This window comes from Vidua macroura, chromosome 8 (genome assembly GCF_024509145.1).
Source record: "Vidua macroura isolate BioBank_ID:100142 chromosome 8, ASM2450914v1, whole genome shotgun sequence".
Taxonomy (NCBI): Eukaryota; Metazoa; Chordata; class Aves; order Passeriformes; family Viduidae; genus Vidua; species Vidua macroura.
The window spans coordinates 31,279,210-31,351,298 of record NC_071578.1 but is presented as its reverse complement, the minus strand read 5'-3'; the positions used below and the strand labels follow the sequence as shown (position 1 = coordinate 31,351,298).

At 42.9% G+C, this 72,089-nt stretch overlaps 1 long non-coding RNA gene across 1 annotated transcript; it reads left to right on the top strand.

Annotated features, from left to right (window-relative positions):
- The first annotated feature begins 19,663 nt into the window (after positions 1 to 19,663).
- LOC128811035 (uncharacterized) lies at positions 19,664 to 23,617 on the top strand. Its single transcript, XR_008438208.1, has 3 exons — positions 19,664 to 19,964; positions 21,948 to 22,192; positions 23,484 to 23,617. It is a non-coding gene; the product is annotated as an uncharacterized LOC128811035 (long non-coding RNA).
- The last annotated feature ends 48,472 nt before the right edge of the window (positions 23,618 to 72,089 follow it).

Sequence of the window (72,089 nt, the reverse complement as noted above, 5' to 3'; positions counted from 1 at the left end):
AGAAAGAGAAAAAAAAATGCCAAAAAGGGGCATTTTAAAGAGCTTTAAGGATTACTATAGAATTCCTTTTTAAGATTCACAGATATTTTACAGGCAGTCTACATTTAAAAAGCAATTACTGTAACCAGGGAACATACAGCGTTAGTTTGCATAATTTTAATTTGTTCTTTGTGAATTCTTTTCTTTATCAGTGATAAACAGATAAAAATCCCAGTGATTAATCTTGTTGGGAACACATCCAGCTATTTTTGTTATAATTGCTAAGATAATGCTTTTATCTGGAGTTTTGAGAAATATTGGTCTTTTTACATGACTCTGGGATAATGACACTTCATGCTCCAGAGCAAATCCAAGACAAAAGTGAACAGGAGTTAACCAAGGAATTTCAATCACAAAATCATTTGGCTTAGTGACTGAATCAATCTATCCCTGATGTCCTGACCCTGGCAGGACTTGGGGTTTGCCATGATGTTGTCAAGGGTTCATCGCTTTCTCTCCAAAACCAGTGGCCAAACAAGAAATGCCGTTTTCAGATTCCAAAGTGATGTAACTTCATTTTTCACAGCTAAAATTGAACATTTAAATTCTTTGGCATTTAAATTCTTTGCTGTCACTGGGTATGAACAAAACTCATTCTGACTGAAAAACAAAACATGTAGCCCTTCTTTAAATGAACAATCCCCTTTATTGGTACATTTTCATTGGTAATTTGCCAAAAGATAAATGAACTTGTCAACATCAAGTTGCTCCTATTTGTTCAAGGATGCCCCGAGTTGTGCTGTGATCAGTCTTTCCCCAGAGAAGCTGAAGAGATGACCTTTTAATTTTTGTTCAAGTACAGAATGCTGAATGAAAGTCACAGCATTCTGTGCTCACCTTGAGTCTGCTGCTCCCAAGGCTTGAAACATGGCTTGGTGACACGACCCAGCCAAGTGTGGCATCCAAGTAATGATGTTGTAATTAAGGCAGGGGTGGATCTTCCACTTTGGACATGTATTTTGGATTGACGATACTGTTCTTCCAAAATCTCCTTTCAGGCTGCAAATATCTCATGGTGTTCTGCCATTTCTAAGCATGAGTAAAGAAACAATTTCTGGCCCATCAGGAATTTGTAATTGTACTTGATTGCAACCTCAATCATCATCCAAGCCCTGCTGGGGAGGAGACTTAAAAACTTGAGATAAACAAACTGAGACAGAATTCAGCCAGGAGAAGAGAAGGGTATGTGGAGACCTCACAGCACCTCCCAGGACCTGAAGGGGCTACAGGGAAGCTGGAGAAGGGCTGTTCATTAGGAAATGGAGTGGCAGAACAAGGGGAGTGGCTTCCCACTGCCAGATGGGATATTGGGAAGGAATGGATATTGGGAAGGAATTGTTCCCCGTGAGGGTGGGCAGGCCCTGGCAGTGCCCAAGGCCAGGCTGGACAGGGCTTGGAGCACCTGGGATGGTGGAAGGTGTCCCTGACCATTTCAGGGGGTGGCACTGGATGGGATTTAAGGTCATTCCAACCCAAACCATTCCATGATTCAATAATCCTAAAATTCAGCACAGATTTAATTTCTGGCTGGCCAGCCTTGTGTCATAATGTTATGAATGACTGTAATGGGCAGTCAGGAATTTCCTTTCATGTATTTCTATGCTTTTCTGAGATGAAAATTGTTGAAATTGAACGAGTGACTGGAATCATTTAAATAGGATGTAGTTCAGTAGTACACAATTCAAGGGTATTCATTTAGGGAATAAAAACAATTTCAGGTGGAATCATGAGTACTGGAGGGGGAGGAGCAGAATTCAAATGAAGGAGTTGTATTGCATGATGACTGTGAATGACTCATGATAACCAAACCTAAAATATGTAAATGAATCCCAGGAGCTCTGTCAAATAGGACCAAAGATGTGAGGATGTGTGGTCAGACCTCATCAGCTTAATTGGTGATGTGATTGTAGGGTGAGAAAAGAGCCTTTTAAAAGAAAGATGGTGAAAATACCAAAGTTTTCCAACTGGTGTTGACTCCATTAGGGCTGGATATCCTAGTAAACCTTGTGACCATTTCTCTATTTTGGGGCTCTGGGATCCCAGAATAGCCTCCTGAGATATATTTTAAAGGACTCCTACACTTCAGAATTCCTATATTGAAAAAAAAAAAATTTCTAACCTTGGTTTCACAAGTATCAGCTTAAAAAAATAGAATGAATAAGTGTTGGTCTTTCTTGCTACACTTACTAAGAGCAGATGTGCCTTTTCAGTTGTATCACCTCCATTTGCTTGTGGCTGACAAATACCAATACTCCACAACTAAAAAAAAAAATAATTAGAGATACATGAAATCCTTATATCTGGCAGTGAAATAATTATGTGCAGCATGATCAAAAATATATTTTTTTTCCTAGGCAAGACTTGTTGCTTGATGATAGAAAGTGCTTCATGGTGCTTGAAGCAGTAGAATTATCCCACCCTGCACCCCTGCAGTCAGAAAAACAAAACAGACCTAAAATTAAGATGTCACCAACAGAATTGTCTCATTTGCTTTAGCAAACAACTATTCATTGAATAGAGGAATAATGGTACTGAAAAGAAAATGAACACTAAAGCTGCAGCCTGTTTAAGTGTTGCACTGAGCACAGGGATCCACTCAGTGACCCCCTGGAGGAGTTTTGGATTTTCAGAAGCAAAAAGTTAGACTTCTTGCTCAATACAAGTGAATACAGAAGGGCTTTGGGTACTCCAGAAGGTCAAGCTGACCCCGTTTGCTGATTAAAAAGTAGAGACTAAAGACAAGGTAATTTTACTGTTTTGGAACATTTGGTGTTAATGATGTGGCATCATAATTTGTGATCATAAGACATCCATGGTGACACAGAATGGAAAGTAGATCATAATAGCCCGTGAGATTGAGAAATGGCTGCAAAGCGAATGTGCAAAGGATATAGAACAAATGGTGAAAAGCACATTGGGGAAGTTGTTATTTTCAACTTTACTTGTGTTAATTTGGGAGATTGTGGCACTTTGGGGGTTTTGTGGTGGTTTTGTTGTTGTTGTTAGGGATAAAGAACTCTGCTTTTTGATTTCTGTCTCTGTATAATTTAAAAATGTAATAACTATGGAATGATTGATTAGAATAAATTGGATGAAAGAATGGGAAGGGCTATATCTAATTTCATATATACTGGATCATAGGTCATTAAATGAAATTTCTCCTGACTCTTTATATCTGAGGCCTTTGGAGGAAGTAATCTCTATTTAAAGCTAATTAAAACCAAACTTATTATTTTTTTTTTTTCCTACTGGGTTTTAATCCCAGTGACTTTTTGTATTTACAAAATTCATCTGGAAGGATCTGTTTAGAAAATATCCGAGACCTTCCCAGAACTGACCACAAACCCTAATTTTATTTAAGCTGAGTTAACAAAATATTAAGCTGAATATCAGCTGTCAATATCACTAATACTGTTAGGGAATTTTCCTAATAAGCCCTGAAATGAGTATTATAATCCTGTTAAATTTGAATTAACTTCTGAAGGGATTTTGTGAAGTTAATAAGAGTTGACATTTCACTTCAAATAGAAGGTGCTGTAGGTTCTTGGAGTTATCATTTCTTTCATTTTAGGAACAGAGCAGATATATTTCCATTGATGTCTGCAGAGCAACACTGGCCTATAAAAGCTGGTGAGGTTGCCTGGTTGAATCAGCCTTTAAAAAAGAAATTCCAGACTAACATTCCACTACTCTTTTCTGTAAAACCCTTCATGAAGCTACAAGATCCATAGGATGGTGCTAATTATATATATCATCCTGTTCTTTTGAGATGTTTTTCTCTCTAGATTTATATTTCACTTCTAAGCAGACACAGAAGACTGTTACATATAATGCATGGTCATTTAAGCAGAAAATTGTCTTAGAATGGTTAATTATTTAATTATTGCATGTATTATATCCTTGAGGAAACACTGCTGAGGAGAAAAATCAGTGAAGCAAGCAGGAGCTTTTTCACTTGAGCTCCATTCCTAAATAACACTGCTGACTGTTTTCCTTGAATTGAGAAATGAAAATGCAGGTAAAAATGCTAGATGAAAACACATTAAAATGAAGATAAGATTCACATTTTAGAAGTTGATACTTGGTTAGCTTGGTAACACACATAAATAAAACTTACATGCATTTAGAACTGTAGAAAGAGGCACCTCAAGAAAAGATCTGTTGCTCTGTGCAGCAAGCCAAAATCAAAGAGAGATGTTTGACTTTATTGACCTGTTTCTCCTGTGGAAGGGAACTCCAGAACCTCCCTTACAACCTCTTCCAGGAATTCATGGGTCTGATATTACATGATTTCTTTCCCTTCCAGTGGAGCTAATACCCAGACAGCAAGAACCAGCGCTGGAGTTTGACACCCTGGGCACTCCCTGCCATCTCCTTGTCTCCCTCCTTCCAGGTAAAGCCCTCTGCAAGCTCAGCTGGACAGCACCAGCACCCTCAGCACTGCTCAGCACCAGCTGGTGACTCCCCTGCTGTCACGGAGTTCCTCTGAGGAGCTGCAGTGGGGAGAGGAGAGCAGGGGATTTATCTGCTGTGTGCAGAGTGAGCCCTGCCAGGGGAGGCTTTGTGCCTCTAGCAGGGTTTGATAACAGAGAAGAAGCTCAGCTGCCTGCTGACAGAGCACTGTCCTGGCTGCTGGCAGGAGATGGGCTGGGATAGGAGTGCTCCTTCCCCAGCACCATTTGTTATCCTTCCTTGAGAGCTTTGCCAGGCTCCAGGCATGTGTAAAGGACATCTTGCTGTCTGAGCAAGAGGGAAGCCAATGGCACTGCTACAGTGGTGAATTTGGAGAAAAGCAGGAACAGACATGCAAGCCAGACCTCAGAGAAGGCAGAAAATCAGTTTTGATGGGTCCAGGCTGTGTGTTCCAGCACAGAAAGGTTATTGAGGTTGCTGAGAAGGGAGCAGGCCTGGATTAAAGACCCCATGATGAAACAGAGATTTTTAGAGTTAGGTTAACAAAATGAATTAAGCATTTATAATTTAGCTTGTAGAGTTATCTGTTGAATTTTAACCTTTTACTTAAGAAACCTCTGCCTGGTACAAAGGGCATAGGAAAATGCAAATTTCTAGAGCTTCTTGCATAAAGAACAATACCAGAAGAGGCAAAGAACCCAGATAAAGAAGCTCCTCTGTCTCCAAGCCTATCAAGACTGACAGACCTACTCAGATAAGCACCAAAGGACCAAAAGCGCACGCGCAGAGGAAAAGTTCAAAAGTTCAATCATGAGGAAGACCACAATCTTCAGCCTCAGGACCACCGAGAGACCCCCGTGCGACCACCACAGCAAACCACGCGTGCCCAGAAGGGCGTGGACTTATTTAGCATGAGAAGCGAGGACAGGCGGGGCCAGGGGTTGAATATGCATGAAAAAGTTGTGCAATGTATTACATATGGAACATCTTTGAGAATAAAGGTGTGGGTCAGACTGAAGCTCGGGGCACAAGTTTTGGAGAGCTATCTCACTTGTGCCGGGCGCTGACATACATACCCACTTCATAACTACCCCAGGTTATGGAGTCTATTTATTTATTCCGCGTATTGCTTCAATGATGCAAGGATACAGTGAATTGAGGGGAGATTTCCCAGCAAACTCCTTGCACTGCTGTTCAGCGTTTCTCTGAGTTGTCTCTGCTTTTGAATGAACACAACTGTCATAGTTTGTAGCCTAATGTAACCTGGCCCTGGAGTTAACAAAGCTGTGGTGGGACTTTGGGGATCTTACTTGAAGGATAATGTTTAATTCATTTCAAAGCTTTTGCCAGTTCAGGGGTGTGTTGTAGCTGGTGTGCTTTTAGCAGGTGTGCCTGGATTACCATCACAGCATCTTCTGGGCCTCTACTCCTGAAGTAAAACTCCTAGGTAAAAATTGAGTGCTAAACGTGGTCTTCTGCTCAGTTGATTATAAATCAGAGTATCCTGTGTATGGTCTCACTGGAAAGGAACGAGTACCCAAAGCCACTACTTTAAAAAAACTGGTTTGGAACATGGACAGCAGCTAATCTTACAAAGGACTGCACACATGTGATATTGGGTGAGGGGAAAAGACCTTCAAAATGTATGACAGTATTTTTCCCTGTCCCTGTCAGGGTTGGCTGCCTGGTGCTTTCCTTGCACAGAGACACTGCCCCAGCTGCAAGCGTCCCAAAGAGGAGTGAAGTTACCCTGGAGCAGAAGTGGCTCTCACCAGCTAAGCCTGGAGCACTGTTTTTCACCCACCACAACAGGGTCTGCTTGTCCTTGGGATTTCTGTGCACTATCATAGAATGGTTTGGGTTGGAAAGGACCTTAAACATCAGCTGGTTCCACCCCCTGAGATGAGTGCCTTCACTGGCACCACCTCACAGGAGTGGTCTTGTTTGCAGGTCATTGAAAGGGGTCATGCCCAGCTTCAGACAACCAGCCCCTCTGAGTCATCCTGTACAGCAAATAACCTGGAGCAACCACAACCTAGTCCTGTGAGTAACACTCAAATCACTGCTGGTTGAAATGAAAATGTTTTTTTAGGGCAAACATGCAGACATCTCATGGTTAGAGCAACCTGTGAGATGACTAATGAGGAAAAAATAGTTGAAGTGATACAAAAAGCACCAAGTTCTGTTTTGTTCTGCTGACAAAAGAGTTCTAGTTAAAGGTAAAAGGCTCTTAAAATGTATCTCTGGGGTGTGGTTACTGCAGTGTCTTCAAATGCAGCCTGGTCTTTTTCCAGGGGTCATATGGTGGCATTTACTGTGACAGAAACATCCCTGGGACCACAGCTGTCCCCAGGGGGCATGGACAGCCAAGAAATTGTGGACTGTGCTTTGGTGCTATTAGCGCACTTTCTGAGATAAACAGCAGTGTGTTTTCATTTCTCAGCTTGGCCTAGGGAGGAACAGAGCAGCACTCCCTGTTGCACTATGACATGAAATAACTCACACACGCACACCTAAGATGCAAAGAACAAAAGGAAGTAAGTTTTATTTCTGACTTTGCAATATATAGAATTTTAAAAGTGACAGTGGATTGGAGGATGAAATTGTTACCTCTTCAACCACACTGGTCAAATTAACAGTCTATTAATTCTCTCTTCTCACAGAGAAGAATGCAAAATAATCATTATTTTACATGATAGTGCGTGAGAAACTCTAGTAGAAATATGTAAACATCAGAAGGCATAGAAAACTTTTAAAAGAACAGGGCGACAACTCCCAGCTCTGCTCCTGTGCAGGACTCACAGGAGTGACCAGGTGCTTCAGTATATTAAATGCCTCCTGATTACATCTCCTCTGTATCTTAGACTTGAAATGCTTCCCAGGGCTGTGGGATAAATACAGAACTTGTAAAAATGTCTTTTAAAGGTGCTTTTCAGGCTGCCTGTGCCTGGGGGCAGTGGGGGACTGGGGGCTTCCATCAGAGACTCCCCTGTGGTGTGGGGACATCCCAGTGGGGCAGGGGGAAGGTGTGGGAAGAATTAAAGAGTGGGGCTGTTGTGGGGTGCTCATCACCCCCATTCCCCACCCCTGCACCATTAGAATGGGAGAGGAGTCAGGAAGGGAGGCGTGAAGATGAGTCTGGAGCAGGTAAAGTTATTTGTTTCTTATCACTGATCTCTGCATCCATTGGAAATAAACAAATTTTCACCCAGCCAAGTCAGTTTTGCCCATGACAGTGCTTGGTAAGAGGTTGGTAAATGTTCCCCATGCTTTTAATTTGACCCACAAGTTGATTTTGTCCCCATCTCCTGCTGATGGCCAAGGCCACTTGCCAAGAACAATCTTACTGCAGTTTGTAAAGGGAAAACCAAACCCACCCACAGCACTGCAGGGCAGGATGGATGGCATGAGGGCATTTTATCAATGCTCTCAAACCCCAGTGTCTGCTGGTGTTTATGAAGGGAGTGGAAATGTCTCTGTATCCAATGCTGTGAAATGACCATAAATTTCAGTGATAAGAGTTGAATGAAAATGCTTGAATGTGGATTTTCATCTTGGTTGTGCACACCAAAACCTGAGATGGTCAGGGAGAATCCTGTCACATCACTAATTAATTCAGAGAGAGAAAATTTGTGAAATAAACTCCAACAGTGCCATGTTCCTGTGCTGGGTACCCTACAGGTTGGGAGTCAAAAGATTTGACAGATTATGGTCTGGGCTAATTGAGACAAGATCTCAAGTGTTCTCAGACTAAAACTGGGGACAGCCAGCATGGCTCAGGAATTAAATCTGAAAGCAAACATGTATGACAATCAATTAGTGAGGAATAAAATTATTTCTTCAGTTACAGTGGGAGTGGATGATGGAGCCAAGGCAGATGTAACACTAGAGGAAGAGCGGAAAAACAACTCATCTGCCAAATATAGGCAAGATATCCCACAAAATGCATAGAAAAGAAATGAGGGTGATTTTCCTGTGCTTGATCAAAGGTAAAAAACACGTGTTAAAAAAGCCCTATATAATTTAGAAATCTTTTTGATGTGAATTTGAAGCTGTGGTTTGATAGCTTTTCCTGCACTCATAGGATACAGGTGTCTATTCCCTTCTAAATGGGGTGGAATTAGTGACTATCCACAGCTGGAGATAGCAATGAGCAGGAACTCCAAGGCTTTTTGGATTTTAACTGCATCTGGACCAATATTCTCCTGTTTTTTTTTTATTTTGTGTTATGTTATTTCTGTTTTTTTTAATTGCTGATACCTAACTCCCCACAAAGGAAGCAGGTCTTGCACTTGCTGTTGTGTTTTTTTATTTTATTCTATCCCTGTTTTTTTTAATTGCTGATACCCAACTCCCCACAAAGGAAGCAGGTCTTGCACTCGCTGTTGTATTTCTCTCACATCCCTTTGGCAACGACCACATGGGGTTTTCCCTTGCCCTGTAGCCTGGGGAATATTCTGTTTCCTGGGACCATCTGGAAATTTCATCTGAAAAGCTTCTGTTATGTCAGGGCCTTGGGACCTGACGACACCTGTGATCCTTTCTGTTCTCCCAAAGGAGATTTGGAGAACATTTTTCTACCCATTGTAGGGATGTTTGAGGCACATTCTGCACATCTTTCTGCACTGAATCTCTGCTACATGGTTTTTAATGGATCTTACAACCATTTGCAGTCACAACCATTCCATTTATCACGAGCCGTGCTAATACTCACCATGATTTACTCTATATAAATCAAGTAAATATCGATTTATTAAATTTTCAGGGTTGTTCCTTGTATGGAAAAGCCATTATGCAGTTAATATGTTCTAAGACTGGCAATTTGGCTTTATAAATTGCAGATTGTTTTTTGCCTCAGCTTTATGGTCAGCTCAGAGCAATGTGAGACTCTACTACCCATCCCTGTATTGTTGTCTTTGCACATCTCACCAGCATGATTCGTGGTTTGGGGCCCAGAGATGCTCCTGGTTTGTCTGATACCCACAGTTTCTATATTGTGTGGCTGATTCACAGCCTTGCACAATGCAAGATACAGTGGTTTGTGTTTACTGACTCTCAGATAGCTGCCCTAACATGTTTAGTTTGGACTTATCCATCTACCAGTCTGTGCAGGATATGGCATCTGCTCCCTTGAATTTAGTTATTCTTTGTCTGATTTATAACAGAGGCCTGTAATAAATTATCTCAGCACAGTTGGAGTGCACTGAACTACAGATTAAGAGCTGGAATGAGTGGGGAAGGCAGGGACTTCATAAACCAGATTTATGGAATCAAAACTTTTTTTTTTTTTTTTGTTTTGATACTATAACAGAAGCTAACAAAAAGTTACCTTAAGTGCTAACTTTATAACGTATTTCAGCAAACTCTTTCCTAACTCTGCTGATTTCATATAATTAATCTAATCTGTGTTTTTTAATAAACCTCCAGCAACTGCTGCAGAAAGCAAAGACTGTTTCATTGCATTGAAGTCCAGTGCATTGGTGTGTTTATTAAATCTGTTGGTATTTTCTTCACTGAGACCTCTGTAAAATGCTTTTTTTATGTTGATATAAGTCACTCTCTAGGCACTGGTCAGGTGTTGCTCTGCAGTGTCTGTTTAGCTCTTAATCTGCACTCACAAACCAGGCACTGAGCTTCATCCTCTCCCAGTGACAGGCTGTGCATGGCCCTGGGGGCACAGCAAAAAGGGGAAAAAATATCTGTGGAGCTAAATGGGGGGTGGGAGGAGGTGTGGACCCATGCCAACGCTTAGAACCCCAAAACTACATGACAAGGTTTTGCAGGTAACAAAGCCAGGAGAAGCTGAAGGTCTGCTCAGTAACCTGGAGCACAGGGAATGACAAAGAAAACCTTTCTGAAGGCGTGATCTCAAAGAGCTTGTATTGAGCAGCATGGTTGTGAGCTTGGTAAGAAGCACTGCTGCCCAAAGCTGGGTTTAAAGAGGGTGCTCAGCAGGAGTGGGATTCCTGCAGGAGACACAGACTGGTGATGGGAAGCACAGCCTGACTTCATTCAATAAAGATCATTTAGAGACAAAACCAGATAAAAAACAAAAAACAAAAACAAACAAACAAAAAAACTCTTGTAAGCAAGACACCTTTGGAACAAAAAAAGGGTAGACTTCAGATGAACAAGATTGATGGGACAAGAGATTCTTCACATTCCATTTCATCTCACAGGTTTCAGTGCAGTAATTTGGCAATTTATTGTGTTGATACATCTCTCTTGCTAATTATTAAAATTATTGTCAGAAATTATTTCGATTCTAGGTTTATAAAGAGGCTGTGGTGAGTTCAGGATGCTCAAGCTCTCAGAGTTGAATTAATTTGTTTTTATTTAACTTTTAGAGTTGAATTAATTTGTGTCAGAAGTTGGATTCAAGAAAGCACTTATTAAAAGTGAGTCAGAAATAAATTCTGTTTGTTTTCCTCAAACATACTTTACGTAAAAGAAATTTAATTTTAGTAAATTCATTAGTGTCTCTTTGCAGAACAGCAATGGATTGACAGTTGATCTAAATTGTTAACAATTGTTTAAAAGGTCAAAAACTATAGCACTTAGAGACAAACCATTCTATTGGTCTAGAAGGCTTTTATTAACATGCCCACATATATTGTGTATAACCAGGGAAACTAAAAGCCTGCATTTCCCAAGTTTTAGAAGCTGCTCTGTGATTTTGACTGAGTTTCCTGTCAGTACATCCAGGACTTGCTGCTCAAGGGAAGCTGTTGCAATGGCCCTTTGCAAGGTGGTTTTTTCCTCCGTCATGTTTAACCCAGCCACCTCTAAGAGAGCCAAGAAAATAAAGTCCAAACAGTTCTGTACAGCACCTCAGTGCAGGCAGTGATCTTATTTAATGCAGGTCACAGCACCCATCCTCATGGCCACTGAAGGACCAGAATAAATGCTGCTTCTCTGTCTGAAATTCTCTTTTTCTAGTGACTTACCATTGTAGCATTTAGAGAAAAACACCTGAAGCTTAAAAAACAGAGTAAGAGGATGAGTTTTGATGGTGTCTCACCCTGAAGCTGCCCTTGGACAGGCTCCATGAGGTGATGGAGTGTGGCCTTAGATAAATCCCCGTGTTGCTGTGCCCGCAGGGATGCTGCAGTGTCTCCCACAGAAGCACATGACAACAACCACCCAGGAAATGCTGTTGTGGGGTTTGAAACTGGCCAGGTGCTTTCCCCTTCCTTAAGGAACTGCTAAGTGCTCATTTTCCTGTTATCAAGTCTATTTGTGGTAGTGCTGGACCACGTGAGCTGTTTCAGTCGTGTTTGCAGGTGGAAACCTGCAGCTCCCAAGAAATGGGTTTTCATCTCCCTTGTTTGTAATCCTGGAGTTTGTAAAACTCCAAAATGGTTATGAATTAAAGGGCATTTCCTTCCAGTATGAGCATGGGAGCTGCCTGCTTCATTTTTAAGTGTTACTGCTTCTTTGGCATCTACTTAGACATGAACTGCTATAGATTAATAAGTAATTATGGGGTTTTTTAACTAGCCTGGGAAGAAAAACAATTTCTGAAGGTACTTTATTTAATCCACAAAAAAAATTGGTTTGAAATAAAAAATGTCTTGTTTACGGCATGAGGAGTCCACGTTCCAGATGTCTTCATCTGTTGTCCTTTGAAATGTTTACCAAAAAGCTTTCTTGGATAAAGAAAAGGCTGTGGGGATTTCAGTGACAAATGGGGCACTGCAGTCTGTTCCATGGTGGGGTGCACTGAGGGATTGGGAGCCTGCAGAGGAATTGCTGGTGTAATGCAAGGAAAAAAGGAGGTAGTTTCAAGATATTAAAAACATAGAGCAGAGTAGTGTAGTAAAAAGGGCAACAGCACCCAAAGCATGTCAGATATCATGGTTTGGACCAAGAGCCTCAAAGGGAAAAGAGAGCACACAAAGAGAACACCACTGGTTAGCAGTGCACACAGTAAAGATTGGTGATGTGGGGAAGAGCTCCATTTGATTCCTGCTTTCCCTTATTACTGTACTGAACTCCCAGGCTTGGCTTTAACTTGACATTATAGTCATTATAGTCTTTTTTCTACAAGTGGCAATATCCAGTTCAAATACTTCAGAGTGTGTATGAGTTGATGTATTGCTCTATGCTTTATTTTATTTTAAAAACAAAACAGGAAAAAGCTTTACCTGACTTAAATGACTAATTTGTCCTGTAAAGTGTTGTTTTTTCTAATTAAGAACTTCTCTTGGGGAAAAAAGCAGAACAAAAATTTTGAACCAGCACTATGACTTTAATATTAAAGGACTAAGTGGAAACTATAAACATAAGGATGAACAATTTCTACACAGCAGGGTACCTAATGTGAGAAATGAAAATACAACTGCCAAGAAGTAATTGGTATTATGAGAAGTATAGAATTTCAGTCATATAAAATTGTAGAATCACAGGATCATGGAATGCTTTGGTTTAAAAGGGCCTAAAAGGTCATCTTGTCCCACTCCCTGCCATGGGCAGGGACACCTTTGGGCTCCAAGCCCCTAAGTCCAGCCTGGCCTTGGGCACTTCCAGGGATCCAGGGGCAGCCACAGCTGTTCTGGGCACCCTGTGCCAGGGCCTCACACCCTGCTAGGGAACAATTCCTTCCCAATATCCCATCCATCCCTGCCCTCTGGAAGGGTGAAAATCTGGATAAATTCTTTATGCCTTTTTTTGAGCCCAGTAGCGCTGACATTGCCTGAAGTGCTGCTGGAGATGAACTTCCTCAGAACAGGCACCTGGAATACCATAACTGGGTACATTCAGAGTAACTTTACTGCATGCACAGCCCCCAAAAATCATGTTGAGCTGCTTCTGTCCTGCCTTTTACCTGCCTTTCCCTGGGATGAGCTGACAGAGATCCGTGGGGGCAGAGCACAGGCTGGGAATGTGCTGGGGGATGGCAGTGAATGGTTGGTTTGTAGAAAACGCTGTGGATGTTTGACTGGATCTGGAACACGTGGTTTTGGCAAAGTGCCCTGGTTTCCCTGCAGCGCTGGCTCTATGATCTCTCCAGGAAGTGAGTTTCCCTTCATTTCTGGATGTGGCTTTCTAGAGACCACTGAAGTGCTTGTTTCAGTGAAAATACTTCAAGTGCTGCACTATAGTCTGAGTCATGGCATAGTGTTGTAGTTAATTCCATTTTTTTCCAGTTGTGTAATTTGCTTTCATGTAACTTTATTGCTTATAATGAATGTGCTGTAATTATAAATGGTATTTAGGCAATACTTCCAACAATATCTACTTTCCCTGCTTTGTGTCAAACTTACATACTCCCCCTCTGGCCATTGAATTAACCACAGAATTCTGTGAGAATTCTCAGAAATATTTTCCAGGTTCTCATAGAAAGATTGACATGTTTTTAAAACCCAGTGTCATTTAATTGTTTTCCCTTTGCAGTTCAAATTAAAAAAAGAGAATAAGGATTCCTAAAGTAAAGAAGCTAATTTCTTTTTGCCTTTAAAGCATTTAGCTATGAGGAATGAAAGAAATACAGATTTGAAGGGTTTTCTGTAAGGGAAAAAAAGAACAGTGAAATGTAGCAGCATGACAATGATGCTAATTACAGAGGCAGTAGAGAAAGGAAATGTGTCAAATTAGTCTCAATTGCATGAATTTGATTTTGTCATTTATGTAAAAGATGCAGTAGTGGAAGAAGTATCCTGCAACAATATTCCCTTCAACTGCCACTGGGAAACAAACTGGAGCTCTCCAGGAGTCCTGAGTCAGGGCTTCCCTCTCTGAGACACCCCTGGATGGGTTTTGTGTGTGATTGACAGAGGAGAGTGACAAAGAAATGCCTCCCAACAGCTCTTGTGCCCTCTGCACTTTGCTGCAGTGCTCTGTGCACACCTGGCAATGTGCAGGTACCACACCCAGGTCCTGCCAGAGCTCCCACCAAAATATGGTCACCATGGATCGTGTTCAAAAGGCTCAAATTTGGCAATGGTGTGGAATAAAAAATAAGTGTGTGCTATGTGTTTCAATGTAAGACTGAATGATTTGTAGTCCAGTAATGCTGGCAGCAAAATATGATTACTGAGGGGACGTTAGGGGTTTAATTCTACACTTAAGGTAGAAGCAACATGACATTAGGTGCCTTATATGCCTATAATTAACTTTTAGGATGGTTTGAGTTACTCATGTTCTACCTTTCTATAATTTGTGTGGGGTGCAGATGGTTCTGTTCCTCTGGAGATGCTCTGATCAATGCAGGTAAAGCTGGTGGTGACTGAGGAGGTCAGGTAGTTCAGCCCCCTTCCCCAGCAGAAGCAATTAGACCTCAGCCATGCCTGACAGTTAATTAGCTTGCCTGTTCTTCAAGCCCTCCTGTGACAGAGATTCCACCCTTCCTTGGCAATTGATTTCTGTGCTGAGCCACCTTGACAGACAGAAAGATTTTGCTAACATCTGAGCAAAAATTTCCTTGCTGCAGTTTAACCCTTCTTGTCCTGTCTTGAGATGAATAGTTTTGTCCCCTTCCTTTGACAGCAGTTTTCTGTAATGGAAAATTGTTGTCATGGAGGGTTCACAGCATTTTAAATTTAAAAAAATCACAGAACCTTCAGTCTTCTCTCATGGGTCAAGTTTTTTAGCTCACTGAGTCATTCTGTTGCTTTTCTCTTGGTGTTTTACAAGTGACTGGAGTTCCTAGCCTGCTGGGAAGCCTTAGTGAAGCCACAGCAGTTCACAGCTACTGGAATCCTGGACTCATGGTGCAGTTTGCTCTGGGAAGGGACCTTAAATCCTATCCCATTCCTCCTCCTGCCATGGGCAGGGATACCTTCCACTGTCCCAGGCTGCTCCAAGCCCCAAAGTCCAGCCTGGCCTTGGACAATGCAGGGATCCAGGGGCAGCCCCAGCTGCTCTGGGCACCCTGTGCCAGGGCCTGCCCACCCTCCCATGGAGGAGTTTCTCTGTAATATCTCACCTAAATCTGCCCACCTCCAGGCTTTTCTCACTTGTCTTTTCACTACTTGCTTTTGTGAAAAGTTCCTCTCCAGCTTTCTCCAGTTCAGGGGCTGGCAGGAGCAGGGACAGGCACCTGTGGTGGGGCAGGGACAGGCACCTGCCAGGTGGGTGCTGGCTGAGGGGGCTGTTTGCTGGCAGGGCAAGGCAGGAGGGGCAGCTCACAGCAATCCTGTGTATCCTGGCTATAAAGCCATCATCCCAAGGGATGGTGGTTTAGCAAGGCAGGGTGGGGAGGAGAACAGAGGGTTATAAAAGGATCCAAATCCATTGGAGAGGGTCTGAAGGAGGGACACAGGGATGCAGAAGGGTCTGGAAGGGCCATACAAGGGTCTTTGTGAGGGTGATGCCTCAGTTTTAGCTTTTATATATTTCAGATTCTGTTCTGCTTTAGTGTGCAGTTCTGAGCTTCATATTATGGGATGGTGAGTTCTCTTCACAGAGTAGGGAGACAAAACAATTCCTTCTCTAGCTGGGGACCAAGGACAACCAATCCAAATCTCAGGCCCAAGAGCAGAAACAATGCAGGCTGAAGAGAGAAAAACAAGCAGGATGGGACTTCATGAGCTGGAGCTGCAATTGGAAAATTAACTCCAATATGCAAATGGAGCAGAACTTCTAAAAGTGAGAGACCCCGTGATCACTTGTCCATTTTGTGACCATTTTGGTTCACCTTGGGTGTAGCTGTCCAGCCATGGACAGCAGCTCCCCTTTGTGGGAAGGCAAACCTTACCCAAACCACTCTGCAGCCTAAGGATGAGATGTGCTCTGAGAGGGGGGGGTAATTCTCCCTTAGAAAACCATGGGGCTGTAATTTCCATCAGTTCATGTGACAAGTACAAATCAATCCACATACTCTATATTTTCAAAATGTTCCTGGTTTATTATTTTCTGAAGTTAAGGCATATTTTAAAAGCATTAGTTAGGACAAAATATTGCCCGTTGGAAAATGCCAGTCACAAACTTTTTCATGCACATGAAAAGCAGTGATGGGTCAAGATTATTTCAGTAGAACCTTGATGCAGAGAGGCCATTTGATTTTGTAGCACTGGTTGGGTTGGTGCCTGTTGCTCCTGAGCTCCTTTTTTGAGAAGCCAGGATCTTTCTTCCTTTGTTTGCTGAGGTTTTGCAGTGTCCTGCTGAAGGCCCTCTGAGGTCAGTGGTGATGAGTTCCAGCAGTACTCTGTGCCCCATTTATTGCTCCTTTAGTGAGTCAGCTTCGGGCCATTTGTTTCATTTGGAATTGAGCAATCCCTGCACACAGCAGGAACAAATGAGTAGCCTTGATAATCCCTTTCTGATGTCTTTAGTGATTTCTTAAGATTAAAAAGTAGATTAAAACCAATTCAGTGACTGAAGGGAGGACTATCTTTTTTGCAGGGTTTATTTACAAAATGTATTTTTCTGACTTTGCTAACTATTACCCTTGAAAGCAGGAGAAATTCAGATTGGGACCATTAGAGCCCAGGTTACTGATCAGTTGTTCTCAGAAGTTTGCTGCAAACACAGCCACAGGCTGCTTGCCTCAGCAAGCAGGCCAGGGAAGGCAGAATTTTGATGAAAGATGTTGGTTTTTGTGTTTTCCAGAGCGATGCAGTTTTTCAAACAGGTCAGTCAACATCTGAAGAGTCAATGTGCAGTAAAGCTCCTCTCAGCTTCCCCAAAACCTGTGCTGGCAGTTGTGTGCTTTGTTGTAGATATACTCTTCTTAGGGAAATTCATAAAGGGTGGGCAGGGCAGTGGTGGAAGATGGAAAATCAGAACCAAAAAGCCTAATCCCCAATTAAATAATAGGGCTAAGCACAGTCTCATCATACACATAATTTAGATATGTCCAAAGACAAGGTTTGTATTTTTAATTTTAAATAGATCCCAGGTTATCCTGCTTTATTCATCCATTTGACACTTAACAGTAGAAAATACATGAACAATCCATGCTTTAACCTCTGCGCTCTTCAATCCATCCTCACCTATCCACATTTTCTTGCACCTCAGGATATTCCAGCACCCCAAATCTGTTTTTCTGGATAACTGCAGGAGCCCATGTGGCCCATTTCTGCAGGAACTGAGCTCTCCCCTGCTTTTATTGTTCTGTGTAGCAGCCTTAATGCTTTTTTAATGGAGTTTTCAGAGGGTGAGCACTGTCAGCCCTCATCTGCTGGAATGGCAAGTGTCTGCTCTGTGGAAGCAGGGTAGAAAATTAAATAGGGATATTAATGTAGGGGAGGAAGCTTGTTGATGACACAATAATGATTTCTGTTCTCAGGCATGACTGTTGCCAGTTTAGCAGTGATTTAGGCTGGAATTATTTTTCGTGATGTTCACATCAATGGGGTGGTCTGCAGGAAGGACTTGGAACAAAGTCATTCCAGAAAAAGAATCTGTGAAGCAGTTTAGAAATAACCAAAATCACTGCATAACTCATTAATCATTTGGATGATCCCTTTCATCTCACTGCATGTTTTCCCTCTTGGTTTTCATTGGTAAGAAAATCAGTGCTTCTCCTATGGACTCCTGATCTAGAATATTTCACAGGAAGACCTTAGAGAACAAATCTGTTTTTAAATGAAATAACACATCTGTTTTATTTAGCTCCCCGTCCAGCAAATCACTTAATGTCTCGACTTCATTTTGACAACTCAAATATTTAAAGTTCTGTGTGTTGCTGCTGTATCTGGTTGAATAGATCATTAACATATGATCAGTTCCTTTGGTTTGCCTTTTTCCTTACTTTTCTTTCCTCTCCTGAGCAAAAACTCTTCTTCCCGTTTTATTGTTGTGGTTTCCTGGGTGCAATACCTGAGCCCTCATATTTGTAACAGGATCCAAAAAACCAAAAACCATTTTGCATTGGTTATATTTTGCACAGAGACAGGTGGAAGATGAATTTTCAGCAGCAGGTAAGGGTTAGGATTTCAGGGCACAGCTGTCTGACAGAAGCAGAAAGTGATTACCTGTGCTACAAAGTGAGCATGAGGTGAGAGAGCAAAGCAGATTGTTTGGAATGGTTCTACGTGGCATTTCTGGATTACACTTTAGGAAAAGTCACTGCTCAAGCTGACCTTCAAAACTGAAATCATGGGTTAAGTAATCGAGGCCAACCCACAGAGGTACAGATGTGTCCATAATTCTGATGTGAGCCTGGACTGGGTTTGGTGAGTCTGACATGTCACTGATGTGCTTGGGCAGTTGTTTGTAACGAGGGATCACTTCCCCCTGAATCCAAAACTGACCCTCTCTGGTGCCATCAGCTCCATTGTAAATAACTGATAAAGTCCTAGGGAGATTCAAAACACAATTATCTAAAATCTGCTTGAAAAAAATGAAGCAACCTTAAAAAGCTATTCAGATCTTCATTTATGTTGTTAAAACTTATCAATTACATAAACAAAACAGGTCCAATTAATACTATGCTAATTTTTACTGATGTTACTTCTTAAATGTTAATTAGGTACCCTAGACCTGATATTGTTATTTATTAATAAATTAAATAAGAAAATAATAACTGTCAATTTATTAATAAATTATTTATTAATTAATTTATTAATGAGGAGAAAGAAGTTCTCTGATGAGGCACTTCTTTCTCCCCCCAGAAGAAATCCTGAGAGAGGGGGGACAATAATTGAAGCAGCACTGCAAGAGAGGGAATCAAATATTCTGCATGTGCTTTGGAGACAGGACACAGTGTTTGGATGGATTGGGTCTGGCATTAGGGACACTGATGAGAATGGGATGTGACCCACAGGAAGGGCCTGGTTGGAGAAGGCAGGGAGCAGAGAGAACTCCTTCAGGCAGGGATGTGGACAAGGTCACATGGTAACATCACTTTTCTGGCTTTTAGTGGCAATTCTGTGACTGAAGAGTTTGGATTGGGACTGCTGTAGGACCTATGCAGAGAGTGAGCCAAGTGTGTGTGCACATGTGTAGGAATGAAAACACAGGTGGGACAGACTTGAGGTTTAGAAATGGAATTCCACTGATTTGTTTCATTGTGCTAAGCCCATGGATGTGGCAATTTTATATTTCTGTTCTTCTGTTGTGTTTGTGGTTACTGCAAAGAGACAGGTCCATCCTTCTCCCCCAGGATACTCTGTCATGAATGAAAAGTTCCTGCTGTAACTTAATTATAGAATGATAGAAACCAGGGAATCTCAGACTGGTTTGTGTCATAAAGCCCATCCAGTGCCACCCCTGCCATGGGCAGGGACACCTTCCACTGTCCCAGGCTGCTCCAAGTCCCAAAGTCCAACCTGGCTTTGGACACTTCCAGGGATCCAGGGGCAGCCACAGCTGCTCTGGGCACCCTGTGCCAGGGCCTGCCCACCCTCCCAGGGAACAATTCCTTCCTAACATCTGATCTCAACCGGCTGTCTGGCAGTGGGGAACCATTGACCCTTGTGCTGTTAATAATCCCTCTGCCTCCTTTTTATCAGCCCCTTCAGACATTCCAGAGCAGAAGGGCTCCAGCCCTTGGAGAATCTCCTCTGTAACAAGACAGGTCCTTTCTGTCTTGTGCAGGGACCCCAGAGACGGAGGAAGCACTCAAAGTGAGATCTCAGCAGGGAAAAAGGGGAGAATCACCTCCTTCAACCTGCTGGACACTTGAAACTTTAGAAATGCTAATGCGTAACTATTTGGTGATTAGTCACATATGTCCATGACAGAAACGTGTCATTAATTGCTTGTTAACCAATCTTGAACCCAGTATTATTTGTCTTTTCCTTCTGTCCTTGATGCCTCACTGAATGAAAAAATAAATAAAAAAAAAAAAAAAAAAAAAAGGAGCAGATTGAAAGTGCAGATTGTAGAAAAAGGCAGAACAATGTGGAGGGCCCTACCAAAGTGTTTCAAAGACACCCTGGAGCTACGTTTTGGTGCACACACATACCTGTGTTTTCTCTCCCCTCACTCTCACTCTCTGTATCTCTTGAAGAATGAAGCAGGCCAGCCTTCCTGATCCTTGCTTCTGCTTTTCTGCAGACAAAAGTAAAATATGGAGGTGATATCAGCAAGAAGAAATGTCCACTTGGGACATTTTTGTCCATACCTCCTACATCTCTGAAAAGTCTCTGGGATCAACTCCTTAGCTAAACAAGTCTTTGTTTGATTTTCTGTAATTGTTGGTTCAGATTCCCCTAACCCAAGGTGATGCTGGCCTTGGCCTCATTCAATAACTGATAGGGAAGAACAGGCACCTCCTGAGGGTGGCTCACATCATCCTCAGGTAATTGTCTCAAAGTGCTGGGCTGAGTCACCCCTGGTGGTGTTTCTCTCTTTGCATCAATTACAGCAAGAGCCTGGATGATTGCTTTAAACTGAATCCTCATCTGGATAATGCTTCAAGAGGGTTGATTCCCTCAGTGTCCCATCTCCCAGAAGTATGGGAAAGCACCTTTCCTGAGGCTCAGCAATGGATTAGTGGCCTCTCGTCTAAGCCTCTTGCAGGTGCTTCCTGCACTCCCAGCCCTCCCAGCTCGCTGTCAGCAGTGCACTGTGGCACTACTCTGATCCCCAGCCCCTCAGCAGGGATGCAAAAGGAGGGCAGCTCTGTTCCCCAGACACTGAGGGAGAGAGAAGACAAGCAAAGCCCCACAGTCACGTCTGCTTCTCCCTTATTAGCTCCAAAAAATAGAGCAGACCTTTATTTTGCAAGGCAAATAAATAAAGTTCCACAAGTTTTGGTGGAACTTCATGTCATCTCCCCTGTTCCTCTGCTGCTTCTGGGGATCTGCTTTGCTGTGTCTTCCTCCTCCTGGATTCCCTTTCTCTACTGTTCTCATAGATTGTGTCTGTAAGATAGTCATGCAGCTGAGGATCAAAGTGACCCTATTCCCTAACTATAGGTGAATTGATCCCACTTTACTGCAGGCAGAGAACAGGCAGATGCTTGCTCTGACCCTGCAGTCTGCATTCCCTGACAGCCAGAAGCAGAGCTACCACATTGTCTGAGCTCTGCTCTGACCTGGAGAGCAAAGCTGGCGCTGTCTGCAAGCCTGGAGAGGAGAAGCTTGAGGCTGACCTGAGACCAGCACCCAAAGGAGCTACAAAGCAGATGGAGAGAGATTCTCCACAAGGGATGGAGTGACAGGACACAGGCTTCCCACTGCCAGAGGGTGGGATTAAATTACATATTAGGAAGAAGCATGGTCTAGTGGAAGGTGTCCCTACACACAGCAGGAATGAGATTGTCTTTAAGGTCCCTTCCAATCAAACCTTTCTGTCACTCTGTGATTCTGTGGCTCTTACACAGCCAGGGGGTTGAGGGTTGTGCTCTGTGTGTTCATCCTCCAGGAAAGGACCGTATGGAGCCCTTTGCCTCTCCTCTCATCAGGAGAGCAGTGCAGGCCCAGTGCAGAGCAGCAGTTGAGGAAAAGGTCCTTCTTCTCTCCTGTCCTAATCCCAGAGACACCCCAAGTTCCTGTCATGGACGTGCAGCCAGCTGGAGCAGCCAGCCTCAGGGGGTACAGAAAAGGGGCCCGAAAACAGCTTTTGCTCCCTGTCTCACATTTCCTGATCTCCTCTTTATGCAGGTCCCATTTGTGAAGGACCTGCTTTCAGGGTTCCCTGTTGGGAAGGTGTTCTTTGTGCCCACAGGAGCTCGTCCAGGAGAAATTGTTAATTGTTTCCAGTGACCTGCTCTGAATGAAGTGACCCACAGCAATGCTGCCAAAGGTGACACCTTTGTGTTTTCAGTTGTGTTTTCTGCTGGACCACACTTCAAAGGCCTGCTCAGATAATTTGTTTTCAAGTCATATGATGGACAAAACATTGTCAGGTGAGTGTTTCCTCACTCTGGGTTTTACAAATTGGGCATATACATGAAAGTCAGCCAAAAAAAGTTACATAGTCCCTGTGGGAGATGTTTATCATCAAATATTGACAAGTACCACAGCAATCAGCTCCTTCTGGTGTGTCTTGATGTATTGAAATTTGCCTGGGCTGAAATAATAAAATCAGATTTCTAAATGCACGTTGTTTCTATGTGCATTACCTTATAAATCAGTTTTATTTTGTTCTTGATGTCTTCCTGCTGCAAAACACAAAGACAGCACTCAATAAATGAAATTGCATCTGTCGGATTCCAAAAATCTGAGTAATATTAGAGATCTTCAGCTTGACTATATCTATTTCTGCTAGAAAGGTTTTTCAAGCCTTCTTTCCCCAATAAATTCTGACTGTTATTTTAGCACAGATAATACTCTCAAAATAGGATTGCTAGAAAAATCCAGTAGATCAATATGACAAACCCAATGTACTTCAAGCAATCATTTTTTTACCTAGCAAAAACAAATATCCAGTGCAGTGCATGTCATCCAAAAGGCAATAGGAAGGAATTGTGTCTCATGAAGGAAAAAAAATCTACCCTCAGCAAGCCCATACATTCCTTAGTGGCATCACTTGCCTTTGTAAATTTGGACTTGGGGGATCATAAAACCCTGATCTGTGTAGAGTGACTTTTCTAATGAGAAGAACAGAATTCAAATTCTGAATATTTTCACCAATATGTGTAATAATATATCAGCTTATAATGTTTAAACAACTTAGTAAGAAAGAAGAGGATGAGGATTAACTACTAAATTTGCCAGAAATGTATTCTGAGTAAATACCAGGAGAGAAAGGGAAAAAAAAAAAAAGAATTTGGTGTTTTTCCACAGTAAATGTGCAGTGAGCTCTATCAGATTTACAAGTTACTCTTCTGTTCTGGGAGCAGAACTGTTAATCTTATGAAGGCAGGAGATTAGGTGACACAGAGGCATTTTCTGAGCACTTCAGGCACACATCTGGGGACATTCTGCAGTGCTGTGTTTTTTTTTTAAGTAAATTTTTGTTCTGAAGTCAGTTTATATTTATTTCATACTTCTCATCATTTGTGTATATTAAGATCATAGGAAGCTGGGAATTCTTTCATCATAAAGGCTACAATTCCCTTTATTAGCATATTCTTCGATGTCTTAGTGATTTGAAACTGAGTGTTTTTTGAAGGAAAAAAATTCTGTAGTGTCTCAAAATTTGTCCAAAATCCAGCTTTTACGACCTTAATTTTCTTACAACATTTTTTTTCTTAGTTTAGGAAGAAAAACTCGGTATCATATAAGATCTTAGATGTCATTAGGCTAAATCCCCTTCAGACTGAAGGCTAAATGTGAAAGAGGCAAACCAAAGTACAGAATCCTGGTGTGCACATTTCCCATTTCAAGATCAAAACCTCTTCTGGTGAAAATACACTCATTTCAGCTGGAATTGGAGGTCTCTGTTGTTTTCTTTCCCACTTATCTGCTCTCAGAGCACAATGAGGCTGTGCAAGGATGAGTGATTTAGCCCCAGCTGGAGATGATAAAGGCAAAAAGGGCTCTTGTTATTATCCTATTAAATCATTTCTGTAACTGGGCTGTAGAACTAATACAGGACAGAAATTGATGGCAAGCAAAATTCATTACTTGCCGAGTGTGTTTTCTGAGAACTGTGTGGTCAGAGAGGGCAAACTGGGCCTGGATTCCTCTTGAAGAATATAATGCACTTTCTGATCTCAGTGTTGATCATGGAATATAAGAATGCTTTAATTTAGAAAATTCTAACCAAGCAATTTTTGAGCCCAGGTGTCAAATTTTGAGGAGCACTGACAGAAGAACTATCTGTAAAAATGCATTAGTATTATGTAGAAAAAGAAGGGGCCAAAAGAGGAACATGAGAAAATGCTCAAGCAATTCTGCTTGAAGTTTACTGATAAAACATGTGATAAGCCTAAAAACAATTCTTCTCAAAATCTCCTCTTGCATCTCTTACACAGTTGGACCACAAATATTTGCTCGTGGTTATTCTCCCTGGGCAGTGGATTTTCTTTTTAGCTACAGTTTTGAATACAGTCTTGAGATTGGCAAGACCTTTCTAAAAAGTTGTATTTTCCAGAGTGGCCATTTTCCCTGCCAGCAGTTCATTTATACACTCTTTGGACTGACAGCCTCCTGGGCAGCTCATGTGGTTTCAATGGTTTTGGTATTAATATCTCCTGCATTAGCTCTGTTTGGGGTTAAGATTGAAATATGCAGAGCAAATAACCCACGAACTATATTAATGTGTGTAATAAAACTGTAAAGAAAATACTTCAAATGACTCGACATTTGTGTAGGTACAGAAAGACTCCATCATGGCTCGGATTCATCCTAGCAAAATTACCCATTGTGCCAATTTCTGCCAATATAATAATTATTCTTGCTTTAGATTTTTTTATTGGGTATTTTGCGAGTTTGAGGAACTGGGAAAGTCATTGGGTAAGTTAGATTTGTACATGTGCTTCTAAAATCAAATTTTTGCTTTAAGGGAGAAAAAACCCCAAACTGCTACATGCCCTGTTTCCCTGATTTCTGGCTGCTTCAAGATAAATCATGTGCTTGGAAAATATTATTTCTTTATTTTTTATTCTTAAGATTGCAGGCAGACCAGCATCTGGCCTGTAAGTTGCACTTGCTAGCTCTTCTTTGCAAACCTTTTTTTATACAAATTCCTCATTTCTGAGAAACTTGCTGAAGTAGCTTTTCCAGAAGTGCTACACTGACAGAAAATAACAGATCTCACATGGACAATGGACAGAGAGCATCTTGAAAAAAATAAATACCTTATTGAAATATTTTATGAAAGTTGTGCCTGCACAAGTGAAGCAAGAGAAAATGTGGCTTTTAGCTTTTGAAAACATCCTCAGATTTTACTGCAAGTTCCATTTTTCAATTTAATAGCTATGTGACACACATTTGCCACATCTCTCCTGCAATATAGAACGTCTTCCCATCTTTATTTTCTGGGAAATATGTCTCTCCAGTGGAGTCATATTTAAGACAGATGCAATGGAACCTGGATTTGTATAGTTTTGCACAAATAAGGATTTTTTTAAAAATGCCTAAATTTTCTTCTGTTAAACATCACTTGGTGTGAGTTATTCTCCTTAAGAATGAAAGAAGTTTCTTTTTCAGAGATGAAATTTAAAGCAGTCTCTCCTGGAGAGAGGGATTTGCATCCTTTGAGGAAGCTCAGCAACAATGTCTGGGTACAGTTTGGAGGAGAGGCCTTGAATCCACAGCAGTGAGTTTGAATTTGGCCGTTTGCTTCTGTGTCTGCTTCTAGATGTCAGTGTTATATTTGGCTAAGTTGCCTGCAGGTCTGAGGGCTTCCACTGCCTGTGAGTTGGCTTGTTCAGCCTGAAATTCTCTGCCTTCCACTGCAGTGAATTGGCAAAGCACAGAGATAAATCTGTCAATGTACCTAAAGAAACAACAAGTGGCTGTTGGCTGCATCATCATTTTCAGTGCTGTAATCTTAATATTGTCCACACAGTAATGTTGTTTTGTTTTGTTTGTTTTTTTTTTTTGACAGGAGAAAATGAGAGGATCACAGAATGGTTTGGTTTGGGAGGGATCTTAAAGCCAATCCAGTGCCATGGGCAGGGACATGTTCCACTATCCCAGGCTGCTCCAAGTCTTGGGGAATCCAGGCCAGAAGCAGGACAAAGTTGTGCATCAGCAGGACTCATCTGGGATGAGACCACTCTTGTCCTTTGAGGAAAATTCTGTATTTGTGGCTTAAGCTCAGAAAATTTTCATCTCTTTAAATTTATCTTCTTTAGGGTCTGTAGTCTCTATTTCAGATGTTGCTTTGCAATATCTGCTGGGTTAGACCAGAAATACAGAAATGTTAAGGCTGGAAACGACCTTTAGTGTCATCCAGTCCAAACATCAGCCCAGCACCACCCTATTCACCACTAAAACATGTCCTCAGGTGCCTCATCCACTCCACCCAATTCCAACATCCCAGTGGTGGGATGGTTGAGCACGCCCACCACTGCCCTGGGAATCCTGTTCCATTGCTTTACAGCCATTTCCATGAAGGGATTTTTCCTAATATCTAATCTAAACCTCAGAACTCCTAGTTTTCTTACAGCCTAGGCAGCCAATGTAAAATATCTCTTCACACATCACACTGGGTGGGATCAGACCAGACAGGTTTTGATGGGAGTTGGGATAACACCATCTGTTAGACAAGCTCCTATATGGCATTGTGCATAGCAACTGTTCATTGGGTATGTGCAGGATCTACTAAGTCTGTTCACTAATATTTTTTGTGTGTTGGAAGTTCTTGAGATCTTTTATTTTCAGCCAGGAATGAATGTGATTGCATTTTTTTAAATGGCCTTTGAAGAAGTTGAATAAACAACATATGTAATTATTCTGTAGGGAAATATGGCTTAATTAAATCATGAAGTCATTCTATTAGCATATGCACCTGCTGCTTATGTGGCTCATTTCTTCCAGAAATAACTAAAATAATGAATAGAAATTGTTCTATAGTTCATCTACCTGGAATGTGCGCTTCAGTGGTTTGTCTTGTCCTCCTGCAGGTGATTCATTGTTAGCCTACTCACGCTGCAGGATGGAGCTCTGTTGGGGCTTGTGAAAGGACACAAGTTTGTCTTGGCTCTGTAAAATCCCCCAAAGCCAACACAGTTTTCACAGCCATTTTCTGTGGGGGAAGCCTGCTCCTCAGGTGGGACACAAAGAATATGCAGTTTCCTCATGCACTGTGCCATCATCAAAAAGAGCTTGGGGAAAGAGCTTGCAAATGCTTGGGAAAGTTGTGGCTGCTGTATAGGACTAAGTTTTCTTATTATTTAGGGTATGCCATGTATTCTGATTAGCTTAATTGTAATGTCTCAGGCAAAACATGCCCGGAAAACTGGAATGTGATGGAATCACAGAATATTCTGTGTTGGAAGCACCCACAAGGATCATCAAGTCCAGCTCTTAAATGAATGGCCCTTCCAGGGACTGAACTCACAACTTTGGTGTAACCATCATCCTGCTCTAAAATATGTCCCAGAATGTGCCCAGATTGACCTGAAAAAGAATTAGACTTGTTAACTTGTAACATGATGGGATTTAATTCATATCACCTACTCCTGGATATTTTAATTTTTAAGTGAACGTAAAATGCACAGAAGGGAGGAGACAAGAGCTAATGGAGTTTTCCTTTCTTCCAAGCTACGTAGGGCTGGGGGCATTTGCTTTAACTGTGGCTCTGTATCCTCAGAAGAGCTTTAAAGAAAAGTGTGAGAGGCAGGGTCAATATGAAGTGATCCCTCCCCAGTGCTTCTTTCCAGTTTCTGGCCAGCAGAGCTGTGGAGGTCCTGGGGCTACATTTAGAGCACTGGATTTAATAGGTGTCAGTATTTCATCCTTCTCCAGTTAGGTGCACAAACTTTTCACACAAGGCCTTGCTCTTTATTTATTGCTTTATCTTTATTTTTTATACCAAAGTTCTTGGAGTACTGTAGAGAGTTTGACTCAGTTGTTTCCTACAGATTTATACAAAAAAACAGAGACAAAGCCCAGCATGTGTGAGCTCCTGGTTTGTGGGAGGGGCCACTGCACTACCATGGGAGGCGACACAAGTATAAGTGGATCTGCTCATCAAATGTTGTACCCTCCCTCGTTCATGCCAATCAGCAATTGATCTACTCCCCTGTTCTAGTAAGTTCTTGGTTTCTGTTACCTCCATTGGTTCCCTCTGCAAAACCACTCCTTCCCCATTTTCTCATTGGTTAGGTGTTGCTCCTCCCCTTAGCCCTTTCCCTATTGGCCTGTTTGTACCCTAACCACTCCCATTCCTCTGCAGTTATATACCCCAGCCCTGCCTTCCCTTGGGGCTCTCAGAGCCGGCTCCCTTCTTGGGTGGTTGTCTCCCTGTGCCTTTCTCTCTTCCTTCATCCTTTGACTCACCCTCAATAAACCCTCGAGGATTAAAGCAGCCTGAGCGTCCTCCTGTCTCTTTGGTGGAGCTATCAGTATCCATCAGGTGCCCATGGATTATCCAGTCGAGGGCCACCCTACTGGACCAGATCTGCGGGTGCTTTACACTGGTTCTAGTAAATACTTTCATATAGTGTTTATTAGGTTTGTGTATTTTATAGGGATTTTATTTTGTATTTTCTAGGTTTGCAAAGCCACCAGTATTCCAAAGTCACCCTCAAAATTTACATTATCAATTTGCATTACTGCATTCCTTCTCTCACCTCTTCCATTTAGGAAATGGAGCTCTATCCTGTTGTGATTGCAGCAGTGACAGCCAGCGATGAAGAATAAATTGTTTACCTTCTGTGTGGGGTGTAATGTAGGTGTGTTGCAGACATCATTGAGGAATCTATCTAAGTAGCAAATGTAAAAGTGACTCATATCCCAGCAGCCACCCCAGAATGAGATTAATTCTTTATTCCTGGCCTACAGTAAAGGCCACAGAACATATTAGTTCCCTAGTAATTTCAGTCTGTCTTTAACACGTCCTTGGTTTGTAAAACCCTACACAGCTTTGGTATGGATTCTTCAAATATTGGCTCATTCCAAGTGTTCTGTTAAAACAACTGAAATTTTCTGATACACTGAAGATTTCTTTTTTATACTGGTCATAGGGACTGAACCATTCCTGTGAATTCATCTCTAAAATTCAGCTTTCAGCACAGCTCAGGCAAAAGCACAGACCTGACCTTTTAATAAGAGTGTTCTGAATCCTGTTTGGTTTTTTTTTTTCCCTTTCAACCTGATGTTCCAAAGTATATGGAGTAGAAGTTGGAATGCTGGCATGGATTGTTTCTTTGTGGAGCACGCACTTTGCCTTTGAGGTGTAAGAAAATTCCAGAGTGTCTGGAGATGTTTGTAGCTTGTGCAGGGTTGGTGAGAGATATTAAAAAGGCAATCTAAGGGTTTGTGAATTGTGTATTCAAATCAATCAATTCCAAGATACTGCTTAAGCTCTCTGAAAAGCTATTTCAGGTTAGATTTTCTTCATGAGCAGCACACCAATTCCACTCAAATACATGTTAGCTGATAAAAAATTCAATCTGCAAGGGAGAACATTAAAAATGCCCTTCCATTAAAAATGGAGAACTTAGTTTTGAGAAAGTTAAGAAATATATGCACTTTAGAAAATGAAGGTCTTAGTTTTCTAGTGCATATATTTAACACAACCTCATCTATTTACCAATCAATTTATTGTCGACTGTTACAAAAACCAGATTAAATTACTTGAGTCATGCTTTACATAGCTCCATACCACAGAAACTCTGAACACAATCTTCCTTTAGAGTTGTCATTGGACATTGCATAACCCTCCTCATCTGTTTTTCAGACAGCAAAAAATTTCTTTTTTTTTTCTGCTCCACATTTCTATATGAGAAGAAGGAATCTGGAACAGCTGCTGGAATTCTGGTCAGTCCATGACTGGAATTAGTTACTGCCTGCAGTGAAACCCTCAAATTCCAGGTAACCCCTGAAGTCCACAGGGAAGTAGGACTCTATGTCTCATCCCTCTTCCTCTGTCCCTCTTCAGCACCTGAGCTATGTTGAAGGGAGGAAGCCAAAGCTTTCAGGAGAGGTGCTCTGGAGAGCGGGAGATGGGCCTTTCTTGGGGACTGCCATAAACCTGTCACATGTGCTGCCAAAATGGGTTAGAGCCTCTGAAGATGTGTCTGAAACCTGTGCCAGCTCAGGCTGCAGCCTGGATGAGAAGAAAAGGCAGTGGAAAGGTGTGCAATGAGATGCTAGGGGGAAAACATTTTCTAATTCAGAATAGCTGCTGCTAGCACATGATTCAAACCCCCCACATTACCCTGAGATGGACAAATACGGAGAGGAATACCGTACTCCAAAAATGTTCTCCAAACTATATTTTCTCTAGTTAGGTGGTCTCACAGTAATTCAGCTTATAGTTTAGGAAAACATAATGGCTTCCCACTGCCAGAGGGCAGGGATGGATGGGATATTGGGAAGGAATTGTTCCCTGGGAGGGTGGGCAGGCCCTGGCACAGGGTGCCCAGAGCAGCTGTGGATGCCCCTGGATCCCTGAAGTGTCCAAGGCCAGGTTGGACTTTGGGGCTTGGAGCAGCCTGGGATATTGGAAGGTGTCCCTGCCATGGTAGGGAGTGGCACCAGATGGGATTTCAGATCTCTTCCAACCAAACCATTCCAGGATTCTATAGTATTTAACAGATGTGTTTGCCTTACATTTAGGACCCTCTAAGTCCAAGCTTTTAGGTACACAAGTGAGTTAAATTATTCCCTTTTGAAAGGCTGAGGCATGTCATTGTTTCACTATTGTGTGGGCTTAGTAAGGGCAATAAAGTTTCTAGAAAAAGGAGTGAAATAAAATTTGTTATGCAAATTTGGAGTATTCCAACACTGAAGAGGTATCATGAACAAAAATAATTGAGGCAGCAAAGAGGGGCAAGGAGGAATCTGTTTAGTGGGAAGAAAATAACTACTAAACTTTTTAATAGTACACTTTACTCATCAGCAAAGCACAGCTGAAGATGATGCTTTACTGCTGAAGTATCAGAAAAAGCTCTAACTTGATTTTAAATACCTATGCAGGAGCTTTCCTGTGCTTTGTGTTCTTTTGTACTGGTCCTGGTGTCCAGTCTGGTGGGTCTGATGGGACCTGGGTAATCCAAAACAGGTTTGTGTTGTGCTCTTTGCTTTTCCACGAGCTCCATCCCTATTTCCAGTGCTTCCCATTGTTGGGCAGCTTGGATGAGCAGATGTGTGTGGTGTCTCCCTCACCACTGACATCCCATTGCTGGAGATGTCACAGGTAGGAATGTGAGCATTCAGCATCCTGCCTGCTGCTGACACCCCAGGGAAGGGCTGGTGATGGGCAGGCTGACATCTGCACGTCTGTGCACTGGCCAAGTCACTCATTTATCCAGAGGAAAAAGGGAATTCTTTAAAGCTGCAAGTCATGCTGCAGCTTACAATTTTCTTTCTTGTTTACAATTATTCACCAAAAGGGCTTTAATGGAAAGTTTCACAAACTGGGTTAGGATGGGTCCCTCATTTGCTGTACCCTCTGTACACCTGGACCCTTTCCTGGAGGAAGAAAAATGATCCTCTCAGTCAGACATGGAAAATCTGCTTGGATATCCTGAAATAGGGGGGGATTGCAGTCTAAGCATGCAGAAATAAGGCATGAAGCCTAAACTTCCATTTGGGTCTTCTGAAATTTCCTAAGAGGGAAAGTCTGACTGAGCTTCAGCAGGTAGTGCATCCTTCCTCTGTTAGGAATATTGGGATGTAAGTGACCTCCAGAAGTAGATCCCTTTCATTAGCTTTTGCAGGAGATTTAGTGATTTTCTTGAGGTGGATGTCTAAACCTTACCTGGTAGTGTTCAGTGAATTCAATCCACCTTTAAGCTCCCTATAACTGAGATCTCTACCTGTACATGAAGACTACACTGCAGCAACTGTTTATTAATTTTTTCTGGGGTTCTCAGGCATTATGACCATGGCAACTTATAGAAATATTTTCTTTCAGGTCAGGTAACTTGACAAATGCCTGCTGAAGGTGGTGCCTGTGATATATACTCCTGCAAGAAAACACAGGGACAAGTATGGGCTCTGAAAGAACATGACAACAGAATGAGGTAAATCATCACTTGTGATATGTGGTTATGATAAATTACTAAACAGATCCATGCAGCTCTGCACATGTTAAATTCTGTTAAATATCTTCTGTTGGTGTTACTGTGGCTACACTGGAAACGACTGTGTGTCAAAGAAGGGAATGTTCAAACAGACACTCAAATAGCAGAGATCATTGCTGTGCCAGAGGGATGGAAGGAGACATTCACTGTGCAAACACTGGGCATCCACACAGGGAAAAATCTGCAGCAGTGACTCTCTCCCTACCCATGGCTTTGGCAGCTGGGATGCTCTGAGACAGTGCAAGGTGCCTGTGCCAAGCTGCTGAACCTACTGAGTCAAGAAATGTACTCTGGTTTGTGTGATCTTACGTCCTCTAAATGCACCTTTTCCTCCACCAGGAGGAGGCTGAATCATCAGCCCAGAGCCATCCCCATATACTCACTCCCTAATAACAAGGGATTTTGGTTGTATTCAACATTTACTGCCTGTTGTGAGGTCTCTCTGGGCAGTCCTTGCCTTCAGCCTTTGGGTCCTCAGCAGACTTGCCTTTTTTAAGGTCTCTTGCTGCGTTTGATTTTATTCTTTGTCGTTATGAAATTGCAGGTTTAATCTGAAATATTTTGGGTGGCACATTTATTCTTGTATTAAAGACCAGTTTTCTTAATGTATTTTCAGTCTCATTGTATGGCGAGTTCTTACCTGTGACTTTAGATATTTGGGGGCATAGACCAATTCTGCACTGCCCTTTTCATCTGTAGCGTACCTGAACAATGTGAAAATGTGTTCTTTTTCTCCAGCCCCTACTTCTTGTTTCATTTCACTCTCTGTAAAAAACAGAGGAAGAACAGCTTTTCCCTCTCCTTGCTTAAGAAAACTGCCCAAGGCAAGGCTTTAATGTTGAAACTGGCCTGACTGATATACAGGTTTAATGCTTTATAATTTTTTCAAGAATAAATTGTTTTCATGCTCCAAATGGCATTAATTGGAGCTGTGCAATGCTGAAATGTTTCTTTCTTTTTCCTCTCTGTGCTGTGCTCTGGAAGCTACTGTAGAAGAAAAGTTACCCTTGGTACCTTTTTGTCATGATGTTGCTTTCTTTCCAAAGCAGAGATTGGATGATTTGCCCTGGTATTTTCATCCTCTTGTGTGCATATCTCAGCTTTGGTGGGACAGGGGATGTACTGAACTAAAAGCTGGGAGCCAGGCAGTTTCTGTCAGTGCTGTGACAGGTTTCATAACACCAGGGACAAACTTGGCTGTGAATTTTTCTTTTCAAGCCACACATCTCTATTAATTTGCCATGCAGGAAGCAGGGGGTATTTTTTAGTCATTTATAGACTGAATTTTCCCATGCTGGAGACTGCTTTGTGGAATTTGCTGTTAAACTGCCTGGAATAGAAGGCCACTGCTGCTATTTGGGAAAGCTTTAAACTCCAGCTCACAGTGTTACAAAAGTGCAGGTTTCCCTGTGGCTTTGTCAACCTCTCATCCAAAGAGGGAGCCCAGCACATTTTGCCCCAGTGCCACTGGAAGTGAAAAGCAATGTACAAGCAGTAAAAGCAGCAGGGTGTTATTCCTGGAGCAGAGATCCAAGCTCACCTCTGGTAATTGGTTTAAGTTTCTTCCAGTTATTTCAGCTGAGCAAGAGGCTGCGGGGAAGTGTGTTCTCTGCATGCAGAGAACTTCAAAACCTGCAACAAGGCTGAGCATTACATCGTAGTTCAGATAATTCACCCAACCTTCTCACCTTTTTTACTCAAACATAAGTATTTCAAGCCTTCTGTCAATATCAGGTGACTCTGTAGAGAATATGCTGACAAATTTTACCTTACTGTAGGTATTCAAGGATGCCAGACATACCTGAAATTATTTGAAGTTAACAGATAACTATGATTCATCCATGAAGCCTGCATTTCTCTGAAGTTAATTCATAGAAAAAATATTCTTTCTCTTTGAAAAGGGAAAGCTCTGATAGTGATTTATGGCACATTGACTTTGCAGGTGTGTAGAGTCAGTGTTATCCTTTATTGAGGTAAATGTTGGATTAGGGACAGGTTTCTTCTTGGTGATGGGAATCCCTGATTTGTTTTATGGGCTGTGATGCAGTTGCATACAAAGTGCTCTCCAAAGGTGACGTGCTCTGTGTGACAATGCTGTGAAAGTGCTTTCCACACCTGATCTTGGCACTGCTTGCCTTGCTGGATGTGTGAGGGAGGCCATTTGTTCCAGGGCTGTGCTGTGAAGCACAAGTGACAGGAAATAAACCCCTGGCCATCCCAAGTGTCACTTCCAGCCAAGGGGCAATCATTTAGGCAGAGGTTCCTGGCTGGAGCTGGCTCTGCACTGCAGCTCCCAGCACTGAGGGCTGCACCCTCTGTGCCCCTGCCAGCTGTGAAAGTCCTTGCAGCAGCACAGAGACTCCTGTGGGACAATGAAGGCTGTGCTCACACCAAGTCTACAGCTTAGTCAAACTTTGGAGAGGTTGATCAGATTGTTTCCTCCCTCTCCTGTTATCCAGCATCCCTTCACTGGTGTATGCAGTGTCAGGAATATGTTTCTGCAGGTGCCTGCAAGAGGCTCTGCTGCTGCTTCCTTCCTTTTTATATATATATATATATATATATATATATATATATATTTTTTTAGCATTCTTGGGTTTTCTGGCCATAGGAGTTTTTTTGGAAGCAATCAATTATTTGATTATTTGTATTTCTCAAAGCATCTGCTGGACAGGTTTTCTTCCATACCCAGTTCTGGTATCTCAGCTGAATGTTGCTGTGTAAACAGACCTGTTTTGAAGGCAAATAGAGAAACTGATTTGGTTCCAGTTGGAAAAAATCCTCAGTAATGCCTTGGCTGGAGCATGATTACATTGGAGGGGTGTTTAAAGATTATGCTGATTTTCCTGCTTTCTCATTGGCTGGATTCTTTGGGGGCTGTGCTCTGGAGGGTTCCATGGGGGAAAAGAGAAAGGCAGGACTGCCTTTCCTTCTTTGCCTGCAGATCTTTGCTTCAGAGAGAGACAAACACCTACAGGCTCCTCTGCAAAAGGGGCCACCTGCCCACTGTCACTGGGGGAGAAAACATGTGGCTGTTGAATCATCTCAAATTAATTGGACCCAATGGCTTTAATCACAGAGGATCTCTTCAAGTGGTGAAGCAATCCCAGATTCATCAGACAGTATATCTGAAATCTTAACTAGGCTGAGGGGGAGCCAGTAAACATTTCTAGTCTAATGATTGACAAAAAAGGAGGGAATGGCTGAGCAGGAAAAAAATTACTGGCTGAAATAAAGTATTTTTGAGCAGCTCCAAGATAATTAACCTCTGACAAGTGGTCAGTAATAGGCAGCATAGTTTTGTCCAAATTAAATTTAGTTTAAATCACAGCAATCAGATTTCTTCAGTGCTAATGCCAAAAGTCTTCTAAGAGGGAAAGCAAAGAGAGTCCTAGGCTTAGATTCCAGCAGAGAGGAAGCTTTTGGCAGCATTGCATTTGGCATTCCCATAAGGAGAACAAATAAATTAATATAAGCTGGATGCAGCTGTCTGTGCTTCTCTTCTGAAATTCAAGGCCTCTCCATAATCCTGATTCCTTCAAGTCCTGGTCTTGGGACATTTCCTTGAATGCTGAAATAGCTAACAAGTTACACAGTTGCAGATAATACTGGTTTAAAGGGGATGCAAGATTAAAATTCTTGATTTTAGAAAAAAATACAGGATTAAAAAGAAGGTGGCAAGTTTGAAAAACCATCTGGCCCTAAATGAGAGTAGGACTCAGGGTGAAGTTAAGCTCTTACCCCTGGGCAGGAGCAATCATCTGCTCAGAGCCAGGCCAGGGAAAACCCAAGAAGCTACAAAAGCACAGAAGAGGGTTTGGAGGGTGTAATGAACCCTAAAGCAGCAGAGCCAGCTTTTCCCAGGAGAGACAGGACTCAGGGGTGCTCAGCCAGGACAGTAGTCAGCACAACAAGGGACATGACTCCCGCTGCTGCTCTTGGGGTTGGGAGGGCAGCAAAAACGGGACACTGGGGAAAAGCAGAGGAGAACAAGGAGGAAGTGTGGAAGAGGGGATTGTTTCATCAGGAGCAGGCTGACAAAGGCCATTCTAAGGCATCAAAGAGATCCAAGCTCACTATAAGTGATGTCCCCCCATGTCAGTGCCCTCAGCACATCAGACTCCTCATCTAGGATGTCAAACACACCAAATGGGAGGCAAGCTGGACATGGGGAAGAATCTTTGAGTGGCAAGGAGGGATGTCACACTGGAGTAAGCTTGCAAGGTAGTTGGGGAGGTCTTCATTACTGGCTGAGAAGAAAAGTTTCCAGCAGAATTTTTAGCAAGAGGAGAGACAACATCCCCCAGGAGTCCTTTTGATTGAGTTCAGTCAGGTTTCAGAGCAGAGAAAGAGGGCAAGTGGCTTTTCAGCTCCAAGGTTCCATCCCTTTCAGATGCAGGGACAATAATTTTCAGCTGCATTATGTATACAGGGAAATAGCTTCTTCCAAAATCCATGTGATTGTGCCCTTTTGCCTCTTTTTTGTAAAAGGACAAATATGGATGTTAGAGTGAACATTTTTGTTTCATTTTTTATTATACTGACAGATGCATTGTTCTTCTTTCTCTTTTATGCTCTTTGAGATGTATTTTGCCAGTTTTTTTTGATGGTATATGAAAATTTCTTAGTGTTTCTAAAAGTTGTGGGGTGTTTTAATAATTTTTCTTGGTTGCTTTATCTGAAAGTTTTCTTCTTCTCTGTCTACCTTATTTTTTTTCCTGATCAACTTCTCTGTTCTTTTAGTGGCTGTGCATAGTGTTTTCACCTGCATGGGATTTCAGAAAAGAGAGGCAGCAGAGGAAAGCCAGTGCATGATGCAGTTGAGCTGTTTCCTCCATCTCTTTGTGACATGATGATTTGTCTTTCTTCATCTCCCTTTTCCCTCATGAACTACTTTTTAAAGATACTTCTTTGATATGTCTTAAAATGTTTTTTAAAAGTGATGATCATCATTAACGAAAGATCTTGGCACTCTTGGCTTGCCCAAAGGCTCTCCTACACTTGAGTTGCAGTGGGATGTCTGTCCTAAAGAACAAACACTGGGGAAATTTCTGGTGTGCTGAGCAGGAAATGTGACAAATCAGTCCCACTGAGAGTTTTATTGTTCATACCAGGCCAGAATGGAAAGAACCAGGCTTTGGTGAGCACAAACCATGAAAGCAGATGTTCAGACAAACTGCCAAGTGGGTACAAAATGCTGCTCACATGCATGCACTCTGAAATATTGTAAATATTATCCCAGAGAAAATGATAACAAATTTACATCTGCACAGCCTCACACTGCTACTGTAATGCTTTAATAACAAAAGACTACAGTGCCCACGGTTTCCTTCCCACTGGAAATGGAGCAGACTGCAGCATATGCTTTCATGATAGAAATTAAAAGTAGGCTGATATTCATTATTAACATTGCATTCACAGATTAAGTATTAAACACAAGACAATTCCTGTTGTTTCGCTGGGAAAGCTAACTGCTTTCTGGAGCTAATGGCAGGAAAATACGCTTTTTGTGCTGCTGTGCCCTCCCAGGGCCGCCAGGCCCTCGGTGGCTTCTGGGCTATCCTGCTGTAGGTTTCAGAGCAACTCAAACATCCTTATTTCACAAAAAAAAATATGCTAACAGTGGTGACTAGGCCAAGGATACAAAATGTCCTGCTTTTTAGACAAGTTTCAGATACTCCTGGGGGGTTTGGCAGACTTTGTTGCTGGGGTTTGAGCCGTGTGTGGGTACTGTGTTTGACCTCTGTGGGTCTGTGTGTGTTGCTCATCACACGAGTAAGGAGGCTGCAGGGTAAGGGACACAGACAGGATTTGGGGAATTTGGCTTGGAGTTCATAGACCATTAGTGTGCTTAGTTGAAATTGGGGGTTTTGGTAGTGAAACAACAGCACAGTCTGAAGCCACACAGTTTCTGTGTGATAAATAGAAATACTGAGATACTGTGAAGGAAGGCCTCCTGATTCCTTGCATGGCTCAGACATCACACCAAAGATTTGTCATTTTAGTGCCCTGAAATCAGAGAATTTAGACAAGCAGGATTCTGCTTATAGCCAGTGATACTGGGATAGCTGGTGCATCACCATCCGAAAAATCAGTATGGGACTCATTAGCAAAATGCTCGATCACAATCAGTCAAAAAAGGAGAAGAAAATAATGCTTGGTTTTGCAACTGCCATAAGAATGTCCTCTGAGGGTCTGCAAAGAGTGGTTTCAGTTTCCAGCACTGCTTGCCTCCTTTGGAGAGCACGGTGAGCTGCAGCAGGGAAATAAAATATTTGTGTTGGGATTGCTTTCAGGGCAAGCCTTCAGTGCTCAAATACTTTGTTTAGCACAAGTCATTCACTTACTCTTGCATTCATTCATTCATTCATGCATTTCTGAAAGGGCTTTGTTGTTCTGTATGTACTGTGGGACCCCTTGGCTCACTTTCCACTTTTATGAAGGTCTCTCAGGAAAGGTTTCAATGACAGCAAGCACCACAAACTGCTCCTGGTGCTTCCCTACCTGCAGATGGAGCCCTTCAGGACAGTCAAGGACAGAAGCAGTTGAAGTTTTATTCACAATGGCCAAAACGCTAAAAAAATGTTTTTCATATCCTCAGCAAATGACAACTGTGTTGTCTTTTAGATGCCATTTTGTGTTCTAACCAAAGAAAGGAGGGTATTTTAAGATTTTTCAGTATCAGCACCTCATTTGACTTGGGTTTTTTTTTTTTTTCTCTATACTCAGCTAAAAAACTGTTGAGCTTTATTATTCTTGAAGAATATTAGGTCTTGCAGCCCAGACTTACATGGGATATTTATATATGTGGTTTGGATGGCTGCCTATAATCCATAGAGTTCAGAGTGAATTTCCCAGAACTGGAGACAGTCTGTGGCCTGCAGCATTATTCTTTGCATATGAAGGGAGCTTTTAGAGCCAGCATTACTCCTATGGGCTCTTTGCCTGTGCCTCTATAAAGAGAATGTTTCCTTGGACAGTTCTGGAGGTCCCGTCTCACCTCTCTTGGACTGAGAAGCCAAGAGAAATGTTACCTCTGGTAGTTTGTGTCAGAGAAGCCCAAGAGATTGTCTGGGTTGGAGGTGGGAGAGGTGCTGCTGGCCTGTCAGGTCAAGGGAGCTCACACAGATGTTTTTCTGTGCTTCATGGCTCTGCTGTCTGAATGTTCAGAGACACAGGAGAAGTGCAAAACTGCATTTCCAAACCTATGATAGCCATTAAATGTATACCACATATCCAAGTGTATATATGGTGTGTATTGCCCTCACTCTACAAACAGCTGCTGCAGCAAGAGACAAAGAGCCTTGAAAATCACCATTAATGAGTTCCTGGTGCCTGGTTTTGTGTTTGGTCTGTGGACTAGAATCCTGAATGAATCAGGGATCGATTCAATTTTCTCTGATTTAGTTAAATATATCAGGCTGAGCTCTAAATACTCCCTGTGAATTCCGCCAGCAGCATTATTTCTTTCTTGGTTTACCAATTGCTGTAACTATCCTGTTAAAGATTAGTCACTGGAATGGGGGCTCTAATCAAGATTCCAGGCTCCTAATTGGGTGTGCAGGCTGCCACACAGTGCACTCATTACCACTCCTGTGCATGCTTGTGCTTCATCTTGGAGCACCTTTAGCAGGATAAATGGAGAGTCCTTCTCCAGATAAACCCTAGCCAGGGACGTGGGACACTTGTCTGGGGAGCAGAAAGCCAGTGTTTAAATCCTTGCTCCACAGCCTTAAAAGGGCCTTTAAAACAGGGCTTTCTTCATGACCCAGATGTCATTAGTCCCATGGAGTTTCCATGTTCATCTGGCCTTTCCAAATTTTATTGCTGTTATTAAAATTTGTGAAATGGAAATAAATCAAGACTCGGGGAGGATTGACTAATCTGCTCTTTTTAATGTGTTTTTTTTATGTTAGCCTGGAATTCTTAACTACAGCTGAACTTTAAAAATTATTTATTCACATAGCAGTAATTTGAAAGGATTCAAAATACCTGGTTTCACATCACTTAAGGGGGAATATTCTATCAGCCCAAGTTCACTGAAAATTTGCTGGAGGTTCATCTCGAAGGTTCATGAACCTTGGCTGCTTTGCCTTGGTTTTCAATAATCCCAGCAGATTCTTCAATGCACTTGCAGCAGATAAAAGAATGCCCTGGTGTATTAACAGTATTAATTAACTTTGTAAACAAAAATGCTTGTAGGTGATCTCTAAATAGTCCAGCAGAGAATATTAATTAGGTGAAAAACAGGAACCTAAAACTTGTGAGTGTTTGGGAGGCTTAAATACTTACAGATATTTGCATGAAGCTCCTGTTCAAATCCCACCCTGCAGAGTGTTATTCTTACACTATTCCAATTACAAATTCAATGTTGGGTTTATTTCAGACATTATCTGCATCATCAGAGGGAAGAGAGGTGAGAGCAGATACCCAGGTGAAGCAAAGTCTGGCAGTGAGGGGGACCAAGATGAGGGACAGGGAACAGGGAACAAGGACAGGGCTTAGGGAACAGGGAACAAGGACAGGGCTCAGGGAACAGGGACAGGGAACAGGGAACAAGGACAGGGCTTAGGGAACAGGGAACAGGAACAGGGAACAAGGAAAGGGCTTAGGGAACAGGGCTCAGGGAACAGGGACAGGGCTCAGGGAGTGGGGACAGGGAACAGGGACCAAGGACAGGGCTCAGGGAACAGGGACAGGGAACAGGGAACAAGGACAGGGCTCAGGGAACAGGGCTCAGGGAACAAGAACAGGGTTCAGGGAACAGGGACGGGGCTCAGGGGACAGGAGCAGGGAACAGGGACAGGGCTCAGGAAACAGCCCTGCAGGGGCAGCTGAGCAGCATGGCTGGCCTGGCTCAGCCAGTGCCATCCCCTCTGTGCCCAGCTTCAGAACCCAAACTGGACAGAAACTGGGGCACACTGAGAGTAAAAGGCCAGTCAAGCCATGAACAGCAGCCCAGTTTTCTGGTGTGAACTGCAGACAGTGTTAGCAGAAGGCAGTGGAACAAAAGGAGTCAGAAAGCCATAATGTGTGACAGAAAACCATACCCATGACTGTCTTTTATTCAGGTGTTATGTCTGCCTGTAAACAATGGTTTGTAGATTTCTTTGTACAAAAAATTACCTTTTCTGCCTGAATAACTTGGGAAAGATAACTCTCTCTCTGCTGCCCTTCATCTGTCCTTATATCTTGTAGTTCTCACTTGTTGGAAGAGCTGGACCAAACTGGGAGCATTTTCTCAGGAAGCTGTCAGGAGGCTAAAACTGGGCTTAATCAGGGAAAGGGAGCACTGTAAATTACATTCTTTGATGAAGGTATTGCACAAAAATAATATTCACCCTGATTCTTCATTTTAAACTGTCAAAGCTTCTTGATTTTCGTGTTTTGAATCTCTGAAATGTTTTTTATTCTTCTAATCTTGAAATGGTAACACCTCAATTTAAAAGAGGACTGCAACTTTCCTTTATATCAAAAGACAAACCTTTGTTTCGAAGAATTCTTGTATCTCTAATGTGTATCAAGAGATAAATGCTGATCACTTTTATAAATGTCAAAATACATTCGAGTCATTGTCAAATTCTAGTTTCAGTCTTAAAAGAATTTCTGAAGGAATTATTTGGATTATTTCTTGATCACAGAAATATTATATTTTTTAAAAAATTTTTATCAAAGAGCAGTCTTTTAATTTTTTTTTAAAAAAGGTTTCTGTGCAGATGCTGAGTGTAGCAAATTACAATGGATGAGGGACTGATTCCTGAATCAGGAGTTGTTTTAGCTTTGTGCTGTGCAGGGGAAGAAGCCTCTGGAGCAAACTGTCCCTGTCCATGCTGCACTGAATTCCACCCTGGCTCTACCCTGGTGATTCCAAGGTAACAATAATTATTATTTTAAGAGTTTCAGCTCAGTGTCTGTAACACTGCAAGGTACATGTTGGAGTTTTCAGGGCATTCTTACAGCACAGTACCAAGGGCTCTCTGCCTGTGCTGTGGCTCTGCAGAACTGGAGAACTGTGCAGGGCAGGAGGAGTTCAACCTCCCTCGTTCCTGCCCATACCATCCTTTGGGAGTGATCTGTAACTAAACTGAAATCTCGATTTGCCCAGGAATTGTGGAGAGGTTACAGAATCACAGAACAGCTGGGGTTGGAAGGGACCTCTGGAGATTGTTCAGTTCAAACCCCGTGTCACGTCAGGATCACCTGGAGCAGGTGGCACGGGAATGTGTCCAGGAGGGTATGGGTTGTCTCCACAGAGGGACACTTCAGGACCTCCCTGGGCAGCTGCTGTGGGGCTCTGCCACCCTCAGCATAAGGAATTTTTTCTTCATGCTGAGGTGGAACTTGTTGGTTTTAGTTTATGGACATTGCTCCTTGTGCTGTCTCTGGGAACCACTGAACAGAGTCCGGGATCATCCTCTCCAGGGTCCCGAATGGCAGGCTGTTAAAATAGCCTCTAGAAGGGACAGAGACAATGACCTGCTGACTCTGGACAGGAGCCCAGGGGTGCCCAGGGGGGCACGAGGCCAATGGCCCCTGGGCTGTGCCAGCCATGGGGTGGCCACAGGCCCAGGGCAGGGCCTGTCCCCTGGGCTGGCCCTGCTGGGGGACCCCGAGGGCTGTGTCCAGTTCTGGGCCCTCCCGGCCAGAGAGCCCTGCAGGGGCTGGAGCCAGGGAAGGGAACGGAGCTGGGGAAGGGGCTGGAGCCCCAGGAGCAGCTGAGGGAGCTGGAAAGGGGCTCAGCCTGGAGAAAAGGAGGCTCAGGGGGGACCTTGTGGCTCTGCACAACTCCTGCCAGGAGGGGACAGCCAGGGGGGGTCAGGCTCTGCTGCCAGGGAACAGGGACAGGCCAAGGGGAAATGGCCTCAAGCTGTGCCAGGGGAGGCTCAGCTTGGATATTAGGAAATATTTCCTCACCAAATGAGTAGCCAGGTGAGAGTCCCCATCCCTGGAAGTATTCAATATATGTGTGGATGTGGCATTTGGGGACATTTTTAATGGTGAACATGACAGTGGTACTTGGTTGATCGTTGGAGTGTATGATCTTAGAGGTGTTTTCCAGCCCCAAAGATTCTGTGATTCCATAAATCAGTTGAAGGTGGAGGGCTGTGGTGTTGTGCTCACATCTGGAATGGTAGAGACGTATCCACTACCACTGAGAAAACAAAAGCCTTCCAGAAAGAATTCCCCCACACGGAACCTGTGAGACAGCCTGCTGATGGCACTGGACAAGTTGCTTTAATGTCATTGTCCCCCTGACCTTGGTGGGCCATTTGTGTTTGGAGAGTGCTGTCAGGTTTGAGGGAGGCTCAGCCCCTGCCAGGATGAAGCTCTGTGGCTCCTCACGGCTCTCACACACAGAGGCAAGTTTAGTTTAGTGGGTGTGCTGACTTTGAAACAAAAGCCTAGGTGTCTGCACATCCCTTTTTGCATGTGCCAGCGCTGAAAACAAATCCAGAGGCATTTTTCAACAGTTTGGCCCATAAACTTTTCAGTTTGTGCAAACCACAGGGGATGGTGAGAGAGTCTAAGATTAATTTTGACGACTCGGCATATGAGATTCAGCTTGCATAAATTTGAAGGTTATGTGTGCTTGCAACAACAATACAAACCTCTCATGCTGCTGAGCTTTAAACTTTCCCTTTCCTCTGAGAAAAAGAAATTCTTGTCACTGGTAAGCCAGCAAAGTGAAAATCTCTCCAGAACACATCAACAGTAGGAAAAAGCAAAAATTATATCTTCAACTCATTAGGGAATGGAAAGCAATGCAGAGAAAATTAAGATTTTATTGTCAGTGACAGTCATGAGCCTTTGTTTGGAACGTGAATTCTACACACAAAAAAACCCCAAAAACCAACAACAGAAATAATTCTGCAAAGATGCAGAGGACAGCAAGGCTAATGCTATGTTTTTGGAGCATTCTTTTGCAAGATCCTTTTTAAATGGGAAGAAACAAAAAAAATCAGCCTGGATTACAGGAACCTGTCATAATTCAGTGTAATTGATGGCAGGCAAAGAAAGTGAAATGGGAGGAGTGTTTCATTAGAGCACACACAGCCAACTCATGAAGCTGGAAGCCAGTCAGGGTGAGAGCTGAACATTACAGCTGAGTGTTGTTGCTGGTTTTTGGCAAAGGCTGGTGGGGATTTTGTGCCCAGCAATAATAGGCATAGTCATGTCTGTATAGAGGGGATCAAATTGAACATAGCTGAATGCAGGGTGGAGTAGAATGAATTGAAAATAAGATGCTTGCCACAAGTATCAGCAAATAAGTTTCCTCTACAGAAAGAAGGAAAAAACCCCCACAAATTGTTGCTACCACTGAATTATTCCACCAGCTCCCCACTTTTATCCTGTTGTCACTTTTTCTACGTCTCCATCCCCTCCAAAAAGGAGTTTGTTTCTCAGAGATCCTCCACATGAGTCATGTGGTTCCAAGTGTTTTGTCCTGTCAAAAACGCAGTTATTCCTTGAGCTGTGAGGAAACAGTGACCAGGACAGTGTCATATTCATGGGGCTGCTTTATTTTGTTTAACATTACAAATATCTAAGGGCAAAAAACAAAAATAATTTTTCTGAATGTGTTTATGGAGGATGGGCTTTAGCTCCTGTAGGTTTTATGTGCTAGTTGGACTTTGCTATCACTGTTTTCCTAATTGGAGCAGATTGGCTTTTGTACCTTCTTGAGGAACATTTCTTTCAGTTCATGTGGAGAGATGAATTTTCCCTACTTCAGCTTGCTTCCAATTTCCATAGCAGCTGGGAATAAAAAGCAGTGAATTCACTAGCAAACTTCACACTGACTCTGGATCACACATCAGCAGTAAACCCAAACACAGAGGTGAACCCAGCCTCTCTTCCCAAATTCCCAGGCGCTAACAGAGTAAAATATCCCACTGAACAAAGGCTGGTGAACCACCACTGGCACTGATGGGTGATCAAGGGCAAAGAGGAATGTTTGTACTGGAGAAAACTGGACACTGTGCAGTTTAATTAAGCCAGAATTAGAGTTCTTCTTTTGCAGTAATGAATTGTCATACAAATACTGAAAGTCATCTCCTGATGTTGTGATTTCTCCTAAATTTCTCCCACTAAAGCCATGGTAGAAGGAAACATTTCCACAAAAACTTGCTGTTTGACCCCTGAGCAACTTTAATTCACTAAAAGAAATCAAACATAGCAAAATGTGTAAATAAATAATACTGCTGTATTTGCATGATAGCATTGATGCATCATTAAGTGGGAATAATTGGGGAATATTTCCAATAAGCAGGGAATTACAGAGTCCATGAGGTTGGGAAGGACAAATCCAGCTCCCCCTGCACTACCAAGGCCCCCTCTAAGCCAGGTACCCAAGTGCCACCTGTACAAGTCTTTAAAATCCCCGCAGGGACAGCGTCTCCTGCACTGCAGCCTGTTCCAGTGCTGGACAAACCTCTGGAGAAGGAATTTATCCTAATAGCCAAGAGGAATAATCATAGAATATAACAGAAGGATGTGAGGAAAAAAAAAGCCAAAGGATTCTGTGGACCTATCCTAAATTGTTCTTAAATTTACTACAAAACTGAATGTACAGGGAATAAACATTTCAAGGGGAGCAATGGGAAGTAGAATTCAACTGATCTTGTGGCTGCACTTGGAAATATGGAAAATAACATGAAACAAAATGAAGCAGATTAGTTTTCAGTACTATCCATTTAAATATTTCTGTATTTCCTTGAAGTTTAAATTTTACTGAACCATAATTACTGAGTAAATGCATATTTAAAATCAATTCAATTCAGGGTAAGCTTTGGCTAACTTTTTAAGCTGGAGATAAAGTGAGCATCTGAGTGCTTACTGCAGTGCAAAGAAATTCATCATTTTGTTTGACTAAATGTCAATTCTTTTTATAGGATTGTAATGGTTTTAAATTGAAGTCACAAAATTACAAGAGAGTGATTAAAAGATTTGCTGTCATCAGACCAAAATTTAGAGAAATACTTTAAATGGAGGGATATATTTTCAGGTCAATGAACAGGATAATGGTTGAACACTTTTCCATTCAAGTACAATTAGCATTTATGAATTATTAATTTAATCAATCCATTTGTTGCACATTAATTTGAAGAACTATGTGGAAACACATGTAATTCCTACTTTACATGATGTGAGGTCCACTGAGAAGTAGGCACTTGTCTAGGAAGATGCTTCAGAAAGGAATGAAGCCCATGGAAAATTCTCTAGTTCAACTCCAAAATCAGAGAAATGGAAGAGCTGTAGGAGGAGCCTGGTAAGTGCATGTCCTATCAAATGACACTAAAGTCTTTCTTTACCCCCTTTTTCCTCTCCAGCAGAGCAATTCTGGCCTCAGGCCTCGTAGCTTGTGTGATTTCTCTGTATTCTCACGGCCCAGGTCATTGAAAGAGGAATGAAGCAGCACCAAAATGGGGTGATGGCAGCAAGCACTGAACATTCACAAGCTCTGGGTGTCCTTCAGAGAGTTGGAGCAGACTTTTTTCATACAGAAATATCCAGGTAGCTACTTTCATTTTTTGATCTTTTATTTGGAATAGAGCCTCAATGTCCCATTTGCTTTGGTAGAAAATGGTTTGGTGTTTTCTGTGTCGCCCCAGGGAGCAGGAAACCCTCCCTGCACTCCTGTTGCCAAAAGGGGAGAGGGAATAGGCCCCAGGAGTCCAGGTGCTTCAAGAGAAGGAGGGAGGGAGCTCTGTGTGTTGGACCAGGCACATCAGCATCTTCTCCAGGCTAAGATCAAGGATTCTTCCTCCTGCACCGAGCTGTCAGCTTGTTTCTATGGTGATTTCCAAGACACTGATGGATTTGCTGTGGTTATGCAACACATTCCAAAAAACCTCAACATAACCACAGGGCTCTTTGTCAGTGATTTGGGCATAGCCTGGGCATTAGGGCAGACAATCGGCTTCATCTGCTTACATGTGAGCGTGTGTTTGAACAGAAGCAGAGGAGGGCCACGAGTCTGAGGTCAGCTTCCCCCTCATCTGGTCACTGTTGCCTCTGGGCTGACCAGTTGTGTGATGTGTCATGCTGAAGGCGTTGCTGCAAATCTGCTGGAGATATTTGAGAGAGCACCAGTCGTGCACATTTGCTCTCATGGATGTGAGCCACCAAGTGCATGATCCTCGTGCACTCCACCTGGCTCTCTGATTCCCCTTTTGCTTTCTGGATCCACAGAGCTGCCCCCTAATCAAACTGATTACACCTAGTGTTCTCCCCATGCCTTTGTCATAGTATTCTTCCCCTTCCCCTGCATTTCATTGTAGTTCAGGCTGTATTTGGGGCAGGTCCTTTTTTTAACCCACGCTCTCCTTTCTGCACCTCCCTCCCTGCACACACACACACCATCTGCCATTCCGGGGTTTATTTGGTTTCATGGAAATGTCATCTCTCGTTTAGAGCAGATGGATTCAGGTGGTTTCTGCTGGAGTTAAATGCCAGACAGGGGACTCGTGCTGTGCAGCCATGGGGGTGTGGCAGTGTCCTGACACGTGGCAGTCCATGCCACACACACCAGGGCTACCAAAGGGGACACTTTGCAAAGTCTCCTGTTGGCAACGAGCAGTAGCAGAGGAAAGGCTCAGAGAATTCAAACCATCAGTAGCTGGGTTTGTGATCTAAACTGCAGGCTAAATGCTTGGATGTTTGGCTGTCTTGGAGGTCCTTTGCCTCCAAAATGCTTGCTTGCCCTGGGAATCTGTATCAGAAATATTTCTAATATCTACTACATATATTTTAAAATAGATAATATTAAAATATTAATTAATCAGCGTTGTCATGGCACATACTTGCCACACTAAATGAGTAGTGTGTGGCACATTACTGGGTTTAGCTCTAGTTAGAATATCCCACTGTGGATCTACTGCTATTGAGCTGTTGATGGGTAAATTTCCTAAATCCTTTGGAATGAAAATGAAGCAAGATCTGAGAGGAAGTACAGATGGACATACAGGACACAGATATACCTCCCAAGGTCTCCATGAATGTGCTGCTTGACTAGATTGTTTAGATGGCCAATAGCTGTACTAAATCCAGCTGCTCTCAGGTTCTTGCTTCCTTAGCAGATGCTGTATTCAGAGTAGGAATTGTCTTTTGGCTCCTTCTTCCTTGTGTGTGAGTTAAATGTGCTTTAATGCCCTTCCACCAAAGCTCAAGGTCCCTGTTTCCAGCAGCACTGTGTGGCTGCCATGATGTGCTATCAAAATTTAATGCTTTTTAACTACCCAGTTTTGTACATTTAAAAGAAGAATCTTTTTCCTATTGCCCCATCCAACCTGGCCTTGGACACTTCCAGGGATCCAGAGGCAGCCACAGTTTCTCTGGTCACCCTGTGCCAGGGCCTCACCCCTTGCTCCCAGGGAACAATTTCTTCTTAATATCCAATTTCAAATTTTCCCTCTTTCAGTTTAAAGCCAAAATATGCTGTACCCCGATCCAAAAAGGGTAATATATACAGTGCCAAAAAAAACCTTTCACATTCCACATCACCTGCATTAAACACAGCCTTAAATTAACCTCCAGCCAGGGGAAGGAAGTTTTTCTAAAGGACTGTTCATCCCACATTAAAGTTGTTCTTTCTGTGTCAGGTGAGTTGAGCTGCCCTTCCCATCCAGCAGCGAGTAACTCTGCATAGGTTTGGCTGAATGCTTAATCTGTGGATGGCTGAAGGAAGGCTCTGCTCATGGAAAGGAGAGAAATTCCTATGGATGTGAACCCTTAGGTGCCTCTTTCTGGGGAAGGACTGACCCACACCAGTGACTGGGGAACTGTTAAAAACAGGAGAGTCACACTGGCACCACTGGGGTGTGGAAGGAGATTGGGAACGTGTCATGCTGGGGAGTTGTGGGAGCTCCAGGCTGCCAGCAGCTCCTCTGGGGTGAGGAAAGCCAGTGCCAGACAGGGTGGGAATGCAGATGAGCAGGGAGGTGTGAGAGGTTTCCCACCCCTCATGTGCCAGGCAGGGATGGCTGCACCAAATATGCTTTTCCCTGGACTCACCTGCCGGATTTGCTGCTGCCCTTTTCCCCCACACCCCACACCCTCTGCTTTTTGTGCATGGAAAAAACCCCAGTTATCTACATTCTCTTGGTTTTCCCCAAGCTTGTTTGTCTTACCAAAATGAGCATTGTAAGCAGAGGAAGATGATAATTTTCCATGGAAACCAGTGGAAAAGGAAGCGGGTTTCAAAATAACCTCCCCACATCCACTTGAGTTGTCTTAGTGCCTGTTGTGTTCATTTTAGAGATGGAGATCCAGACACAGCATGACAAATGACACACTTGGTGTCATCAGGCATTGAGAGCAGGAAACTGAGGGCTTGAATCTCTGCCTGTTGTCTTAGTCACACCTCCTTCTTAGAGTTTTTGTTGGTTTTGATTGATTTTTTGAAACATTTGGCTTTTTTCTTTGCAGTATGTGCTCCAGCCTGTTTTTCTATGTGAGTGATAAGCATTCACCCATGAAAAATAAAATTACTCATTGTTTCACAAGTAACTAATTTATGTATTGAAATGGGGGAATGGAGTAGGATTTAAGGAAATCAGGAATTGCCCTGTTTTACCATAAAGAAGTAAATGAGATTTGTGAAAACAGAGGCAATGTCTAGACTGGAAGATATATCTGTGGGTGTCCCCAAACTGGATGTGATTGTCCAGGATGGCAACAGCTCCAGGCATGAACGTCTCACCTGATCAAAGAGCACAGCTGGACAGGTTCCTTCATGTGAGTGCTGCTGTGTTGGTGCCAAAAGGTCTGTGCTCGTGTTCAGGCAGCGAAGAAATCACCATGGAATCATGGAATGGTTTAGGTTGGAAAGGATTGCCTGGTTCCAACTCCTGCCATGGGCGGGCACAACTTCCACTAGACCACGTTGATCAGGACCCCATCCAACCTGGCCTTGGATGCTTCTAAGGAAGTCATCCTTCTTAACTCTCATACTGTGGTGGAAAATGAATCCACCCCATGCAGCCTTATTTTTACTCAGAGACAGTTTTGGAACAGCTTTCCCCAAATCCTACTCACTGTAGTGCTGCAGTCACTCATCTGGATGTTTTCAGCTTTTCTACTAATGATAACCAGGAAATAAATAGCCATTTCTTCCTACAAACTGATGCTGAACTTTACATTGGCCTAGGTAATTATTACTAGAATGAATTTTTTTCACATGGCATGCTTTAACAGTGATGTAGAGGAAAAGAAAATGGGATTTAATTTATGTGGAATTTTTGTTGCTACTCTGGAGGATAAAAGCAATGATGCCATACAACCAACACTGTAAACAATGTTCAAAGCTTGTTAATTGCTAAAAAGAAGCTCAAGAATTTAATCATTTATAGAAGCTGTTGTTTTTATAGCAGATACAATATTTCCTGCTACAGAACACACTGAAAATGCTCATTCTCACAACAGGCTCATTCAGACACTGGTCTATCTTTCAATGTTGTTCCAATAGTGCTGAAATGTCACTGCTGACACAACCCTGTGTCACTAACCCAGTTCCTGACCACTGTTCCTGCCTTTTGTGGGATGGAATTGCCTACCCCTGTGTGGATATTCTCAGCTCAGTCAGAGAGAAAGAGAAAGGTTTTCTAACCAGGCAAGAACCTGGGAGGCAGTTGGAAAAGAATGGAAATAATTCTCTAATCTACCTTGTTATTCACATTGTTTATATATATGTTCTGCTACTGTGTGTCATTCACTGCACACCAATGGTGTGGGATGTTTTTACTCTAAGACCAATGAAATTAGTCTTCTCAAAGTTCTGTATATATAGAGTGGTACATTTGAAATAAGGAGAGAGTTCATTTTCTTAGCCTTCTAGTCTGGAGTTCTTTGTTCCCATCCTGCTCAACAGCGTCACCCCTGTCGTGGGGATAAGGTCTGAGTGTGTGCAAGGACTGCTGGGGGAAGAAGCAGGCTTTGACCAATATTTTTTTCTCAAACAGGAAAAGAAATAGAAATTAAATAAATGAATCCTTGGTTTCAGCAATGCAGATTACATAAACACAAAGGGAGTTGTATGCAAACACTTTAAAATAAATTCCATTATGTTTTTGCTAGAGCCCTTAACTCTGAGGTCTGAGGTAACAGTTGCAGTCACTGGAGAAGAAATCCTTGAGAATGTGTGTCCTGAAATCTCGACTGACTAGACCCTGAGATGGCAGGTGTTTTCATTCTTATTGGTAAAAATCCCATTAATTGTCTGCTAAAATGGAGTGCTTTTCATCTGGTAATTAAAGAGTGGTCCAAGCTCCTCCCACTGAAGCCGTTTGACACTGCTGGGTTTCTAAGGGCTCTTGAACCTGGAAGAGTCTCTCTGCTTGAGCTATTCCTTCTGATTCTGGCTGTTCAGATTTTGATGGTGTTGAGGCTGGGTTACTCCTCAGGCCACTTTCTCTTTTTCCTCCATTACACTGATTCCTTTATTTTCTTTCTCCTTTAGGACTGATTACCTTGTCTCCTGCCATTGTCACAGAACAGCTTTTCTAGTATCTGACTGAATTTTGTTATTGACCAAACTCAAAAGAATATTTTTGATAGTCCCATGTAAATTTTTTTTTCAATCCTGTCTTTGTTGAAGTTACTGAGTATCAGTTCTGGGAGCTATGCAGAGCTGCTTCCTGCATATTCCTATTTCCTGGCCAAGCTCCTCTGTCAGTGATGAGCACTGATGATAGCTTCTCCTTCTACTTGACTCTCTCTTTGCAAAAAATTGATGCAAACCTGAATGCTCTTGAATCTTGACTTCTCTTTCAGTTTGCTTGGAATCAGAAGATAGATTGTAAGGTAATCAGGTAGGAAATGCCATATGCCATGATAACACCAGCCTTTTTAGCTGAGCTAAAACTCAAGGGTAAAGAGATACAATTCCAAATGTGAGGGAGATCCATGTTGTTTCTCTGGGAATGTGGTTCCTGCTGAAGCATGGCTGTCTGCAGTGTGGATACTATTCCCAGGAAGCTTCCTGGAGCTAACTACAGCTCAGCTCTGTGCTCACTGAGAGTTGTGACGAGGGGGATTTTTTATTGTTCAACATAATCCACCATCAATGTAATTTGGCTTTTTTCTGCAAGTCATTAGCACAATAAATTGCCTAATATTCCATTTTATGGTGGACTAGTTCATCCTTTGAGGGAAAAAAAAAGGCAATCACTGGTGTCAAATCCTAAATTAAAGTAAGCTTGGGAATGTGTTTGGCAAGATAATGCTGATGAAATTGAGAATCTGAACTCCAACTAAACCAAAAATCATTAGCTGTGCTGCACATTTACAATACATAAGCATAGTGCTTACAAAGGGCCTGGTTTCACTACTAAAGCAATGAACAGGTTTGGTTATCAGGTTCAATACCATGGCCCCTTTGCACTTGTTGGACTGTTTTTCTCATAAGCTTTTGTCTTGTCAGCCTGCACAGACCTGATCTGAAAGGAGCTTTGCACTCACACTCTGCTTTGCTGGACACTCCTGTCATCTTTAGCAACTATCCTCACACCTGGTAAAAAGTGAGCAGCAGTGGTGAGGCTGAACCAATATTTGATCACCCTTACAATTGGCAGTGCGTGCCTTTAATTAATAAGAAGCCTTTCCTCATCTGTTTCTCTTTCACCTTAAAAGCTCAGCTGAGCAGCACAATCTAATGGAATACAAAATGACTCCATCACAGGCAGAACTATCTCCTCAGCTGCTTTGCAGCATTTTCCCCTACATTTGCTTCCTATTTGAAAATGTAAGAATACACTAGAAGTGGTTGAGATGTCTCATGAAAGAAATCATTGCGTGTAGAGCCATTAAAACTCGTAAATAGAAGTTTCTTCTAGAGTGCTCTATGTCCTTCAGGCCCTCTCAAAAAAGGGAATTAATGTGTCTGGAAAAGCTATTTTAGCTCTTCAGATGAATTCTTCTTCCTGGGAGACTGTTCAGGAATCCACAGCTACAAACACTCTCTCCCAGAAGAGAAAAAAAAAAAAAAAAACCAAAAAACAAAAAACCAAAAAAACATATTGATTATAGAGAATGGTCTTGTGGAAGGGATCAGGAAGCTCATCCCATTCCACCCCTTGCCATGGGCAGGGACACCTTCCACTGTCCCAGGTAGCTCCAAGCCCTGTCCTGCCTGGCTTTGGATGCTTCCAGGGATGTGGAGCCCACCAGAGAAAGCTGAGAATTGCTCTTCATCCATTTTTATTTTGCAAATATTCTCCAAATCTTGCTTTTCCCCTTAACTCCCAAGCAATAACTCGGGTCAGAACCCTCTCATTACTGCATCACCCACCCCAAACTCCCAGGAACCCCAGGAGCCTCAAGTTCAGCTCACGCCACCATTTCAGGCAGAAAAAGGCACGCCCTTGCTGCTGTGGCTCCTTTTGGAAAGATATCCAAAGACCAGGAAAATCACCTGGAAATTTGGTTATATCCAAAGACCTATGCCCAGGAAAATCACCTGTGTCTCACCTGCTGGGCCTCACACCGGAGAAAGAATCTCTGCACACAGACCTGCCTCAGGTGCTTTTAGCATTGTGTGCACCCTGAATCCATCCCTCTCCAGATGTCCACGAGCTCTAAAATAATCAACCTTTTATTTCTCTTACCCTCCTAGAGGAAGAAAAAGGTTTTTTGATTAATAACTTGCTTTTGAGTGAAACATCCTGGAAATATGTTCCCTGCATAGACAACAATCTCTTTTTTGAAATACCAAACAAAAGGCCTGCTTTCATTGTAATACTCCCTTTCAGTTTCCCCACAAAAGCAGCAGAAAGGGTTTCCATGAGGATATAAACTTTTTTTTTTGTGTTACATCCAATATTTGGGAATTTGGGTGTGTAGAGGGTGCTGTTTGCTTCAATTCCAACCTGATTGTTTAGTGGTTAAGTAAATGTAAGCACCTTTTAGGAACTCCCAGCTGAGGGCTAGTCTGCAACATCACTCCTCATCTCAATGCACTTAATGGCTCCTCCAGCTTTGCATTTTGGAGGAGAAAAGATCACTCTTCTCATCCATTTCCACTTAGTGAGTCACCCAGCTGTCACACTGCTCTACATGGGATGAGGAGATGGGAAAGAAAAGCAAACACAAAATGCACCTGCAAGAGCTGTTTGCAAATGATGCTGCTTGAAATGACCTTCACACAGAAAGAAGAAAAACAGTGTACAAATGGTCATTAAAAAGCTTCATTAACAGAACCCTCCTTGCTTGCAATGCTTTTAGGGAGATGTTCGGGTGAGTTCCTCTGAATCCCACTGTCCCACTACCTTTTGCCCTCACTTACCTATTTCCTGGGGGTAATTTTTCAAGGCATCTGCTCACCCAGCATGTCTGGCTCTGGCTACTCCAGGTCTGTTGCCCTGTTCTTTTGAGAGTTTTGAAGTTTTTCTAAAAGTTTTCTATGCCTTTTGATGTTTATATATTTCTACTGAATCTTCTCACACTGTTCATGTAAATAATGATTGTTTTGCATTCTTCTTTGTGGGTGGAGAGAATTGACAGACTGCTAGTTTGACCAGTGTGGTTGGAGAGGTGGCAATTTCACCCTCCAATCCACTGTCACTTTTGGGATCCTTTATATTATGGAGTCAGAAAATAAAATTTCTCTTTTAGTTCTTTTCTTCCCTCTTTTGCATCTGGTGTCCATGTGTGAGTTATTTCGTGTCGTGGTGTGACACAAGTCCTCTCAGATTACCATTCCAACTGGGTGGGCTTTGATTTTTCTGTGTTTTTGTCAATGAAGATGAAGGCTTTCAGGACAGGATTTTGTTTAAGAAGACAATTTAACACTGATGTCTTGTTTAACCTGCCTTAGTGGCTTTTTTTTGTTTCTATATATCTTACAGTCACTTGAGGATTCATATGCAAGTATTTCTTCAGCTGCTTTTGCAAACTCTTTACAATTACGAAATTTCATTTTTGTTGATTTTGTTTTCCTCCCGGAGTTTCAGATTTTTCCCTGAGAGACTATTCTTCATCTCTTGTCCCATGCAAGATTTGTCACTCAACATATATATAAATATATAAATCTGTATACATACTGTAGTATGCCTACACATCTGTTAGTCAGCAACCTGCCAGACTATGAGGACTAGAGATAAGTACTTACTATAAGCCATAGAGATAATATAAGTGCTCTGCTCCCTGAATTTAGAAAAAAACAAGCAAATTCAACTAACCTCAAAATGAAAATAAGATTTTAAAAAAGGAAGACGCTCCTGTAATACTCTAAATTATTTCCTTTATTCCCTTTCCATTCCCTGCAATGAAATTCATGTTGAGAGATTATCCTGTACATAAAAAGGTAATGTCAATTAAGTAGTGGTCACTCACCCGTGAACTGTATTTGGTTTTCTCTGTGTGAGAAAATTGGTTATATTAGCTTCTGTCCCACTAGAGAAAGGCAGGTATTGCAGCACTGACATGAGTGCACTCTTATAAAAAAATCTACTACTTTCTATACAACATATGAGATCTTTTAATTAGTTATGCTCTCCTCAGACTGAATAGCTGTTTCTCAAATTTCAGTGGAGAGCAGTGTGAACGTGTGCTGGGACTGGCTCTATTACCCAGTTATTCTCTCTCTCTGCTGTGCTAGAACCTGTGAGACCCCAAAAGCAGTGGATTACTGACTATCAAAATGCTCTGTCCCAGGATGGGAAGCTTTGGTTCTTCAGCAGTGTGTGAAATATTCATGGAATCCCAGAAGGGTTTGGGTTGGAAGGGATTTAAAGCTCATCCAGCTCCACCCCTGCCATAGGCAGGGACACCTTCCACTGTCCCAGGCTGCTCCAAGCTCTGTCCAACCTGGCCTTGGGCACTGCCAGGGATCCAGGGGCAGCCACAGCTGCTCTGGGCACCCTGTGCCAAGGCCTGCCCACCCTCCCAGGGAACAATTCCCATCCTGGGAAACCATTCCCTGTGTCCTGGAACTCCATCCCTTGGAAAGAGTTTCTCTCCATCTTTCCTGGCAGCTCCTTCAGGTATTGGAAAGCCACAATTAGGTCACCCTGAAAGTTCTTCTTTCCAGGCTGAACAATCCCTTTATTTGTTTGAAACGGGAGCCTTTGTAACAAGTCTGTGATTTCAGCAGCTTCCCAGAGAATAGTGAGGGGATTCTGTAGTTTGTGTCTCAGCAAGGGAATGGGATCTTCCACCTGAGTGGGATGCTGAAGGTGGCTGTTATACTACTAGCCTGTACAGCTTAGTTGATTTGAATATGTCTACATAATTGCTGAAACAATGCTAAAATTATGTTTTAAATAAGAGATGAAGAAAACTAAGGTATTTATCCCTGTCCTGTGGAAAATGATGGCAGTGAAATCAGACTAAAAAAAAAAAAAATTAACTGTTAGGAAAGGTTTTCATGGACAGGACATGGGAAGGAAAAGTCTCCATCCAGTATTTTGACTTAATTGAAAGGAAAGGTAATTCAGGGTTAGTTTTGCTAACACTTGTCTGAGGTAGCAGATAATCTGTTGTAGGCCAAACTGTCTGGGTGACAATAGCCAGAGTCACATTCCAGGTCCTGGTACCTGCAGAACCTTGCCTCCTTTGTGCCTGATTTCCAGCACTGATTTTCTGCTGGGGGACTGGCTCATTTTCAGGACCACTGGATGCTTCCCTTGGAGTGGGTTTCCAGCCTTTGCCAGAGATATGAGGTGAGAAATCTGAGAGAGGGTCACTGTCACTTGTCACTGTCCATGATCACCTGGTGCCTGCCTTGAACCCAAGGCCTGATTGACAGTGTCACCAAACCCTCACATTGGAAAATGTGCTATTTAGACATCACAATATTATAATGTTTATGGAGCAGCAGGTGTTCTTCAAAATCAAGGCTCAGGCTCCCAAGCAGGCTCACTACACCAGTGGCTGCTTTCTGTCCTTATTTCAGTGTGTTTCAGTTTCCACATGTTGAGAATGAGGTGACAATGCTCTGTCACAACTTGTCTACCTGCTTGCAAAGCAGGCTGGATGCTTCTCAGCTCACGGCAGGGTTCACACTCTGCTTTCTTTGAGCTGAGCGTTAATATTTCACAAAACTTGAGCAAGTCTCGAGCAAAACAGCTGTTTTATCACAGCCCCACGCCCCAAGTACAGACACTTGTTCCTTCATTCTCCCTGCTGAAGGCTCTGCTCTTGTTTGCCTGTCACACTCGCAGCCCTTTACAGAGACACCTGATGGTGTCCTGGCTGGAGCTGGTGAGATTGTTAGAGGGCTGAGTGCCACCCAGCCAAAACAGATGTCCTCCTGACACATCCTGTCACCTCCCAGGCACACTGTGCTAACAGATGTCATTAATCTTTGAGAAGCCCTCGCATGGTGAGTTCCAGAGAAAATCCTTTGAAAAAATGAATAATTCTCTCTTCAAAGCAGCATGCAGTAAATAAGTCATAGAGCAGCACCCTGGGGCTCTAGGAGGAAGGGAAAATATGGAATGGCTGCTTGTTCAGGGAGAGAGAGAAGAATCATAGAATTATTGGTTTGGGTTGGAAAGGACCTTAAAGCTCACCCAGGGCCACCCCATGCCATGACAGGGACACCTCCCACTATCCCAGAGTGCTCCAAGCCCCATCCAGCCTGGCCTTGGACACTTCCAGGGATCCAGGGGCAGCCACAGCTTCTCTGAGCACCCTGTGCCAGGGCCTCACCACATGCTGAGTAAAGCATTTCTTCTTAACATGTAATATAAGCCACCTCTCTCTCATTTTAAAACTGCTCCCCCTTTTCAATAGTCACTATCTGCCCATGGTCCCTCTCCTTCCTTCTCATAAGCCCCTCTAGGTATAGGAAGGATCCCGTAGGACAAAATAAATATTCCTGTCATGAACTCTTCTGGATGGCAGACTTGCAGATGGCAGTGGCAAATTCTCATCCCCCAAACAAGCTGAATCCCAGGATTTCCTAACTTTTGCAGGGTTTGGATTCACAGCCTTAATAATGCTCTTTCACCTGTGGGCTGTGTGCCTTTGCTCTCCTTTGTGCTCTTCTGTTTCCATGATGTTGTTTTGGTGGAACCACACAAGAGAGACTTTCTCTCTCCTGTGAGCCCTGATGGAGCCACACTCATCATAGGTGGATGTGGGTAATGAATGAAGTTACTTTGGTTTGGATTTCAAGTGTTTATTCTCAGATCACCCCAGGCATATGCCCAGGCAGTGCTGAGGAGCAGTTTTGTGGGACAAAGCACCATTCCCATGCAAAGCTGTAACTGGGGCTGTCCTGGCAGTCCCACACACACCGGGATGCTATTTCAAGCCATTATAACTGAGGTAGTTCTTCACATCTAATGGCTCAGACCCCCGTGGTTCAGGGACAAATGCAGCCCTTGGGGTGCTCCAGGGATGCAGAGTGCTGGCCAGCTGTGGGAAGAGCCGGGCCAGCTGCAGAGCGCTGCTGCCGGCTGCCCCCTCTGGGAATGCTGCTCCTGCTGGAAGCAGCGGAACAGGCTGGTGAGAAAAACGCTGCACTTGCAGTGCCCCTAAACCCCGGGAGAAGGTTGATATGTATCCTGCTCTGCTCTGCTCTGTGCCACAAACACTCTGGAGATGGAGCTGCTGGGTGAAGCTGCTGAGTGGAAAGCCAATGCACTCTGTGCTCTGCGCTCCCTCCCCACACTGTGGACGTGCTGCCACTGCTTCACCCCACATTCAGGGATGGTTTCATCTTTTCCAGAGCCTTTCGATAACCTTGCCCTGGCTGTGCGTCTCACATTTTGAATCCCATCATTAATTGCGCTTTCCTTCCCACTGTAACAAATTAATCCTGATCTTCCCTGTCAGAAGCCATTTGTACCTGCTTTGGAACATTTCAGGGCTGAAGAGTTTCTGCCCACTGAGACTGGCCCCAGCTAATCACATTCCACGCAGAGGAATTTGGATTTGCATCAGAAAGCAGCACTCTTCTGTTTCCAACACTAAGCCCCAGAGAAGAGGTTGAGATGTCTCTTCCAGAGAAGCAGATTCTGAAATATCTCCCTTGTAAATTTTGGCTTCGCCGAGCAAGTAAAAGAGAGGTGAGTGGAATGTCAGGTGTGGTGCAGGTTTGTAAGTACTTACTCTTACACTAAGTGTACTTACTCAGTTCTGTTACAGACCTAAAGGTTCACTGGCATCACTCTCTTGCAGCTGCAGAACTCTCCAGTGCTTCAGGCATGTTTTAATAATTTAGAAACCACATAGGTTTACTGTGTTAAGGTAAATTTTAAGATTGATTGTCCTTCACAGTAAGCAGCAAGCTAAAGTTTGCCCCAGTAACTCTTTGGCTTACACATATATTGATGTCCACCAAACTGAGAAATCAGTACATGAATTTATTAATACTCTCACTGTGTGAAGTCACAAGCTTGGAGCTGTTCTGCTACAGGATTTTAGTAGTAAAATGGATTTTACCTAGTCTGAGATCCAGAAGAAAGTTACTCTTTGCCTTCTGAGATGCAATCAATATGTTTCCCTTGCTTTATCTGCAGGAATCATTATGCATTTTTCCTTTTCAGTGACCTGACTAATTACAGCTCTGTCTCCCCCTCTTGCATTGTTAATCTCTTTGGAATTGAAAAGAAGGCTGAATAATATCACTTGATTGTTTTTGGCCATCGGTGTGGCAGGACTTTGCTGCATAAAGAAACTCCTCTCATTTGCTCCCAGTTATATTTATTGACTTAAGAAGGAAAGCCAGAGCAGTAGGGTCACATCTCCTTTAAGCCAGGCACGCTTAACATGCAAAGAGAGAAAAAGTGACATTTGGTGTCATTTGGTTTGTCTGTGAAATGACTTGAACAATATTCACTGCTGTCTGCAGTCATTTAGACTGGCAGTACTACATGGGTGATGTAATTTTAAGTGTCTGTGAGACACCACGCTAGTGCCTGAGAATGCTGCACAAAAGCTGGGCTTTAACATTGTCTCTTCTATTAACTACTCCTTAAAATTTTAGTATCCTGTAAGCAAGACTTGAAAAGAGAGATCAGGGGGAAGCACTTTGGGAAGGCTCCTCAGAAGGGGAGTGCAGAATATGGGAGCACTTGTTGCTGCTCTTAAGATTAAAGAACTCATTAAAAGCTGGCAGGGAAAAAGCAGATAGCTTCCCCAGTTAAAAAAAAATCAAACATAAAAATAACAAAAGAGGATTAGGAAATAAAGCTGGAGTGGTGTAATAAACAGATTTCAAAAGCATAAAGTTTAATAAGATTATTTTAAGTGCTCTATGTGAAAACACAAGGGTGGCCAGCAGAGGAGTGTTTATGTGTTGGAGAGTGAGTGGAGAGAGAGAGAGAAATGAGAAATTAAGATCATCTTCTCTGTGTAACTCTCATTGCCTTTAATCTTTAACATCCAGCTTTTCCATAATGCATGAGTACCCACTGGATACTTTTAAAATATCCTGTATTATGTCCCTATTAGAAAAAGGATAAACTTGTACTATAAATCCACTGAAACATAAAAACCTGAAGCCATGACCACCACCAAAAACCATAGAAAAAGAGGGAGCTGCAGCCTTCTGTCTCACTGCAGTGACCACCTCTGGGCAGCACAAATACAGTGATTCTGAATTCTCCTGGTTGTGTTGTCCTAGCTTGAAAATAAGACAGAAAAATGTTAATGAAGGATATTTTCTGTGCTAGAAAGTCATTTATTTGCCTAAATTAGTAACCTTATAACAAGAGAGAATTAATAGAAACATATCTTGCATATCTCAGTGAGATTGGGATGGGGCTTCTGCCCATAGCAGAGCACTCAGAGCTGATAGCTCTGAATGGAGAAGGATCATTTAATGATCCCTTTCTCCTCAGAACAGGCGCAGAGGAAAGGGAGAGCATCTCAAAACCCTGGTGATTGCTCACCTCTTAAGAAAGGTCACTTAGCCCTGTGCTCACTTTAATTGAGCTTTAATATTGTGGTGGCTGAAAAAAAAGCTCAGCCTGTGTGCCAGGGCACAGGGACAAATATAATGAGATGCAGCTCAAGCTTTGGGGTTTTCTACTTGGAGTAATTTGTCCTCACAATGAGCTGGGATGACACACATTTCATTTCTGCCACCAGTGCCACCTTACAGTTTCCTCTGCATACACAGTTTTCTTCTGACTCTTGGTATCTTCTTCAGCTGAGTGGGGAAAAACTAGAGGAAAGGTGCTGGTAGGCTTCTGTGTAGAAATTTAGTGGTTTGCTCTTTCATCTGTTCTTTAAACATTAGTGACTCCAGTGAGTTAAAGCAGGAGAAGTGTGAAAATGTGTAGGGTTTCACAGGCTGCTGTATGTGCCAGAGTTTGGTGAAACAGTCCTCCTCAGTCTTTTTAGAGCTGGATGGCAGAAAGAAAAATGGTGCAAAACCCAGGTTTTGGCCAAAGCTGTATTGCCAGTAAGAGGGCAGGTGTCACCAAGATACTGCTTGTTCTTTTTCCTCAGTGTCTTCAGAGCAGCCAATTCCTGAACCTTTACTGTCAACAGAATTCTCCTTGTAGGAATTTAAGAAGAGATTGTGGCTGCCCCATCCCTGGAAGTGTCCAAGGCCAGAATGGATGGGGTTTAGAGCAACTTGGGACAGTGGAAGGTGTCCCTGCCCATGCTAGGGGTGGAATTAGATGATCCTTAATGTCCCTTCCCACCCAAACTGCTCATTAAATATCAGAGTAAGCAGATGTTACTCATTTCACCAGGAGTGACAGACACGAGAGCTGTAATATTACAATATTTTCAAACAATTTTTTGCATTCCATTCATTCTTCTTTTTAGTTTTTGTTAGTATTAACATTTAATTACAATCAATTAGGTAGCTCCTCTCTTATGTTTGTTTTCCTGGCACTTTCTAAACCCCTGATTGTTCAGAAATTAAATATTTTTTCTCTTGGGGAGGTTACAAACTTGGGAACAGTGTCAAAAATCAATTATAATTTTTCATTCTTAACATGACTTAAACACTGAAGATCAACCACAGCCTTCAGCTGTCAGATTTATCTGCCCTCTTCATTCAGGGTGGCACCTGAGACACTGACTTCTACATTCAAATTAGAGAAGCCAGCACTTAAAATCTGCTTCTTTGGATCCTTTTGAGGTTTAGAACTAGATAATCTTTTAAGTCCCTCCCTGTGACATTCACATTCTCTGGACAGAGAGACATAATTCTGTCTCTCAGGAGAAGCACAGAGAGAAGAAGAAAAAACAATCTTTATTTCTGTTCCTTTGTTTTCCCCACGTGGAATGTGGTGTGGAGATTGTTTACCTGAAGTGGTTGCTGGGTTGGATTCTGGTGAAGGTTGTTTGGGTTCAGTGACCAATTGGATCCAGCTGTGTCTCAGACTCTCAGCAGAGAAGTCATGAGTTTGAGTTAGGTAAGTAAGAAGTAAGCATGTAGAATAGCAGAGTATCTCTTTAAATAGTATATTAATGTAATATAGTATAATTTTAATAAAGCTATCCTTCAGCCTTCTGATCTGGAGCCAGACATCATCATTCCTTCCCTGAATCCAGGGTTCGCTGCTTTTTACTATACCTCCCAAACCAAACAATTCTATGATTCTATGAGTCTGTTTAGGGTAAATAATTAAGAGAGGACCTGAGTTACTTGGTGTCCAGCCAGCATAAAATCTAGATTTCGAAAGTGCCAGTTCTAGAATGGGAAGGGTAAATGATATTTACCATTTTCCTAATAGCTGTCTTCTAGTGTTTCCCTACACTCATTCACAGCTCAGCATGCTCCAGTTAGTGCTGAGGGAAGTGTAATGACAAACTGGTTGTTATTAGATTCTTCCTTGATGATGCTTCCTTGGTATCAGTACAGCAGCAACAGGGACAAATCTGGCTCAGTGGGAGAGAGAAGGAAAATTGCCTTACCCAGAGCATGTCTGTGGTAATGCAGAATTCAAAGGTCTGGGGAAGTATTTATCTTCCTTCTTTCGTCAAGGTAAAAATGTTTCTCTTTATTTGTGATGCTTCGGTTAAATCATGCGTGCATTAACATTTATCTTCTCCATTTATTAACACAAAACAGGCTGCAGCTTACTGTTTAATACATTCAGGGGTTTTGTGTCACAACCTGAGTTCTTGCTGGGCTTTTGTCAAGGAGACATTTTACAGCACGTGGCAAAACCACAGATCCCACACAACCAGAGCTTCTGTATCACCTAAATTGCCCAGATTGTTTTGTGTCATTTCTTTGTATGATGTTTTTGCCTTTCAGTAGCTAAAGACACAACCCCTGTTCAGTCTTCCCTGCAAAGCCAGAGTCCAGGGGCAACAATGCTCACAAACCTGGGACCAAGCCTTCTTAGAAGGCTTTTTAAAAACTGTTTTGACACCTCACTATTGCATAAGGATACCAGGAAAACCTCTTCTCACTTTTCCAAAATGATGACTGTTTTTTTAATCCATCAGAGGAAAAGTATGATTGACATCATATGAGAGAAAGCCTTGTGTGTGCATCTCCAATGGGTGACAGCTCATCTATCTGACTTCAGTTTGAATTGCTGTTGAGATTGCTCCATGTTTTGTCCTCATTGAAAACAATCTTACTTGTTAGAATAAAGCACATTTCTTTAAAACACCACTTTATTTTAGCATAGGGAATAGCTGAAAATACTTTCACTTTTAACACATTCAGAGTGTATTTCATGTCGTTTTTTTCATGTAGGTGGTTAAGGGTGGGTTATATTCTTTTAATGGGTATATAATTATATAATTACATTCTGAAATTATGTACTGGCAGTCATTTCTTCTGCTTCACTACAGCAAAGAGCAGGATCTGAGCTAAGCCACAGGGAGTCAGAAAAGGGGACTTCTTTAGGGCATTTAGGTTCTACAGAAAGAGGCAACATGGTGGTGTATTTTATACAGTACACAGTTGCTGCAGAAAGGTTTCCCTCCTCGTGAAGGGAAATGCTTTTCATTGGTGTGAAATTTGGGGAGAGCAGAGTGAAGGGAAAAGGTTGGTAACTGAGGAGAGGGAAGAAACAGTAAATAGGAATGGGGTGGGGGGGTGGAAATGAGATAATAAGGGAAGCCACAGTCACAAAGAGCATGGGTTGAGCAGGATCAGAGGCTGGGCTGCAGTGCAGCTGGGCCAGGCTTTGGGGACTGCCTGTTCAGGGGAGCAGCCCAGTGCCCCAGCTCCCCTTGCCTGTGCTGAACCAAGGATTTCACACAGATTTCCATCTCCAAGGAACACTAGCACAGGCTACAGAACCAGCCCCAAGGGGAGTAGGGAAGGGAATGAATCTCACCTTCCAAGCAGATAATGCAGTGCAGGTTTGGTTTACCCTAGTCCTGAGGGCTGTAAGCAGCAAGATACTTTTGTGAAGGAAATGGAAAAGACCTTTCTGCAAGCAATTTTTTTTTTTAAATGTTGTGACATCATTTTAAAAAACGTTGTGTTCTCATGGTTTGTTTTCCACAAAAACAAAAAAATAGCAAGTCACAGCACTTGGCAACTCCTGGCTGTTAGGGTTTGGTGACGCCAGCAGGAGCTGCAGCAGATGGAGAGTTGCAAACATTCTGGAAGCTTGGATGGATGGATTTGCTGGAGCTTGAGAAAGCAGCGCTGCAAAAATGCTCCTACGTCCTCAAGTGTGAGCTTTCTTAATAAATAACACTTTCAGGGGAAAAGAAGTTGGGATGTGACAGTGCTTTTGGGAGCAAGCCAGCTCCCTCCCTATCTAGCAAGTTGCTCTGTGGAATGTGGCTCTCTGTGAAGCAGATGCAAAGGCAGCAGAAAAAGTCAGCTTGCTTACAGTGAAGGGAAGTGTCGCCGCAGGCCCCCAGCTGGGTAATAATTAGCATTGACTCCATGATTGCAGAAGGCTGATCAATTGCTTTATTATATCATCTTATTCTATATTATTCTATACTTATTAAGATACTCAGTAACCCTTACAGCCAGTCCAATCCAGCTTTGACCTAATTGGTCAATCCATCCAAACACCATCCAGTGTCCAATTAAGAAATCACCCTTTGGTAAACCAATCTCCATGACACATTCCACATATGCACAACAGCAGGTGCAACAAGTGGAGATAAGAATTGTTTCTCATTCTTTTCTCTGATCTTCTCACAGCCTTCCCCAGGAAAATGCCTGGGAAAGTCTGTGCCTGCATCTCTGTGTCCAGAGAGCTGCTGCCACGGGGAAAAAGGGTGTTTGCTTGTTCTCTTGCTTGGGAACCATAATCATCACAGAAACGTGGAGTTTGGAGCTGGATAAGCATCAGGAATGACAAACCTGAGGATATACAAGCAGAGGCACCAGCATAGTCAAGAGATGTATATTTTTTGCCCCTTTAATACCACTGCCATGTGCTGGTGAATTCAGGGCTACCACAGAGGCCTCGCTGTACCAATGCTTGTTAAGGTGTAACCACAGACCCCTGGTGCCTCAGATGGATGGCACTGAAGGGTGACTTGAATGTTGGTGAATTGCCATTTGAAAGCCTCAGAAGTCTAGAAACCACTCCTGTTTAAGGTGTTCCTCTAGTGCCATCCTGACTTCCTGAAAAGGTGACTGTCACCTCTGTGAGATCAGAAGCACCATGAATGTGCCACAGAGAGCAGAATGGAGAGGTTGCTGTTACTTTACCAATACCACCCAAAATATGCAGGATTTACAGACAGTTCTCTCTGGAGAGCCATGTCTGAGCATGAAACATGACCCTGCTCTGTAGACCCATAAAGAGCAAAACCCCAAATCCTAGGTGATTTTTGGAGCTGCTGAGGGTGACTTGCTGGTCTGGAATGGGACAAGATGCAGGACTAAGGGAGATGGACAGGTCAGACCACTGGATCTGCAGCATTCCATGGAGAATCCTCTATCCCAAGGAAGTACAGAGGTCCCCCAGTCCTGGCGTTTGGTAGTAGAAACAATGTGCAGAAAGTGCTGAGATTCAACCAAGCTGGGAATCCATGAGATCCACACTGGACTCATTGTCAGTGGGTGATGGCAAGAGAAATTGTCTAATATATATGCATGGGAACTAGGCTGGTTGTCTCCTGTGCTGTGCAGCCTCCTGGTTCATCTTTTTAGGAGCATAAATCAGTGAAAAGGCACAGTGAAAAAATAAGAGGAAGGTAAATCAGAGCTGAGAAATACCTAATTTTTCAGTAATGCCCTGATGGACATGACAGAAGCCCTTAAAACTCCATCATTAATGAAGCTTTTCTCCCACATGCAGGCTCTTTGTTTCTCTGTGTCTGGAACAGGTGGTTTTCAAATGCAGCAAAATTTGTCTCCCCCTTTCCTCCATATCCTAATTTCCTCACCCAGCAGGGTTCTGACTCCATGAGGAAAATGGAATTCCTTGTGCTGCTTACCCAGCCAGCAGCCACAGAGGCTGTGCAAGGATACACACACTTAGCCAGTCAGTGATTTCTCTTTCAGGGTCCACTCATAGTAATTTATTTCTTTTTATGTGTAATTTTGGTGTTATTGCCTAAAACTTGGAGTTGAAATTCAACTGAATAAAAGAAACACGATCCCACATGTGTTTCAGTTCCCACAGGCACCAGTGACAACAGGCAGAGCTCTGCTGCTTGGGTGCTCCTGTTCCTGGAGCCACTCTGGAAAAGAGAATTTGCAGAGAACCAAGGAACCAGACCCAGGATCTGGGGAGAGCCAGGAATAATCCTCCTTTTGTAAGGTTAATTTTATCATGGGGCAGGGAAGGCCAGCCTTGCTGAGTCCCTCCGGGGGGAATATGGACATTTTAGTGAGCACAGTGCTCATTTATTTTCATTTTCTCCAGATGTATTGATGGGAGTCTTGTTGCTGACCTGTTCCATCAATCTGTATTGCAGAGAAGAAGGAATAATTACATGCTTTAAAGAAGCCTGCATATAGAACCAATATCTATGTATGTATATAATGTACACATGCTCCCTTTTCATCCACTTGGAAAGATTAGTCCCTTTTTACCGAAGGAAATAAAGGGTTAGGCATGATCTGTCATGAGCTGCTGTGGGTGAATGGGATTGTGGTCCTCCTGTGGAGGAGCAGTGAAAGACTTGACAGCTCATTATTACAGATTTGTGCTGAGCACTGGCCGGGGTGGGTAGGGCTTGATTGGATCTTGAAGCAGAAACGCTGCAGGTGAGCTGGCTTGATGTGTCAGAGCCACTGTGAATTATGCTGCCAGGACCTGTGGCTTCTTTGGGCCTTTCTCTGCCGTTCTAAACTCATTAAGGGGTGCCACTGAAAGGCAGAGTGCTGGGGGAGGGCTGTACTGTGACTCACGGTGAGAAAAACTTGGATTAGTGACCTGGGGGAGGCCAGGAAGTGAATGTTGTGAGTGACAACAAACTGGAGGGGTTTTGCATGCTTGAAGGTTCTCAGGAGCTGAGTGATAAAGCCCTGAGCAGCCTGGTCTTGCCTCAGAGGTGGCCTCACTTCGAGCAGGAGTTTGGACTGGCTCCAATCCTCCTGTGATCTGTGTCTCCAGGTGCAGAACTCCTGCCTTTTTCCAAAGCCACTACAAACTTCAGCTGTTCTCCCAGGGGTTGGTGTTCTTGTAAGAAAAGTAGCAGAGTGGCCTTTGGTGCTGAAATCGGGAGTGAGTTGTAAAGAAGGAGCACTGAAGGCTTTGTTTGTCTGACATGGGAAGCCAAGGCACAGCATTTGGAAAGGGAGGCTCCCCAGGAGACAGGCTGAACCCAAAATATGCCTGGGTCCTTGACAGTCACCTTTCACACTCTCATCCGAAGCTGACATGGCTAAGATGGCATTTTTTATTCTAGCCAGATTTATGTTCCCACAGTCAGAAGCTTTTCTTAGAGAAGTTTCTGCTTCATGCCCTATGAGTTCTGTAGCTGAATTCCTGATGTATAGTGGCCCCAAACCCCTTCATGGTGCAAGATTGTGAAGAGCTTTAGAGAAACTTATTGCAGCCTTGCTTTTGAGGGTTTCAAAAACAGGGTTTGAGAAGCAGCAGGACCAAGACAGCAGGAGGAATGAGAGTCATATTCAGCACACCAACATTTGATAAAGCATTTGTTGTCCAGGGAAGGGAACGAAGCTGGGGAAGGGGCTGGAGCCCCAGGAGTGGCTGAGGGAGCTGGAAAGGGGCTCAGCCTGGAGAAAAGGAGGCTCAGGGGGGACCTTGTGGCTCTGCACAACTCCTGCCAGGAGGGGACAGCCAGGGGGGGTCGGGCTCTGCTGCCAGGGAACAGGGACAGGCCAAGGGGAAACAGTCTCAAGCTGTGCCAGGGGAGGCTCAGCTTGGACAGCAGCAGGAACTTCTGCATGGAAAGGGTGCTCAGGCATTGGCAGGGGCTGCCCAGGGAGCTTTGGAGTGCCCATCCCTGGAGGTGTCCAAGGAAGGGCTGGAGGTGGCACTCAGTGCTCTGGGCTGGGGACAAGGTGGGCATCAGGCACAGCTTGGACTTGGTGATCCTGGAGGGATTTTCCACCCTCAGTGATTCTGGGATTTTGTGATTTAACCTAAGACTTGGAAATCCATGGAGTATGAACCTTGCAACTTTCTCATAATTCTGTTCTTTATTTTGATAACTTCTCTGGCTTTTTCTAAGGAGTTTTTCTAATTAAGATCCAGCCTCTGGCTGCTTTAACTTCTCTTCTAGTTTCTTCTTCCATTAGGCATTCTTTTTATTGGATGTTTTCTAAATGTGCAGGTGGTGTCTAGTGGTAGCAATGAGTTAGAACAGCAGCAAGATCCCAATTGCTGGTTTAGTTCTAAAATACTCAGTTTATAGACATTCTTCAAGGACAGAGAAGAGCTGCTCTGCCTTGGTTTTGAGCAACAATTATCATCCACTCTGTCCTCAGAGCTTCAACTGATGTGAATCCCTGATTTTATCAGGTCATTGTTCTCAACTGGGTTCTTTCTAAGACAAAGGAGGGGCAACCTGGACAAGGCCAGAGCTCCCCTGACCTGTCTCAAATGGCAGCTGATTGTAGGGTCTGCGGAGGGGTACTGGGAAAATCCCTGATGCACGGATCTGGGGAAACATCTGCCTGGGGCTGCTGCCTTCTGCTCTGAAAAGAGAGTGAATTATTACTCTGAAGCAAAGATAGCTTGTGAGACATGGAATTGCAGAGTCATTGAACTGTAAAAGATCTCCAGAATCACAAAGTCCAAGCAGCACCATTATCCTGTTCACCACTAACCCATGTCCCCAGGTGCCATGTCCACAAGTTTTTTGAACACTGCCAGAGATGGTGACACCACCACTGCTTTGGGCAGCCTGTGACAAGGATTTACAACCCTTTCCAGGAAGAAATTAATCCTGATGTCCAGCCTCAACCTCCCCTAGCACAGCTTGAGGCCATTTCCTTTTCTTAAACAGGACTGGCCTGGGACTGAGCCTGGGGTCACCACTGCTGACCAGCTGGGAAAGAGAGCACAAAAAACCTCTCAAGGCTTGGGTATGTGTCCAGGTTTGTCTTGAGTCACTATAAAGGCTTTGAGTCCACTTATATGAATTTTTAAAATTATTTTTTCCTATTCCTGGTGAATTTGCACTGAATGGACTCCATTGACAAATGTGTTCTCCCTTTGCTGTTGCACTGGTTTTGGTAGATACAAACAAGTTGTCCCCTGTGACTGGGTAGATTTTTATGTCACCTGAAGGATTCGCTCTCCATGACTTTTCTATACTGCCTTCTGCTGTGCTGTTAATGTGTCTGCACTGCCCTGTGACGTGCATCAGCACTGTATGTTTGTGCATGGATAGAACAAACCAAGAGAACTTTTGGAAGATGCCCTCTTTATTTATTTTGTGTTCAATCCTAATGAGCAATTATCTGATTTTTCTCTTGTTCATTACTTTATCTGTCTCATATAGAGGATGGTGGCTGCTTTTAAAATGTAACAAATTCACAAGCAATTAGGGCAAAGACATATCAGTGAAAACAATGTTTTCCTGGGCTAAAAATGAGTTACAGTGCAACCCAAAAACCACCAGAGAGTGGAAAGTGTTGAGAGCATGATTTTTGAATGCTTTTCTCCAAACTATTATAAAATCTTATTTTATAATCACACTGCTGAGTGTGGCAGGACTGTCTGCAAGTGGCAGAACTGCAAGCAAAAGGAGCTTCTAAAAATGCTGATTTTAGTTGCAGGCAGTAATTAGGAGAACATTCAACTCTTGGGCAGAAAACAAAAGCCTGGCACATCCATCATTTCACACCTCTTTGGTGAAGTGCTAATGAGATTTGAACACTACAGGGGTCTGGATGTGGCCCCTGCACTCAGTCAGACAAACACTTCAGGAGTGTTTATACAGTGGCTACTTTGATTGTCTGCAATATCAGTTACTCCTTTAATAATGCAGCTTTGTGTTTATTGTGCTGGAGAGCAAACCTCCTTCTGCATGCAGAATCTTCCCTCTTGTTGCCTCTCCTGTCAGCAGGCCACCTTACCTGATGCTGCTACACCACCACCCACCTGCTGTGGGCTGTGGAGCTGTTTTCTTAATTGCAACAAAATAATTTATGCCACAAATAATGCCACATTACAACAGCATAATTTAATTTGCAGATGTTCATCATATTTCCATTACCCTTCAGCTCTGGCACCCTCCCAGGGAAGGACCCAGGAGGAGCAGGTGAGACAGTTTCCTGGAGGGATAGAATTGCACTCCACACAGCCCAGTGCCATGTCTTTCCCATGGCAGAATTCTGGCATAATCACATTCCTTGCGTTTCACTTGTGTCATGCTGAAAAGTAATAATAGTGAGCGTTTTCTCCCTAGACCTTCAAATCACGATTACAGTCTCTTGCTATTTTAACTTAATCATGTTCTATTATCAAAAATAAGGGGTTTTAAGATGCATTACACATGTTGTTTATGTTTGAACATTGGAGCTTTTATCTTAAACCTGTACTGAATTGTGCACTACATTGATAGATGTCAAGGCTAGAGGAAGCTCAGGCTGCCTCACAATTATTCTCTAATGAACACAGCAATGAAACTTGTGAGCATTTGGCTTTTTGTAGTAGTTTGAATTTAATGTATATGGTTTAAGGCATTTATTCCATTGTGACTTAAGGTATTAGCAAGCAGAATACAGTTTATTAACCATTCTACTGTTTGTCTGGAAGTATTTATAGTAAACTTTTACAATTAATCAAAAGCAGACATTGTAAAAACAAAAAATCTGATTTATTGCCAAGCTCATAAATGTCAAGTGTACTGTTATGCAGGCTTTGTATTACTTCAGTTGCAACTTTAAAGAACATTTTAAGTGATTGGAAAAAGGAAGTTTATTAAAGGCTCAGCAGGTCTTCTCTGCACTCTGGTGTTATTAATGTAAATCATTGCATCGTGTGATAGAGGAACAACATGGCAGGAGAAGTTTTTAATCAGGTTTTCTCTGTGGCTACCAATACATCCAGGAAGAATTTAAAGCACAGAGCACCGTGTTTCCTTTGGTAAACAAAAGCAAGGAGATCTCAGAAGAGAGAAAGGAGAGTGCAAACCAGCCAGGGTGGCTTTAATTGCTGAAGTTTTCTTCGGGTCACAGCTTAGCAGCCTGTGAAGTATGTACGGAAACTGAACTCTCTCACCTCTTTGCCAGTGTCTGTAGTTGGCTTTATCTTCAGTCCAAGATGCTGTGCTTGAGGCAAAGTTCATTTGTGTGCCTTTCTTGGGCAGCACTATTTCATCCCGTTAGCTACCAACCGAGGGGAAAGTCTGCTGGGAAAGTAAAATCATTTTGGGGCATGATCTGAACTTGGGCTCTGATTGGTAGGTGCTGGGTACTGCTGCCATGGTGGGTACACACCCCGGCAGGTGTTCCCCAGAGACGCGGGCAGGGCTTTCCTAGTTCCCATAGCAACACTAAAAGAAAACTACTAACTCTAGCTAAGTACCGATATTGAAATGCTAATTAGCTAATTGCTCTGTTTGTTTTCTCTAAACTACCTGGCCTCCCACCCCTCCACGCTGCCATTCTGGGACTAACATGCAAATAAAAACCCCTTAGGATCATGGGAGTATTTTTAGGAGATAAAAATGAATATAAATCAAAAACTGAACACAATAGAGGAGTCTAGATAAATGCCCTAGCTGAGGAAGAGGGAAACACATCCCCTGACTGGCTTTTAACCGTTGCCATCACCTAAGAGAGAACAGACTATATTAGGCTCTGAGAAGCAGGGAGATAGAGACAGAGAGCCCTGGTGCTGCCACCATGGAAGGAGCGGGGACAGCTGTTGTTCTGGAC